This window comes from Phaenicophaeus curvirostris, chromosome 4 (assembly GCF_032191515.1).
Source record: "Phaenicophaeus curvirostris isolate KB17595 chromosome 4, BPBGC_Pcur_1.0, whole genome shotgun sequence".
NCBI lineage: Eukaryota > Metazoa > Chordata > Aves > Cuculiformes > Cuculidae > Phaenicophaeus > Phaenicophaeus curvirostris.
Genome location: NC_091395.1, coordinates 14,538,059 through 14,610,147, shown reverse-complemented (window position 1 = coordinate 14,610,147; position 72,089 = coordinate 14,538,059). Strand labels below are relative to the sequence as shown.

General features: G+C 41.4%; 1 protein-coding gene across 7 annotated transcripts; it reads right to left on the bottom strand.

Moving 5' to 3' along the window:
* Positions 1-14,969: 14,969 nt before the first annotated feature.
* SMAD1 (SMAD family member 1) lies at positions 14,970-68,200 on the bottom strand. Of its 7 annotated transcripts, none has more exons than XR_011337319.1 (8): positions 48,103-48,489; positions 44,640-45,261; positions 29,846-30,103; positions 27,065-27,181; positions 22,968-23,189; positions 20,672-20,928; positions 15,827-18,815; positions 14,970-15,708 (listed from the first exon to the last, which is right to left on the bottom strand). XR_011337319.1 is itself a non-coding variant. In XM_069855315.1 (7 exons), the coding sequence occupies exons 2-7, from the start codon at positions 45,037-45,039 to the stop codon at positions 18,672-18,674; spliced, it is 1,398 nt and encodes a 465-aa protein (XP_069711416.1). In that variant the 5' UTR covers positions 45,040-45,261; positions 68,145-68,200; the 3' UTR covers positions 14,970-18,671. The 7 variants fall into 7 exon arrangements, 5 of the variants coding, with proteins under 5 accessions (XP_069711416.1, XP_069711417.1, XP_069711415.1 ...); XR_011337318.1 differs by having other exon boundaries at positions 14,970-15,970; positions 17,269-18,815; XM_069855315.1 differs by lacking the exon at positions 48,103-48,489 and adding an exon at positions 68,145-68,200 and having other exon boundaries at positions 14,970-18,815.
* Positions 68,201-72,089: the final 3,889 nt, after the last annotated feature.

Here is a 72,089-nt window from a genome sequence, read left to right as displayed (position 1 = left end):
ATAATCTTTGTGCATGTTATTATTAAAACAATATTTAACACATTCACAGACATAGCTATAAAGCAATGTTCTGCAAAAGCAAACCTGAAACTAACTCTCTATGAACTAAATGAAATTACAACAGGACAAATGATTGATGAAATGAAATAAATAGCATCAGCTTGAAGCTCACCAGCTTTTCCCTGAACGTATAAAGATGTACTTCTGTTAGGAACTCTATTTGTCCCTCCCTCTGCACGCTGAAAGTTCTGGCTCGCCTACAGTCACTACTGATTATGGTTACAGAATTATGAAATATGCATCATTTACAAGAAGAAATTCTCACCCCTTAGAGATGAGATTATATCAGCTTTTTCTCCTCCTGTGAGGCTGGGAAGGGTGTCTAAGAAGGCTCTGCCATGCTCCCCAATCCATTTCTCCAAATTGCAAAATGGACTCACTCAGGAATACAGATACAGTGGCAATTCCCATGCAGCATAGCATCTGGTTGCCTTCTCTCTCTCTCTTCCTCCACCATTTCTCCTTTCTCCATGTAACAGTCCAACCTGCTCACTTACCAATGCATGTTCTTGGCTAGTATGATTACAACTAGACTAGAAGGCTTTTTGCTATTGCAAGCAGGCCAAGAAAAAAAACTAAGATATTCCTTCAATTACATTAGAAAATTTGACTGACAAAGTCAGCATCAAACTGATCAAAGTTCAGCATCCAAAATCTATCAGGGTCCATCCTGCAAACACTACCTGCTTGTCTCCCAGCCCCCAGGAACCAGCATTGCTGTGCTTCCCCTTTCACAGCTGCGAACAAGACCCACTGCTTCATGATGCAGAGGAGAAATGAGGGGTCCCTCACATTGCAACCTACAACAGCTGACTGGAGCAACAACCAAGCGTCCATTTGTGGTGAGGTTTAGACCCTACCTGGTCTATCCAAGTTATGGTATAACTACAGTTCCTGCCATGTCACAAACCGAAACTTTAGTGGCAACTGAATGACTACTTACCCTTTATTTTAGAGGACACCCCTCAATTCATTTCAGTTCTCACACAAGCAGAGAAGACTGAATCAATGTCCTCTTTGCAGCACAATGCTAAGGAAGGTAACTGCTGATTACAGCCTTATTTTCGTTAAAGAGTACTAGCCTTTTAAGAAGAACAGTCTCAGCACTTCAGACAAAATATTCCTTCTGCCTCATCTTAAAAGATAATTGGACACCTGACATAAAACCAATAGGAAGCATATTCGCAGCTGAAATTTGGCCCATTTAAATGGAACGTGAACCCAAGCCTCAGGTTTTGCATTCTTAACTCAGGCAGGGAAACATCACAAAAGAACCAATTCCCCCAAAGGCTCATTAATAGCCATACAAACACATCTATGCTGTGTACCAGCATTCAAAGGTTTTACTACAAAGGTCAGGACAGAGTAGCAAGTCAGCTCCCTGGCTAGGGCTGGAGACAAAAGCCTTACCACATCTTTCCAGGTTCAGCAACCTACAAAGAGGAGACGACTGCAACAGCTGAGCAGATTTGCTGTACTTGTGCTGGTGAGGAGCTGTAAAGTTGTCGGAGCCGTTAAGAGTTGCCAGAGGAAGAGGGGAAAAAAAATTGCTCTTTGAGCTTTGGCCGAGACCTACAAGAGAGTATCTGAAGAAAGAGGAGGAAAAAGTCATCTTAAACAGCTATGGTTCGTATTTGTGTAACATTTTTATGAACAAGGGAGCTGACATTTCTTCACCTTATAGCAGCAGCTTCAACATTTTCTGGCTGAACTGAACTATGATTCCACATTAGTGGGAAATTACATCAACCATTTCGGGAAACTTTTCTGCTGATGATGCACAAGTTTTTTAATTGTTCATGATTAACTGCTTGATATATAAAGGGGACAGATAAAAATTATTTTCTTATTAAAGCAATTATCTTTTCTGTAAATGTTCAAACTTCTTAGAAAATAAAAATAAAATTACTATATGGGCAAAAAATCCCCAAACATTAGTCACATAAACTACTGGTTGTAAAAGCAAGTTAAATAATGTTTTCCAAGACCGATTCATTGTTAAATTTATGAACCTGGAAGGGCAAGTCACTCGCTAGTAAAACACTATTTTTTCTTTTCTTTCAATCAGGGAAGTATTTAAAAGCTTGGCTTTAAGAGTATGTTTTTCTCCATGGCCACCAATGACTCATGATATCAAAATAATTCTCATGTAGTTCATTATGGCACAGCTGAAAAGGAAATAATTAATTGCTTCCTCCTCATTTTCTTCAATGCAGCAATGAAACCATAACAAGTATATTAGAAAAAATAAGTATAATACAATCTGACACTTGACTCTGACAAGACACCCTCATTTCCAGCTACTTTTTGCTTAAGGAAAGATCTGATCAGCTGCAATTTCTAAGTTCCATAGGAGATGACAAAGACAGGAGGCAAAGGGCTGACAATTTCAAGTGACTAAATGCAATCCTCCCCTCCCCAGTGTGCTTTTATTAGATTTGCATGGTCTTATACAGCAAAAAGTGAATGCCTTAGTTCACAAGGTAATGTAAGGGGCAAGGAACCAATGATGAATACATAACTCGGTTTACAACTTGAACATTAAGAGTAAAGATGCAGTCTTTTGTGCATTCAAGTGTTTTTCCCTGTGTCTACAAAAGCATTGGTGCTCAGAGGTCGATCTCTCAACATCCCTATGCTGAGTGCTTCACAAGCAGGTGAAAACCACAATTGGTGGAAGTGAGATAGCGCGTAGGATTGTCCATAGCAACATAACATTGCAGCAAAACATATCAAGACACATTTTCAGTTCCAAGCTCACACTTACAGCCAAGATGAAGAAGACGCCCAAGCTCATGATAAATCTGATAACTAAGATACTGGAAAACCAAAGTGTATCAAAGTCACACCAAACCCATGGTATGAACAGGGAAGCCTGTTCCCTGCTGTCCACTTAAGCATCTTAAACATGAGTTGATCCTTTATCACGTAGGGAGTTCCTGTTTCTCTGGTATGTACATATGTGCATGCATGTTGTGTTTGCTTGCTCACTCTCCAACATGCTCACAAAAGCAAAACTTTGGTCTTCTTATAATGCAAAATTGTTTAGTGATTTGAACGTCCCACTTTTCCAGGCATCTCTGGCAGATGGGAGTAAAGATGGCCAAGAGGAAAGATTCTGCTAAGATTCAGATATATGATCAGCCCACCCAGAAATGTAGTAATACAACATTGTAAGAGGCTGGGAAACTAACTTAGAAAGGCTTTGTTAAAAAGCACTTTGGGTCACATTGTGATAGTTACTTTGTGCCACAAAATAAACAGCTTTATGCTAAAACACCCTGCATTTATGCTAATGTTACAAAATATTGTGACATAGAATTAAAATGAAAGAAGACTCTTTAAATGAGACAAAGAGGCAAGCAAAAAAAAAACAACCCCAAATTAAAAATAAAACCAGTCACAACTGACACGGATGCATGTGGGAAATTGGTATCCAGAATATGAAAAGCAGTAAAATAGTTATTCTAGTACCAGCTAATGGGGCTCTAGAAGGCACACTGAGAATCTTTCAGTCCAGAAGTCAGTATTTGTATCTAATTGCTTTCCAAATTAAGCCCATATTCAGAGAAAAAACTGCTGTATTCCAACAGCAAACCCATTTCAATACATCATTATATGATGTTGCAGAAAGCAAAGATGATCCACAAGTAGTTTTCTTCCCCTCAGTTTTTTTCATCTCAGTCACAGTTAAGCATTAACTTGTTATCTGAAAACTAGCATTTGTCATGAGCGCATAGAAATAAAACTAAAATAATTTGTGTGACTATTGCCTTCAGGATCGCTTACTTCTCTTGGCCAGAAGGGGAAGCTAGCGCTATGTATTTCTTTCACGCAGCCTGGATGCATTCTAAACACAGAGGAATTCAGTATTATTTCATCATCACAATCGTAAATCTACTCTGTTTTGACATGGCAGACTTTTAACACCCTGAGGAACTTAAAACACATTGAACATTTATTCAGAGGGCATTCTGTAGGCTCCAGAACATAAAAAATAAAAGTCACACCTCTGCCAGCATGAATTCCATCTCCATTATGTTTTGGAGAGTTACTTGCAGCAGACTAGCAGCAAGTGGCTGTAACACTATTTTGGGGTTTTTTTACAGCAAGTTTGACTTTCAAGCAAAATTTTACTGTTGCCTCCCTCTCTACAGTCGTTGCAGTAAGTTCAGGATCTCTGTGTAACATAGGGCTTATGCAGGAATGTTATCTTATTTCCCACCTAAACCAGAAACAAAATACAAAGCATAAATTTTAACCATTAGATCTGTTCCACTGTTAAGACACTTATGTAGAGCATTAGTGTGGGGAACAAACTAAAAACCTCACATGGAAGGTATGAAGAGTTGCCTTGCTGCATAAATCAATGTCAAAGGACTTTGTCTTATTGAGAATGAAAAAAGAGAAACCTGCAATATTCTTCTTAGATGACTCTTAGTCATCAGCATCAGTCACTCTTTTCAGACCAGATTGTACTTCACTAAAAATGCAAAACATCAAATAGAGAAAGAGACAGACTGAAGTTTTTGATTTCTATTTCAGCTTCTTGGCTGAAATAATAACACCTGTTTATTTAATTAAAACTAATCTATCAGCCACATTAGACGGCCTTTCTCGTAGTGCTGTGGAAAGAAGACACCAGCAGTCAGATGTCAAAAGCTGTCTTAGTTCTTTCCAGATATTCTAGTTTGGTATCTATCTATCTGCGTGTCCCTAACCTGGCCTAGACTCAGACTCTCTGTCCATTTTTGCTAGCAGCTTCCAGGAGTGCTCCAATTCTCAGCTCTCTACTCAGCAGAAGGCTGACTATTCATATTGTTCGTGGATGAAAATTAAAAGAACAGAGAAACACTCAACATAGCAGGTTGTGTTACGTATACACACTCCACCCCCCCCCATTCCTTGTCCTTGTTTGCCGCTTCTTCCATGAGAAAATATTCCTAGTGCTATTTCCTTCTCGTGTAACAAGATTGATACTAGAACATGATAAACAGATGCCGAGTATTTCAATGACGATCCCGGTCACCAACAGTGGAGATGTGACAGAAGGCCTTATATGTCCATTAGATCTTAGAAATGACATAAAATGATAGGGTAAGCAGAAATTGATAGTGCTGCATTAGAAGTATTCAAGGAGGCCTCCTTTTATGGATGCATCTCTTCACCACCACCATCCCTTTCTGCTGTTTTTTGTACCTTCTTATTCTAAAAAAGACAGAATGAGTGGAGACTCGAAGGTTTAGAACAGCAGAGTTATTTGGAGAATGAGTTTCTTGAAGAGGAGGGATCTTGATTTTGTCTTTAAATAAAGCTTCCCATATTGTATACTGCACATTGGGCTATAAAGATCTTTTTGTTAAAGAGCAACATCCTTAACCAAAAACACAAACAAACCCCAAAACAAACAAGAAAATCAGAACTCAGAAAGTCAGAGTGCTCAGCTCTCAAGCCAGATTTCAGAATCCCATGACAATGGTGTATTCACCTCTGCCATGCTACTGTTCAGCTGAAGGAATCATTCAAATCCTCACTTTAGCTGGTGTTCTGGAAAAACAACATTTAATGAGTTAAAGCCTTGTGATCTGTCCATCTAATTGTGGAAAGCATAAAAACTCTGATGTCATCTCCTTATAATGAATCCCTTCTTATAACTAAGTCTATGACAAGAATAAAAATGGCATCAACAATCTGTTTTAATGACATGGTTTGTATCGTTTCCAATTACAAAAGTAACATTCGTTCAAAGTTATTAGTGCCTTGCCTTTAGAGCTGTTACTGCTCCTCCAGTCTCGCAGCTCTGAGGGCAAAGACAATGGGTAAGTTCCTGTTAGAAATATTGATAAGCCTCGGGAGATATTCTTTTCCAGATAGTCTTGTATGAGGTATGAATACTCCAGCCATTACCAAGGAAGGTTAAATGCTATTAGTAGAACACGCTCTCTGGCAGAAAGTGAGGTTTGTCACTAGAATAGCTGTGCAACTCGCTAAGATTTTCAGCTGTAAGTCATCTTCACTTTAACTACACCTGCATATGGAATGAGGAGAAGAGAGGAAAAGTATTCTTGCCTGTTTTATATTAAACCAGTATGTCTCAATAGGCAGGAAAATATGCTCAAGCAACACAAGGATCCTCAATGTCATCATCTCTGACAGAATTCAGTTCTTAAATGTTCAGACCAAGCCATGAACACTCAGCCACAGCACAGAGCAGGAAAGCATTCAAAAAAGATCAAGGACACATGTGCTATTCCCAAAATGTCCATGACAGGTTAAAAAAATGCAGTCTCCAATGACCAATTCTCTGAAACCTGTCTAGATAACTTGTTACAGCGTTTTACTCTATTTACTGATAGAAATGTCCCCATCTCCCCCCCCCAGCCCCCGCCATCAGTATTAAATTAATTTTATTCCCCGCAATTAAGCCTTCTATTTCTTGCTCTGTTCCCCCTGAAGCAGAGAAAAGTGATTTAAACCCTTCCTGCCTAGGGCAGCTTTCTACAGATGTTTCAAGACCTCCAGGTTTGTTGCCAAAACATGAGTACAAGTCAAACAGATCAACTAGAACCACTAAAGATGCTCTTTCCTATCCAGTCCCTATATTCACAGTTTATTCTTGTTGCAGTGTTGGATATCACGTTTGTCCCTATTAAATAGCAAGATTTTTATTTTTTTTTTTAGCTACACAGTTACTCATCCCAGCACCTCAAGGGCTTTAGGAGTCAAAGCAAGTAGAAGGAAATTGGCCTTCTTCATTTCTCACTAATTAAAAATAAAAACAACCCATGAAACAAAATCAAAATAACAAAGCTTTTTTATCTTCTCCCCCTGTGCAAATTTCTATTTACTTTTCACATCAGTAATTGTCCATATTTTGTCCAAGAAACCTGCAAAAGTTCACTGGTCAAAGCTCTTATTTTACAGGACAGACACATTCCAGTAGTCTACATAAAATTAATAGGGCAGAACACAAAGATAACTGTGCATTTACACAGTTAAATCCAGTTTGGTTTTGTTAACATAGCATTAAATGCCAAGACAAGTGGTTGAAAAAGCTTCATGACCATGAAATATAAAATCCCCAGTCTCTTCAATTAAGAGCAGAGACAGAGCCTACTGACCAGAGGCGATTGACCAGGATCTTTGAAGACTTCCAACTAAACAAGTACAATCCCAATCTGATACTCTTTAGCAAGCAGGGCAGAACTGCACTGGGGCAGGGTGGCAGAAAACAAACCTTGTTTATCTGTCACAAATCTATTCCTCTGACCTGGTCAGTTAAGTCATATTTATTTACATTATACTTAGGAACAAAACATTTCATTAACAATGATAGTAATACCATGAGTACTGTAAGCTCTGACAGGCAGTTCTCTCACTTGATTCTTCCCCATGCACACAAATGCTCCTAAATTACTTAGTGACGGCTGCAGTGCCTCAGAAGCTCAGACACAAGCGCAGCACATATTTTAGTGAAGGTTATTTCTGAAAAGTTTACGGTCAGCCTTTCTGGAAGAAGACTACAAGTACAGACCCAATGCAGGTTATCTAACCACACACTTTCTTAATTCACACGGTCCAAATAACAAAGACCACATTTATAGTCTGACCTGTAAAAGAAAACTCTTGTTGTTCCTTGTGATCTATGAAAAAGATGACAGGACATGTACTTTTCCCACTGAAATAAGAGGAAAAGAAAAAAATTCTCTTTTGCCTCCCCTTCTTCACTTTAATGCAACTGTTAAAGGGTCATCATCTTCCTTTTTTTAAAAAAAAACCCAGCAGATAAAACTGGGACTCTCAGATGCTTGTTGTTGAATAAATAAAGAACAGTAAATACTACCATAAAACCTTGCCTTTTACTTTTAAGAGTTGTAATTTTAAAAAGTATCAGAGAAGTAGAGTCAAAAAAGAAAAGGCAAGAACACAAAAAAAGTTTCATCCAAGGGAACCATCTTTGCCAATCAGCTTAATTAATCTTTTCTGAGAACTAATCTGGGCATTCCCCATGATCCCTTTCCAGGTGATACAAAACCTAAGATTTTGGCTCAACTGTGTGCATAGGAGTCCTGAAATTAGACCAACTTTTTCCTTCCTTCATTGTTCACTTTCACAAGAGCCTTATGAAAGCATCATGAGACGATGAATGCACTAGGATTTACAGGAAAACACAATCAATCCCCAGTGTATCGTTAGTGGGGTTACAACCACTGAAGGCAAACACAGAGACAACATTATGTACAGAATAAATACATATATATCTACCAAACAAAACCATTTGGCTAAGTGCTTATCGTAGAATCATAGAATAGTTTGGGATTGTCCAGTTCCCAAGCCCCTGCCGTGCGCAGGGACATAGACTGGAAATACTGTTGCAAAATGCAATTCTAAGATGTATTAAAGAGAAGCGTTACAAGCAAGAAATGAAGTAACTATTTCACTTTACTAAGCTCTCCACTCAATAGCTCTGAAGTATTGGTGAGACTTCAAGTATACTACAGTGCTTAGTTTCAGGCACCTTACCAGAAGAGGTGTAAGCAGACTGGAACTAAGAGTTAAAACTAAGAGGAGAACTGGAAAAGTAGGAGTGGGAACACACATTCTTCATGGCATAAGGTGTTACGAAGATGACAGTGAGTAATTTGCTGCATCAACATCAAAAGCAGACTCTGCTCTAAGAAACCTGATCTAGTAGAAGTGTCCCTGCCTATGGCAGGGGAGTTGGAACTGGATGATCTTTAAGGGCCCTTCCAACCGAAATCATTCTGTGATTCTATGATTCTAAGAAGTAATCCGTTTCACTTGTAGAAAGGTGAATTTAAACCCAATTACATAAGAAACATTCTAACTACAAAGAACTACATACAGATACTGGGAGATAATTTCCACTTGAAATTTACTTAATCCCTACACAAATTCCTTCTATCCATACCATATAATGCCCGAAAGCACGTGTGACACAGCCAGTCCATCACCTCACTGGAATTTACTGCGCTTCTGCACACACATAACATGTACAAGGCTCAAATAGGCTTCAGATGCAGCATTCCTAAAAGAATTTCTCTCAAATCTTTATGCACCCAAAATGCTGGTTTGGGTTTTTCAACTATTTTCCCTCCCCTCATATCCCTCAGGCTTTTAGACTGATCTTTTTAGAGGCCACATTAATACCTCCTCTGAAGAACACAGTACCTATTCCACTGTGAGATCTTCCCCTCTTGCTGGGTCAGCTTTAGCCAGAAGGAAACCACATGGAGCAAGTCCCTCCAGATTTTTCCCTTTTCTCCCATAAGATCTACACAGGCAGAATTTGTCTGCAGGAGATGGCAGGAAAGGAAGTGAAGCAGATCCCTGCACTCCCCCTCCCCAAATGTTATGACTATAATTTCTCAACTCTCTTCATCCAGCTTTCCAAGTTAAAAACTCCAAACTAACTAACAAAAAACAAAGACAAAAAAACTCCAAACAGGCAAGAGATCATAAGCACATTTGATAAGACAAAAGAAATGAAGTGGTGCATCCCAAGCTTGGTCCCACCATTAAATTGCGTATTTCCAGATCATTGTATCACGTGATTATTACTTCCAGCCTAGCCTGGGTTTGATTCTACACACTATGCATGTTTCATTTTGTCAGACCCCATGGCTTCTCAACACTTAGTCCTTTATCACTTTGAGAGGAGCTGTATCTAAAGAGCATAAACATAATGTTGTGCCAGTTAGCAGCTACTGGGTACTATAAAAATGGGACTTAGCTCCATTTTTCAAGTACAGTTATTTCAGGTACTCTGCTATTCTGATAGTCAGAGAAAATGCATACACAGCACATAACAGATACTGCTAAAGAACAGCAACAAGTGCAGTCAGCTCCTACGAACAGCTCCATTTGTTTGGCTGTTATCCTCAGCCCTATGGTCCTTTGAAAAGTGACTAAAGGGTACAACTGCCATGCACAACACATCCACAATGAGCAAAGTAAATTTTCTATCCTGACCTGTGTCTTAAAAATGGGGTCTTATAGAATCTGGCTTCTCTAAAGAAATGAAATTTAAAATTTAATTCCAATTGCAGAATTTGTACCTTAGTCGTGAACCAGTGATGGCAGGTTAAACATGTCAGACTTGCAGTCTGGGAGCTACACCCCCAACGATCAATCCACAAACAATAAACAGGATACTTAAAAAAATATACAGAAACAAAACCAATAAAACCCAAACAATCCCAAACAAACACAACTGTTCCTTTTACCAGGTATGCACTAAATACCTTCTTATGGTGCCACAATAGCTTCTACCATCTTTAATTAACCAGCCCTTTTACTATGTTCTCAACAACCTCTGTAAAAACTCAGAGTAAGAAAGGTTTTGGAAAGCAGGAGCAGGCTACAGGGAATGAGAAGCAGGAACTTCACAAAGAGTGTTCTGAGTGTGCATTTGAAAAACCAAAAGCAGGCACAGAATATAATCCATAGATTATATATGTGAAATTATGAAAATTGAGAATGTCTAGCTATTATGAGCCAAAAGAGGATATCATCGGTCTGTTGTTACTTTACATAGTATTCTTGAAGAAATAAAGGCAGCTTTTACTGACATACTACCCAGCACTTAAAAGTACATTGCATTCCATCTGTGGCAACTACATCTTCAATAATGTATGCTACGTCTCTGTTTTTTACTACTTATTGTCATCAGAAACTTCAGATGATCAGAAAAACCTCAACCGTGCTCCTAGTGCTGCGGGTCCAACCCAGCTCCTGTGTAAATAATAACCTTCATGCATGCAGGCTTTCATCCGCAACTGTAAAATATTTGTGTTTTGGATGGATTTTAGAAAAAGACTTAAACATGTAAGGCAACATCTGGCATCTATGCATTCATCCAGCATGTGGAAGCCAGTCACAACCATGTTTTCCAAACTTGCGTGGCACTGAAAGGCACCATATGGAGATGACTAACAGTGTTATTCGGATTATGCTTTCAGCTACACTCAGTCTCCTACAAGGGCTGTTTCCCGTTTATGTGACAGGCATGTCACATTTTTCAGGCATGCCATATACAGTTGTAGAAATAATGAATTTTGACTGGGCTTTTTGCATACACATTTTGCGTGAGGCCACGGTGATTTCCAGTGCGAGGAGACACAGTAATGTTTTACAAAACACAAGGGGTGAGCAGAGCATGGAGAAAACCAAAGCAAAGGCCACATACTCTGCATATGCTTCCATCCACCTTACTATTGTAGGGAAAACAGTGCAAGAGCACCCAGACAGCTCTGAAACAACACTGAAAATAAACACCACGCATAATGAGATCACTCACACAGTGATCAGGTGACCCTCACTCCCACGCCACTCCGATGCAATGCTCACATGCAAGACAGCCTCCATGCATTTCAGCTGTGAAGCTCCAGGTCTGACCAACATTATTGGGATTGTTCCATGTAACGGCAAAGTTGTATCCCTGTCACCCACCCACAGCTGTCGGCACGGACAAAGAACATTCCCCTATAGTTTCTCAAGTGACAGTAAGAAAACCTGGCTGTGAACATACTCCCTTGATACTTCCTCAGCCAGCTGCTCTTCCTGTACCTGCTCTTCACCAGCTCAGCTCCGTCACCACTGCCGCTCCTCTCAGTCCCCCCTGACAAAGCAGTTGCCGATGCTGTGCTGGGCTGAGTTTGTTTCTAAGGGTGACTGGGGCAGAGAAGGGAAAGAAATTAGACTAAGAACGGTTTTCAGTTCTCTTCATCACCCCAACCAGTTTTGTTTATATAAAAGCAACATCATACACACAGTGCAAATAGAATCATAGAATCACCAAATAGTTTGGGTTGGAAGGGACCTTAAAGATAATCTAGTTCCAACCCCACTACCACGGGCAGGGACACGTCCCACTAGATCGGGCTGCCCTGAAATAGCTGCTTTCTATCAATAAGCTCATCAAAGTAAGCCGTATTGCTATATCTGTTCAAATTGGCTCCCGTGTCTTGGGGAAATCACACGAACACTTAGGGCAATGGCATTATTCCTGAAAGACCAAAAGCAATACAGTGGGTCAAAGAACAGACTGACCACAATGCCCAGAATGTCTTTCGAATTGGCACCAAATCAGTCATTACCAGTAGGGTTACAAAGAAACTCCACACCCGAATTAAAAGCTACCCCATGAAAGAGTATTTACAAAACTTCCCTCTTGGCACAAGATTAAAATCCAGCTCCTGGAACCGTAAGTCTTCAGAGCATGCAGATCAAGGTAGCTTCTTTCTGTAGTGCTTTAGAAAACAGCATGGACCAAATCCAAGAGACACAGGGATCAAGCTGTTTTTGAGACATTTGTAAAGTTTGTTTGTATTCAAACCATTGCCCGAGTTATGTTCAAAATGAAGCCATGCTTGGATCCAGTTTTTAAATAGTGCTGTTGCCAGCACTATGGCCTATGTTGATTCTGACTTGAGGAGACTGGTCCACAAGCTTGAAGAAACATCTGATGGGACAGTAGCCATCTTCCAGTCTCCACATATGTGTCTGAAAATGCTCAGGATCACCAATCCCTAAAGTATCAACAGAAGGCAGAAGCGAAGGTGCTCAGAGAGCAGACCCTGCTCTCCTGCCAAGAGCCAAGTGCTCTGGGAAAACAGTAAGTCTTACTGCAGCACTACAACACATCAAGTCTCGTTGTCCTGTTTGACTCCTTCTAAATTCTAAACTCTGTAATCTAGAGGAACATAAAATCAGGAAGCTCGAAGTCATAACATAAGGAAGGATAAGGGAAGGAGAAGTTAGGCAGACCAGTTTTCTTCATATAGAAGAGGTTTTTTCACGTTTTAGAGGGATACTGGGGAAAGAAAGAAGCTGCAATAGGAAAATTAGAATAGTTGTTACCACCACATCTTAGCAAGTGACCCCTCCACATAAACCAAAGTCCTTGAGCAAGGAAAGCCTGTTTGGCAGGTGCAGACTCCTCTCTGTGATTCAGTTATAGCACACTTTATATTTACTACAATAAAGAGTTGTAAGTGGCAGGTTTCTAACAGTACAATGAGATACCTAATAGGAGGAGAAATCTTAACTCCTGTCTACAATCCTGAAGCACGTGAAGGTGCTCACGTGAAGGTGCTCACGTGAAGGTGACTCCCCTGAGCTTTACGGATTTCAAGTCTCTGATGAAATGGCAAGATCACGAAAAGATAATACAGTTTTTTTGACTCATATCTTAGCAGCAGGATGAAAAGGGGAAATTACAAAACAGTTCCTAAGGGAAAACTAGGAATCTGCACCCCTTAAAATAAAAATTCTTACATTCCTGAAAGATGACTGAATCAAATCCCACATTATTGGACTGTGTGTAAAATTTGCTGTTTAACATTAATTTTGATGACTTAAGCTACACACGACAAGTTAACATACATTGAGGACCCATATGCCATTTTTGGCTGTAAAGCATTTATTGCACCCAAGTGAAAATTCCCAGCTTGTCCATTCACTGCAGCAGACCTGCTCATCTGTGTACACACATCAAGCCCAGGGGATGCTTAGATTATAAACATTATTGGTGTTTCTTCTGTGCTTGCAACAGGCTTGATCAGGCGGCTGTCTCCCCATTGCAATTGCTTCATGAAAACCAATTCACCACACGCTCCCGGGAAATCAGAGCCCTCAGCCTGAGCAGTTTAAGCCCATGAACATACACAGACAAACCAGTGGAGGTTTACCTCTCCACTCAGACACATGACCCACGGTGGCACAGTGACACAGCACCTCACAAGGATGGCAGCCCCTGGGGACAGGGACCACTCCAGGCAGCCCACACCTATCAGCAGCGCCTAGAAATGAGACACAGGCCCCAGCTACACAGTTTCATTTGTCCTGCAGAGGTTTCCCCTCTGAGCAAGTCACCAAGGTGAATGGCGAGTACAGGTGCTTCGCTCTACAAATGACACAAACCTGTTGGGAGAGAGAGAGGTGACGAGAACCACTGCAAGGCTTGCTTGTGAAGCTGAAGGCAGCAGTCAGGGAACAAAACCACTAAGTACAAAGCATGAGCAACCTCGCTGACAATTTCTGCCATTTCAGTCAGATGTTAAACCAAGTGACATACTACTATGGAAGGGAAGGAAGGGAATGTTAACTTAAAACCTTTAAAACAGTAATCCCAAGCAAAAGAGAAAACCAATAGCATGAACTTGTCTCAATTCACCTTCCTCTTCCAAAAGCATTTGAGACAGCAAAGGTTGAGACAGTGGTTCCTGTGAAGCATGAATATCTTTATGGGTGGGTTCCAGTGCCTAAAGCAATCCATAATTCTTACTTGCCTTTGGCAAGCATTCAGTAGAGGGCTTTCTGTCTGACTAAAACATACAGTGTTCAGCATGTATGAGAAGAGAATAAAACAAAAAGCTATTTGCAAAATATTAAAAAAAAAAAAAGTCACGAAGAATATAGGAGTCAGGGATGAGGGGGGCTTAGCAAACAAAAGAGAACGTCCCCTGAAAGGATAACATGAGTGCCTCTCTTTCTTGAGCTGTTTAAGTCAAGGACAAAAGGGAACAGAGGAAAATAAGAGTCATTTTCACTTCTCTCCTGCACAGAATTACAAATGTATTTGAAGAAAATGAACTGTGAGATGATGCATGTAAAAATATATTGCTCTACCGTGACTGGTGATGGTAGAGTTATGTTGTATATTTAGGCACGCATCCAGAAAAAGGTGACTGCCAGTTCACAGTTATGAATCATGAATCTCAAGAGCAGAATAAGAGGCTACAGTGTGCTGAACAGAACAGAACAGCAGTAATTAATGAAGAGACCATCAAAACACAGCTAACTTCCAAGATGTCAATCAAGGATTTAAAGTATGGCAACAAAGGAAAAATGAAGGAGAAAGGCACACTAAGAAAGGGCCATATAAATTTCAGATATCTCTGCATTGATTTATTGTCTTCAAACAGCAATAGTCACAGAGCTACATTCTTTGAGGCTAGAAAGAAAATTCCAGTTGTGAAAACACAGCTACAGTAGCAAGAGAAGTGATTTAGTAAGGGAATGGCTTTATCAAACTAGATAGCAAAATGAGGTTAGTGAACATTAGAAGATCAGGACCCTGATTTTGATTCACGATATGTTAAAACATGAATTATTTCTCTCCAAACCCTCCTAAAACCACACAAGTAACCATGACTACCTGTTTTATCTTTCAGCAAGTCTTTTAAAGGTTCACCAGAAAATTTCAAATGCTTAAAAAAGTCATCTCCACCTGGGGCAAGTTATTTTCTTTCCAACACTTAAAAGCCAGAGCACAGATTCCAAAACACATCCAGCTCCATGGAAGTATTTGCCTCCACATCTACTGTTCACTGCTCTTCCTCAATTCTTTTTCCAAAACAGTAATCCATATCTTTTCAGTTTCTTCAAATCCTGGCTTTTTACCTTGAAGCAGTGTCTTCTGTGTTTAACCCTATTATTCAGAAGACTAGACCCAGGAAACTACAAATCCAAATAGGCAGCAGAGGCTCACCTGGTTTCAGAGTTGACACCGTAGGCTCTCTCCCAGCTTCTACCTGTTACCATTCTCTGTACTGTGAAAGTTCAGCAAGAAACTTTTCCTTCTATCTTGTCCTGTGACTTTTGCAGCTTTCTGACTCCAACTCTCTGCAGTGGAGCAAATCAGTAAGAAAACTTCTCCAAGATGCTCAAAAAAAAAAAAAAAAGGAATCTTCAAAGAGCCTCAGGCTAGCAGTTGCCTCCTCCAAGGTAACTTGTGTCCTACCTTCAATTTTTTCTGCCTATTAGTCTCAGGTGCTACTCCAATCCACTCAGATTATTTAATAAAGTGCAGCTGGGATACTCTGTGCCATCACATGAACGTTCACTCGTTCCTTACACCTGATGTTTCCTCATCATAAACAAAAAGCTGGATAACAGACAAAGAAAATATTATGTATGCTGCACTTCAACAGCTTCAATAGCACAGAAAAATTCACAACAGCAGGAAGTCACTAAAACTGGGACCCTGCAGAAATCCCACCTCTAAGTTTCTGAAACACTGCAAAGCTAGTATTTTGATTCTAATCCCCGTTTAGGATGAACAGAGAGGCAGTATAGCCCAAAGCATACAAGACACTAACATCCAAAAGCAGTCACAACATAAAAGTGTCTTTTCTTACTCCAAAGCTATATAAAAAGTTTACCAAAGCTTGCACAGGATCATCCAAATATGAAAACATTAAAATAAGAAACACTTCTAAGACTTGCATGATGGATGGTTACAGTACTGATAAAAAATAAAATAAAAAAATAAATTAAAAAAGAAGTCACTGTCGCAGTGCTGCATTCCAAAAAAAAAAAAAGAAAGCATCTTTGGGAACAGCTGAGAATTAATGTAGCAGGGGCTGAAGATGTCAAAACTAGAGACAGTGGCTGAACAGCAAACAGTGTTGTTCTTCTTTTTGATCATCTTTAGATGTTACTTATTTTTAAGACTTACATTTGTGCTATGACTGCTTCTTTATGAAAAATATTTTTTTTTAAAAAAAATATGGTTTTGGAAATTAAAAATACAAAAAAGTCACTGAGTTCTATTAAATAGGGAACTTGAACATTATGGATTTCCTCCCCTCAGGTGGAAGAAGGGGTAGTTTTAAAAATGTATGCTGAACCAAACAATGGAATTAACTTTAAAAAGAAAAATATGGGATTGACTAATTCTCCAAAAAGGGCCATTCCTCCTTAAAGTGACACACACATGCATGCATCTGGCTGAACACACGTTCATCTCTGTTGCTCAGCTTTCCCTCATGCTCCTGTTAGTGATGCACGGTTTGCTACAGCTGGGCACAGGCACTGGATCTCCAGTCAACCCCCAGTATCTCAAACTCCACCATCCCAGCACTTGACAGACCTCTGGCAACTGCAAAGGAACAGTCCTTCCTCACCTCTCCCCAGGGCAAAAGCAGATGTGTGGGGAAGATAGCATGGAGGTTCCTCACCACAGACACTGCAAGGAGCAGCGAGAGCTCGCTGACAATGCAATCTGAGTAAAATCTCTTCTCATACAGATGTTGTATGTTGAAATCTCACAGAAACTTAGCTAAGCAGCTAGGATACTTCAGTGTTACTGCATCCATTCTAAACTTGCCTGGCTGAAAAAAAAATTCTTTCTGCCTACACTACTCATTTATCTCACATACTTAGTTTAGTAGGGTTACTAACCTGTACTAATCATAAATGTCTAAGCTCAGCGTATCTTCATTTCTAGCTGTTCCTCCTCCAAGACCATATCTTTCTGGTTTGTGAAGAGTCTACTAAAAAGTGGACAAGACAAAGTTTTAATCAAATGTAAGCAATACCAACAGGTTTTATTCAAAACTTCCAGTAAAGAGGACTGACTAGTTTTGGAATAAAGGTACTTAAAGTATTACAGCTTAACGTGAATATAAAAGATCAAAGAGAAGAAAATAAACCAAGCAGTAAAAAAAAATAAAAATTAAAAATATATATATATATTTTTTTTAAGTTTGAAATAGACCCACACAGGGATTTTGAAGTCCTCCAAACAATTAACAGTTCCTCAGTTTGGCAAAACAAGATTCTCAAAAAATTAAAAGCCTATTTCTGCTACTTAAACTGTATAAAATCGCTCAATAGTTAAAGAGCACTCTGTACAATTTTGTCTTGAAATACACAGAGCTGCAGCCTTCAAACTGCAGGAATTAATCATTTTGTCCTCTTCAGGGGTAAAAGGATTAACCACCTGCACAACTGTTTTTGGGGAAAACAAAGAGGCAAAAATAGCCAGAATTAACAAGATGAAGCCACTATAAAAATGAAATGCACAGCAAAACTCAGACCTCAGTTTAAACTAACAAGCTATGTTTACAATATATTCTACACTTCAGTCATCGTTTTGCCTTCCCATTCCCCACCTCCCCCCATTCAAATAGTCCCAATTCCTTTATGGTCTAAATCTAATTCATTTCTAAACTCTCAAATACACCGTACATACATTTAGCAAAAAAACATATCTAACATTCTTACAGCAGTATGGTCAGGACACAATTTCAAAGATTATTATACAGTTATTGAGATTCAATCTTATGACTTTTTTTTTTTCTTTCAAAGAGAACAGCAACCATCAGCTTAGACAAATGGTTCAAAATGTACTGCAGAGAGCCTGCAAAAAGCAGGCTTCACCAACATCACCTCTCAGCCCCAGAGGACACAGCGTAAAACAGAGAGCGCTGAACGTAAGGAAGAAAGAGAATTTCAGAGTGCCAGCTACAGGAAGATCCTTTGGGAACTCCGTCCAAAAGATTGTAGGTTTGGCTCGGTCATCCTTGTTGCACTAAGCCCTGCAAATCAACTTTGCAAGAGTACATTACAATGTAAACTAAAATTCTTAATACCAACAGTATGTCAAAGAGGGTTGTGGGGTTGGTTTTTTTTTTCTGAATCCAACAGTTGGTCACAGAAGTCAAGTATTTTCATGGCTCTTTTTCAGCTGTTGCCACTTCAGGGTTGGGGGAGGGAGAATAAAAATGTGTGTGTCTGACACATACATCCTTCAAGTACATGCAAGGCTCAATTGTTTCCAAAATGCAGGATCTTGGGACCTTTTAAGACACTGAAGAAATAGGATTATGAGGAGAGCCCATCTGAGTAAGTACTTTATCCAGCCACTGAAGGGGACCATGAAGATGTATCTCTATCCAGCATGGAGTGCTTGTTACATCCTGGCGGTGATATTCGGCTCCCCAGCCCTGGAAACAGAATTATAAGTTGGGAAAGAAGAAAATCACCTTGTTTTATAATATCAAGTACATAAGAAGCATACTTCAATCATCATCTCTCTTACCAAAATACTTCAGTTTTCAACAGTCATTATCAGCATGGTAGCATAACACCCTTGATGCAACAACTATCATCACATTTCAACAAACAAATCTGAAGTTAAAAATAAAACGAAATTCTGAAGAAGTGTCATTTCGAGATCTCTTGATCTGCTGGAATGAAGTCTTGAAACCCTTAAAGACACAGCCTGTGGCAGTGCAAAATTTCCCCATACCTCACAGCCAGATGCATAATGTCCTAATAAAGCCTCTAAAAAGGAGGATAATCAAGTCTTCTCTGCCAAGACCAAAACCAGAAAAAACTATGGGGAAATGCTGCCAAACAGATCAACAAATTAAAAAATGAAGTCATAGGCTGACATTACGGAAGTGAGGATGAGGCATCTGTTTGTGAAGAACCAAAATATCTTTTGCAGGATGGACACAATAAACTGAGCAATAAGTCAGAAACATGTCTTTTTGGAGAAGAAGGGCGTGATCATTCCCCAGCAGGCTATTTTCAAGTTGAGAGAAGATAGGTTTTGTTTCAGCTCATAGCTGATTCTGTTACAGTGATTACCAAAGATATAAGCATTGAAAACATTTAAACAGCATTCAAAATCATTTTGTAAGTGAACCACTTTTGGGGCAGGTCTGGAGAAAAGCCTAAGATAGCTGCAGGTACAGTTTGCTCTGTTCTGTATTAACCCCTAATGAAAGAACTACCCAGCTCTCAACACTGTGCTAGCAGCTCTAAACATTGTGCAGTGCAACATCCAATATGCAGAAGGCCCTGTGCAACCGTTCAGGTCACATTGCTGCAAAACTCTGCAGGCTGCAGAGCTACAAATAACTATTCCATTTTAGGAACCCCTGTCGTAGCACATCTAGAAGTTTCTACCCTCTTATCAAGAAGAGCACTTCAGCATATTACCATCTGCATTTGACTGCTTTCATATATGTGACCAGCCCTTTTACATCAGTCTCTATGGTGACACTCACAGCCACATCACAGATCTTGACCCCTAGAATAGAAAGGGGTATATTATTCTAAATAATTACTGCTGCTCCTAATTTGGGAGCTGCTGGAGAGGACAGGTTTAAAGGACTGCGCTATCTACAACCCTACACCTGCTGTAATGACTTACACTGCAGTCCCAGCTCAACTCTCGAAAAATACCACCCAAGGAACATGAGCATGAGGTTCAGCTGGGCCTCTTGCAGGACAGGAGACAGCATGGACCATAACGATGGGCAAAAAAAAAGGGGCAAAAGCTGATACTATGCAATGAATTGGTGGCTTTTCCACTTTTAGGCCAAATAATTAATGATTAAATTATTTTCAAACTTACTTGTATTGTACCTTTTCATATTGCACAAAATTAGAAAGACAAGCCCTGTAATTCCAGAGTAATTATGCAAATAATTCTATATATACACACAGACTATCTATACATATATTAAATAATTCAACTGCAACAGTAAAAATTAAATTAGAATAGTTAAAAGACACGATAGAAACACTTCACAAATGACTATATATTTATGTGAAGAAACACCTTCTGCAAGTCACTTCAAGCTTTCTAAGTATGTGCGTTAGATGTATTTTTGGTCCACAAAGACAACTTTATTTCTTTAACACCTGTTTTAAACTTTATTCCATACTTAAAATTCAACAGCTGCTAACAGATCAATGGAGGGAGGCACTGGACCATTCAAAGTCAACACATAAAGAAAAGAATAACGTATTTTTCTTACAAAATAATCTCAAGGAAGTCTTCACATACCTTTACGAAACTCATACGGAGAGTGCACATCTTGGTAAGCTCATACACTGTCTCAAAGCCATGGTTCACTGACTGAGCCAAAAGCTGAGCAAATTCTTGATTGTTGAAAATCTTCAGACTGCAGCCACTGGGAATTTTGCAGACCGTAGTGGGATGGAACCCATGATGGTAGTTGCAGTTCCGACTTTGCACAAAAATACTGCTGTCACTAAGACATTCAGCATATACTTCCCCTCCAACATAATAGAGGTGAACACCTGTGAGGAGAAGGATAACATACAGAGATTAAATTAATTCACACTACCTATTTTTCATGCTCTTCTCTTCACAGTGATGTTTCTGCTTAGAGATAAACAGTAATTGCATACCAGACCATCATCTATTTGTATTCAACCTTGATTTTGACTTTTCTGTTTCATCAGCAGGCAATCTGGAAGGTGTGTACATATGTACACACAAGGGAAATTGGCAATTCCTGCATTTTAACATGTGTATTCAACAACAATAAAGTAGCAAGCACTGCAGTAGTTTTGATGCAGTACATCACATGGCTTGCCCACTTGAACTTTTTCTCATTATGTTTATGTAAAACAATAACTGGGAATACAAGAGGAGACAGCAGAAACGTACTGCATGATTTGTAGATAAGAAAGCGACCCTGAGCTGGATTATCTGGAAAAGCTCTGAAAGCTGTTTTGGGTAGTGTGAGTTTTTCCAGCTCCTAGCCTAATTTCAAAAACCTAGGAAAAGAAAATGGCCCTTATATTACTCAGATCTATCTGTCAAATGAGGGTACACATCAATTTTATAGTCCTTTCCCTTTCTGCTGCCTGCTCCCCCGATGGAAGAAAGCCCCTGAAAAGCAACATACACAAGGGAACCTTTGTGGAGATTTGCTGTCAGTAAGTAGGACTCAATCCCAAAGGCTTTGAGAAAGCAAGAAAATGTGCCTTTTGTATTTAAAAGGATTATTCACTGTTTAAACCTTCCACTTCCTACAATGTCACGAATCAGAGAAGTGAACACACAGAACATAAAAACTAAACTGAAGTCCAATCAGAAATCCTTGACTGTGCTCCGTCCTGTCAGATTTTGTTGCTGACTACGCCTGTACCTGTGTGGGTAAATATATACTCCCACCTGAACTTTAAAAACATTTATGGCTATGCCTTCAAGTTTGGGATTTACTCCTCAAAGACTAACAATTCTACATCATCATTAGTTCTATATATTTACTTATTCCACGGCATCTTTGTCTCTTCCACCCTCTATTTTGGTACATATGCTTCAGTTAAGTGCTAAAACAGAACTCTCCTTGCAGCTGGGCTACTTTTAATAGGAAAATGGATGAGGCGTTAAATAAATATCCTGATACATGGTAAGACAGATGGGGAGGAAAAGAAGGAAGAAGTATTAGAACTTCAGTGGCACAGCACAGATGTGATGTAATGCTGACAGCTGCACAAGCTCTCACGTAAGGAAAGGCTCTCCAGAACAAGGCCTCAGTCTTGAAGACCTGACAGTTCTCTTCAGTTTCAATTCTTTGCTCCTCTAAGGAGGAGGAATATACTAATTGGCACTTAAAACATACATGCTACTGTTTGGGCACGCTGAACACTCAAATGTCACAGAAAATTTAGAGTTTACTAATAACGTAAACACCTAGACTATATGTCTGTTGGGAATGCCCCATTTGCAGAGCAACATTAGTTTTTGCCTGTCATTTGCATTATAGGAGAGTTCTCAGAAAAAGCACTATAATAAGTCAGAAATAAACCAGAAGCTTTTCTCTTTCGCAGGACACTGACACAGCTGTAGAAGAGAAGCACATAATTCCCACTAAAGGAATCAACACCAGCCTGAAAAATGCATTTGGAACTGTTTTACTAGGTTGTCTCTCTAAACACACGTTAGGATAGCTAATTTATGTTATAACTAAGGCTAGCTAAAAATCTGGTGCCAAGAACTATAATTTGCGTTTCCATATACACCAATAATCAAAATAAATCAAGACATTTCATTAGACAAACTGCCTTAAGCTCTCTTTCTAATTAAGATTATGATAGCCTTTGGGCAATTAAAAATTGATTAAGGGTAAAAATTTCCTGTGATTACACACCAGGTAAGAACAATACTTTGCTTATAAGACCTGGCCAGAAAGTTATATATTTACCAACACAAGCACTTATCACATGCACTTAGGAAGACCATCCCACTCTTGAGGCAAGTGGCCCATGTTGTCACATCTAAGGAAAACGTCCCTCACAACAAATGGAGGCAAAGGTCCAAAACTCACCTTTGCCAATATGCCGCCTGGTGTTCTCAATGGTGGAGTTGCGGTTAACATTCGAGAGCAGCCCCAGGCAAAATCTGTTCTTGTTGTTTGAAGGATCAGTGAAGCCATCCACCAGGATGCTGGTGGAAGAAGCGTGGAATGCCTCCCCGACACGATTATTCAGCTCATAGTAGACAATGGAACACCAGTGCTTTGGCTCTTCGTAAGCAACTGCCTGAACATCTAGAAATCAATAGTGGAAACGTGACAATCTAATGACACTGGAATGTTTGAGATGTAGAGATACATAAACCTGCAGATTTTGGCCGAAGATGAATGAAAGATGAGCTGGATAAGCAACTGCAGCTAAATGAAGGCTTTTCTATCATCAGTTATTTTTTAACTTTTCATGGCCAGAGACATCAAACAGAATAATTTCACCTCAACTTTACTTACACAAGACTTACAAGAGACAAAGGTCGGCACTAGATACCAACAGAAAAGCACAGGAAGGTCTCGGGCACCTACCAAGCAATGCCCTAATATCCCTGCCACATCTTCTACAACATGCTATGATGCGGGCCCAGACAGAAGGGAAATGCTGTGTTATTATACAGCTCAGCTTTCTTCTCAATTTAGTAAATGAACTTGTACATCAGTTCATTTTACTGAGCTACCAAATTACAGGTCACCTCTACGCTTACCGCAAAGTTGTGTAGTGACAGGGAGAAAGAGCATCACACGAGTGCACAAAAGACCATTTTAAAGTTGGATACCAAGAAGTATAGCAAGGTAGCTTAAGTACACAGTCAGCAGATCAATCTTTCAGCACTCAGGGAATGCACAAATCTTTCTCCTGGGCTTCTTCGGGGAAGGGCAGGAGACTTCAAAAGCTATGAGAGATTGATGTTTATTTGCAGAACACGAATGAAGCACATCTTCAATATGAATAGATACTGCTTGGGACTGGAAGCAGAACAAGGGCATAATGCACAGGATCCTAACTGTTATGCTGGCTGAAGAGCATATGAAAGGAAGATGATATTATCTAATAAAAAGCTTGTATCTATTAAGTGCTACCAAATGCAAAATCTGTAACTATTCATCACCAAAAAAATTTCTTGTTGAGTAATACCAAGGATTTCTCAGAACATTATTTTCCATTCTCTGGTAACAGGAAGCTCCTCCTCAGCAGCTCCTGACCAAAGCTGGGAACTGCACAGAATGCCAACAGGAAATTCCTGGTTCACAACTTCTACCCATCAAGCTCTAGAAACACATGGAAAGCTTGAGGTAACAGTTGTGACTGTGCACGGGGAACAATTTCTTTAGATGACATTTAAAATCTTTACCAAAGGGCTTCCCGGTGGGTGTCCAACGACAGCATAGGCTTCTTCAGATATCTGCACCCACTGTATATTCTTTCAAGTGCCAAATACAGCTACAAATTGTTACACTGCCTCCAAAAAAAAGAAGGCTAGCAAAGGGATGTGGTTGCTTTATGTGGTTTCTTTTAAATGGAGGAGACTATTTCACTGCTAAGCCTAGCACAGTTGGATGTGCTGCTAAAATACCAACCTTGCAGATTAAAGCTCCAACTACAGGTCAAAGTGATAAAATGAAAATCAGGCTGGTATTATGGAAAAACTTGTTTCTGTGGCCAGAGGCTCCCTTCCCCCAGCCCCCAAGTCTTTACTGAAATCAGCCAACTATGACCAGTGTTCATATTTTCTTTTGTTCACAGATCATATCACTATTGAGTTCTCTGACACGTGCAAAGCATAAAACAAAAAGTCTGTCTCCCCTCCCCCAGCTCCGGTCCAGCAGTGCATAGCGGATACAAAAGGTGGCAAATAATCAAAAGCAGGATAACACATCCATCCTACATCACTGTGCAAAACTTTGGAGCACAGTGTTTACTGCTGACCAATGACTTGCCTAAAATACTGGTAGAAAGGAGCTAATATTTTCCTAACATTTTCTATCCTTTCACGTCACTGTAAACCCTCCGCCCCCAAAAAGCAATCACTAATTATTAGTAAGAGGTTACCACACTTTTAATTCCCATGAAGATGCCAGCGATTATCAAAGCTGCAGCTTTGCCCCAGTTCTCAAAGTCAGGAAGAAATCTTGCCAGCTGGCCATTCTTCCAGAATGAATCATATCTCTCTCACACAGATTTCATACTAACTTCCTTACATTTGCTTTAAGTCATGCAGAGCAGGTGCGTTTGGTCTCTCTATTCCCAGCATGGGCCAACAATGGAAATTACCCAACTTCATTGACAGGATGCAGCTTGTTAAATCAAATCTCTCAAGAGTAACAAATCACCACAAAGAACATGCTTCTAAAGTTTGCAACAAAAAATGCTGCAGTAAGTTCACAGTAAAAAACTCTTCTTTAAAAAAAATAACCTGCTGCAGGTTGTAAAAGTAGTGCAGTTCTAATATAAGAATAATAAACACATAAAGGCACACAGAAGTAAGAGGTTTGGGGTTTTGGTTTTTTTTAAATTCAGTGAGAGAGATGAAAATCCATTGTACTAAACTACTAGGAGAGAGAAATACTAATAGACACAATTTTTACTTTGAAAAGGTTTAATGTTAAAAAGCAAGAAGAAAAATGTAAACAATTTTCTCTTTATCAGTTCTCATGTAATAAGAGGAATTCTAGAGCACTTGTGTATATTGTGAGAGGGACAAGCTATGCAGTTAGGCATAAACATCGACAAATGTACTTTGGGCCAGCAAAGACTCTACAGACAGAGAGCGTATGTGATCAGCAAAAAGTGGAAATGCTACAGATGGGGTTTATCATATGCAAACCTCATTCCACACAGAGAGTAAATATGTTAGCACAAAAGCTATCCTAAGTTGTTCCAAGAGGGCAAAATACACTTCCTGAAACCAGACATTAAGCTTAGCAACAAAACAAGTGAAAAAAAAAAAAAAAATTCAAACAACAGTTAAATTGTTCATATGCCTGTGATCTTGATAATCATTTTGGCACAGTATCCAGCTTGCTGCTCTTTCTTGGCATGGGTCACAACTGCGTAAGCTTATGTGTTCTCTAAAGGGGCTATTTCTCACAATGTGATGAATGCACTAAATCCTTTACTCGGCAGTCACAGCTGGCTGCAAAGGCTTTTGAAAAGCAATGTGTAAGAAGACGTCTGTGTCACAGGACATAAAGCAATAGGGTTGTTGTGGTTTTTTTTCATACAGATTTTAAAGTCTGTAGCAATGCCACACCTCAGGCAGACAGCTCTGAATTCTGTATCAAGTGCTATCACTGCATGACTCAAAGATAAAACAAAAATGGGGAGGAATGGTGGACAAAAAAACAAAATACAAAAAAAAAACCCTCAACCACCCTTATGGGGGTTAAATTACTAAAAACAGAGCACACTTTAGGGACTGTAACTTAGAATTCAGGACAAAAATGTAATAAGAAAACACAATTTTATGAGATCCGCTGTCTCAGAGGAAAACAATACATACATTTCAGCTGCCTATGTAAAAATGTCTCTGGGCATTTACATAACTAGCAGTATTAGCATTCATCCTCTGATTAAGTCTTCGCTTGGAGAGCTACATTTGACCAAATGTACTGTCATCAACAGTTCAGGAGGCTTCATATAGAATTAACTGCATTGTTCTAATAAATCAATGTAATCATAAGAAAGAGATTCCTTTCTTTGCACACATGTAATTTCAGCATCATGCACATAAGCGTGCAGCATCACAGGAATTCTTCCTGTTCGGGGACTAGTGGAAGTTCCAGATACAAAATGTAAAATTACTTTGGTCTTTTTAGTTGCTTGGGAGTAACAGAGTAAAAATGTAAAATGTATGGGTTTTTTTAAAGAGTCATGTGATAGCCATTTGTCCTAAATCAATATTTATATTTATAAATTTTTATATCCAGATTTACTATTCCATCCCTTACAACAACAGAAAGAAATTACATGGCTGTTATGTTTTTTTTTCTTTTCCACAGCTGAACATTTTGCATAAGATACATACTTTCAAAACAAAAACTCAGTTATTAAAAGTAAGTATTGAAAATTCTTTACTCTTGAAAAGCAAAACAGGAGATGATAAGGAAAATGTTTTTACCTCCTCGGTGTATGTCATGAGGAATTGCAGGTGCCATCATGTTGGTATCCATTGGCTGGGAAGTATCGTGTGTCATCTGCTCTTCCGGAGGCAGGTAAGCAGGAGGGGGAGTATCAGCTAAATATAGAAAAGGCAAAGATACACTAGTCCTTTCCTCTCTTTAAAGTATATACACATACCCTCATAAACAGTTTTAGTCTGGAAATGCTTCCAGCTTGACTCACTATAAACTTCCACCCACCAGAAATCTGAGAAAGCAATCATGGACCTTGAAGCAGGAAAGCAAAGAATTACCGTGCATATTAAGCACAACTGCAATAAAGCCAAGTCACTTCCCCCGCGATCAAGCCACAGAAGAAAGCTCAGCTATGTTTCCAGCCCACGTTTTTTGCAGGTTGGAAATACCATATAGACATTAAGGTACAAATAGGTTTCAGGACTAGGCCAGAAGTAGATATGGAATAAGGGAAATGTGAACAGAAGCTGAAGCAGAAAACTTTCAGTTCTAACTTTTCTGTTTCCAACATGATTCTATCAGTAAATTATGCAAACATTCCAGACACATCCAGGAACTTACTATTCTCATTGCGAAGTGTTTGATTTATTTCCTTAGATCGGGAACGCTAGAAAATGCTTGAGAACAAATTCTACAGAAGTCATCATGTGGGCCTGGAATTTATCTGTCAGTGTCTTATTGGCTGTACTGCCCTGTTCAGGATTGAATCACTAGCACGAAACTAGTGCATGCACAATAACCATACTCACTAAAACACTGCTTTCAGCCCTGTCTGAAGCATCCCAGCCAGGTTCTTATGTTGCTCTTTAGCTGCCTATTTCGCTTCTGGGAACGCTTCCCAAATAGCTTCTTAGAAGGTGCAGAAAGTTGCCAGTGTCACCATTTCCCAATACACTAGACAACACTCTCCTCCAAATGAATCTCACAGAGGTACATGCGAAAGAGAGAAGCCTCTGCCTGATCCCTTCAAGCTTTTACTGCAACACCTGAGATTTGATTGCCATTCTGCTGTTCCTAGTGAACACGGCTGCTGCTCATGCCACATTTACTTCCATTACCAAGAGCATGGATTGTGAACCATCCACAACAAATAATCACAGGTGCCTTCAAAACCCTGAAAACCAAATCAGCATCAACAAAAGGCAGGCAAATCACACCACTGCTTGCTTTTTTTAAATTTTTTGGGGGGGGGGGAGCATGTTTTCCATTAAGAAAACTTGTTCATGAAATCCATAACTGTTTATTGTTTAAGCGATATTCTGTTGAGACCTTTAAATCTAATGCTGACAGGTACATTGCTAATTCCCTTACTTGGATACCCTCAGTTGGAGAGAGCAGCAGAGAAAGACAGAGATGACAACAGGACTGCGTTAAAAGCTTAATAGTCTGCACTGGAGTTTAAGTCTTACGCTTTGCTAAGTTTTAAATGTTTGAGCAAACATGATGTTGGTGATACATAGATAGGGAAAGAAATTGTAAAGTCACTGGCAACAAACCAGTCAGTACCCAGAAAGTTTTCAGGATCTCTGGATAACTGCTTTGCTCCTTTTTTTAGCATTTTCCAAAAGTCAGCCTCTTTCCCCATTAGTGCAAGACAGACAACTGTTCAGAGCTAAGCAGCAAGGACATCAGCATCTTGACCTCTCCTCTAATTCAATTTTTTCACTGCAGCTGCTGACTTGTCTCTACAGGCATGCAGGCAGAACAGAGCCCTCAAAGGTCAAGTGAACTTCCACAAGCCAGTGTTCAGGAGGACCTTGTTAGAGAAGCCTTTATCTCTGCTGCAAGAGCTACAACCACACCAATCATTTTTTTTATGAAAAGGGAAGGAGAGACAGCTGATTCTGTGGTAAATTATAACATTTTTTTAGAAAAGCCAATACAAACTCTCTTTCCTTCCCTCCTGTCTCTGAAAATTCAGTAGTCTTCACTCACAAGAGTAAAAATTTTAAGAGAAATCACCATCAGCAGCAGAAATCTATGGAAGTTAATGTAACAGAAAACAGATTTTCACAAGTCTGCCACTTTGTTTACACATGCCCTTCCCCCAGCCTCCATAGGACACATGCAAACAGAACATCAGTAAGCATTTGTATGGAGTCCTTCTCCTAGAATTTAGATCAAGAAGTCTGTCACAGACTGCATCTGCAGTATTTTTATCTATCTGCATGTAAAGACCGAAAACAGACAGCTTCATAGAATTTTCTACAGACATCGGTCAAAGAAAGGTTGTTATTTCTTGGATTTTAGGAAGTAAAATAGCCTGTGCATTTCTTTTCAGGTCCTTAAGGAACTATGTTTCAGTTGAAGTATATTTGTTTCTTGAAATTACGTCATTACATGAAGAAGTTTTATCATCAAGTAGCAGCAGCATGATCCCCTTGAGAAACATCCTTCTGCTGCTGAACGAAAGCCTTGTGTTTATGATGCTCTCTTTCCTAAGCAAGGATGATCTGTAGTGTTACAATTCTTGCGCATTGAACCTGCTTTGTGGCTTAAACTGTTTAACTGGTTCTCGAAACAGTTTGAAACTCTCTTGCTGCTCTAGAATAATTTTACCATGATTTATCTGTTTGAAAGAGGCACAATATTAAACCCCTTAACATTACTACCAGACAAAACGATTACATAGCCTTTATTACCTTACATTTCTCAGCTCACTATTGATCACAAGTGTTGGCTGATAATTTGGTATTACCAAGCAAAAAAAACACGACAACAGTGATATCCAACGACCTACTTCCTTCTGAAGAAGTTGACCGTACCTGGCATCTGGAAAGGACTTCCCGGGTCTGAGCTGGCTGGAGAATGTGGGTAGGTGCTACTGCTGCTTCCAGGCGAGTTTGGATAGCTGCTGTTGGGTGAGTGGGGGAACGGGTGGCTATTTGGTTGCTGAAAAGAGTCCGGGAAAGTCGCATTGTGTGGCATGTGGGGCTCATTCTGTCCCAGGTTGCGGAATTGGGCCAAGAGGCTGTGCTGAGGGTTGTACTCGCTGTGCCTTGGAACCAGCACCGGAGGAAGGACTAGAAAGGGAAAAAGAGGGTAAAGCCACAGCATTAGAAATTCAATTCTGAAGATGTAGGCTATACAGGAGGAAAAATACATTCTTCCTCCCCCAGGGCAAATTCACATCTGTCTTAAAAACAAGGTAGTCAAATCTAGGAGTGCATGTCTAAGCAAGAACTCTTTTTCTTATATCCGGTTATTGCATAGCTTGAATTCATAGTGATAGTGCTAGTTTGCCAGATGAGAACTTGGTATCACAGAGGGCCAGGGAAGAAGAACCCAGAACAAACTACAATTATGCATTTAGTTTTATTCATACGAAGAAATGCTGGGAAGTAGGTTCATCATAATGCTGACACACAGTTTATTTAGCTGCACTTGTGATCCTGCTAATCACGTAACAGCCTGTAACCCAAAACCTTGCTAATAAGGACAGATATTTTTTCTGAAGACTATAGTAACACCAATATGCCTTGAATTCAGCCTAGTCCCAACAGCTGTAATTTTATTTTTAACCTAGACTATGTTCTTGCAAGTTAGTATTAGAACAGTTATTAACTTTCCAAGTCAGTTTACAAAATGTGCAATTTAGACAAAATTATGTAGTTCAAAAAAACCCAACTGAGCAGCAATTGAGCTCCAACTATGCGCTACTATGGGGTCAGAGAAACACACATCAGAAAGTACTTGTCTCGCCACACTCCCAAGGCCTCCTCACCAGCAGGAAACAAAGGTCTCTTTTTGACTGAGAATATGAACATGATACTAGATACACTAAGATAAAAGAATCAACTCTTTTTCCAGTGCCTCAGCTTCTACCTTTGAATGCCTCACAGCAAAGTCCAAGCTACGCAAAGGATTAACAGCTAATCTTGTTACAGACTGAGATTTTTGGGTTATGGGGGAAGAGGAGAGGCAAGGGCAGGGAGAGAGAGAGAGTTCTGCGCAGAGAGATGTGGAAATGAAATAAACAAGTTATTCCTCTGCACATCTGCCCCGCTTCAGCGCCTTCTTTTTCCAGCTCCACGGTCGAGCAGGACTGAAGAAAGGCCCCGGGATATCCTGCCTTCACGGGAGGGTGCCAAACCCCCACAAAAGCAGCAAAAGCAAGCCAGGTCACCATCCCCTCTTCCCGAGACTCCTGCCCTGTCCCTAACACCTGGTGAGCACACAGAAGAGGAACAGGAGCATGTGTTCATCACAAACCTATATAGACATAACTATCACTCAAGTTAAGAAAGGCATTTGGAGACAGCTGCTTCACCAAAAGGCTGAATTATGGACTTAACTGCAAAAAAACCCATCTTCTTGCCAAGACAAACACGCTCTTCCAAGACACTGGGGCAGTCCAAGACTCTTCCAGCATTTTGCTCACACAGAAGCATTTGGATACTTATCTAAGCGTCCTAGAGTCCGAGAGTACCAGGACATAGTTTGATGCACAGACCAGGCCCGACATCTAGGTCCATGTTTAAAATGGCTACAAAAGGATGGCACACACAAAACTCTCTATTCCTAAATCATGTCACAGATTAACTAGAAAACAAAAAAAAAGCAGGTTTCCATTGCACTTTTTTTGGCATATACCTAAGAGAGAAATGAAGCCACCAGATTTTTGCCTGCTAGTGGCATTAATGCATAAAACTTTGATCCCCAGAATCTTCCTTGAACATACACCAGAGAAAAAAACAACTAAACCTCACTACTGACACTAAGGCATCCTGCTAAGAGTCAGAAGCAGGTTTTAAAGATTTAATCTGATGCTTTACTTTCTTGGAGCAGTCTCACTGAGATTCCAACAGATCTCAAATATAAGGTAGATGTTATTCCAAGTAGATTCATTTGGATGTGAAAATTCTCACCAAATCCACTTTACAAGGCATAATTACAGCATTTTCTGACATAAAACATATCCATCTGCCAATCTTTGGAAGTTGCAAAACACTCCAGGAAGCTGCATCTCCCTCTGCAGTGTGATAGCAATGTTTGGACTTGATGATCCTGGAGCTCTTTTCCAACCTAGTGATTCTGTGTGACTGTGCCTTGCCTCTAATGCAATTATTCTCACATGTCATTGCCATAAGCCTTTAAAAAAAAAAAAAGTTACTCAACATTCAGGTGGGCATCTCAAATCCCCTTATTCACAACACAGCAAACGTCAAACCCAATATCCCTGAATATCAGGATCTCTCAGAATTAAGCAAGTTCTGTTGAGCTTAGCAATCCTTTTACAGTGAGGCCAAGCACTATTTAATTCACAGTCAACATTTGCTGAGCTAATAAATTACCAGTGAAAAAACTAACAATGAGATCATGTGTTAAAAGGTATTTTCCCTTTCCTGTCTTTATGATTCTTCCTTACTTTTCTGAGCATTAAAAACACAGCTTTCCTATCTCTTCCTTTCCTGTGGATGAAGGTCAAGCCATTAACTTTCCTAAAGTTAATTTGTGCAGAAAGTACATCACCTGCCTTTCCCATCCCCTACCTCACATTAAACAATGACATGCACTACATTACAGGAAGCCACACAATTTATAGCGTTTTAAAATAGCAGAACAGGATATTTTCTGTATGTTGTCTGTAATTCAAATAAAGCCATGCCAGATTTTCCCAAGGTATATAGACACATTTTCTCCTGAGAGGCAGAAGCATTGGTAGAGTTGAGAAGGACTGGAAATAAGAACAAGTTTCCTCTTCCCAGATCTCTCTTATGTAAATCCACACTTTTTGTCCAGCTGTTTAAACCTCAGATGATTAAATGCCAACTTCTTCAAAATACACGTGGAAAAGGGGGAAAAGAATACAACTGGTACTGATGCTCTGTACTGGGAACAGTGCTGCTCGATATCTTTATCAGTGATACAGACAGCAAGATTGAGTGCACCCGCAGCAAGTTTGCAGATAACACCAAGCTGAGTGGTGTAGTTGCCACACTGGAAGCATGGGATGTCATCCAGAGGGACCTGGATGGGCTGGAGAAGTGGGCCTGTGAGAACCTCATGAGGTTCAACAAGGCCAAGTGCAAGGTCCTACGCCTGGGTCGGAGCAATCCCCGATTTCAGTACAGGAGGGGGATGATGTGATTGAGAGCTGCCCTGCAGAGAAGGACTTGAGGGTGCTGGTCGACGAGAAGCTCAACATGAGCCGGCAATGTGCGTGCACAGCCCAAAAGGCCAAACCGTATCCTGGGCTGCATCAAAAGAAGCATGGCCAGCAGGGCGAGGGAGGGAATTCTGTCCCTCTATTCCTCTCGTGAGACCTCATCTGGAGTACTGTGTCCAGTTCTGGAATCCTCAACATAAGAAGGAGATGGAACTCTTGGAACGGGTCCAGAGGAGGGCTACAAAGATGATTAGAGGCCTGAAGCACCTCCCATATGAGGACAGGCTGAGAGAGCTGGGATTATTCAGCCTGGAGAAAAGAAGCCTCCAAGGAGGTCTTATAGCAACCTTCCAGTACCTGAAGGGAACCTACAAGAAAGCTGGGGAGGGACTGTTTACAAAGGGTTGTAGTGATAGGATGGGGGGAACAGGTATAAACTGGAAAGGGGCACATTTAAACTAGACATAAGGAAGAATTTCTTCACTATGAGAGTGGTGAGGTACTGGAACAGGTTGCCCAGGAAAGTAGTGGCTGCCCCATCCCTGGACGTGCTCAAGGCCAGGCTGGATGGTGCCTTGGGCAACCAGATCCAGTGGGATGTGTTCCTGCCCATGTCAGGGGGGTTGGAACTAGATGATCTTTAAGGTCCTTTCCAATCCGAACTATTCTATGATTATATGACACAGCACAAAGCGTCAAAAATATTGCAGAACTTACTTTGAGTGTTGCCCCTAATTCACACCAGCCCCTAATTCACGTACAACTTTAAATGAGGAGGAAAAGCCCTGAAAGGCCACATCAAGTGGGACAAAGACTGCAGCGCTCCAAATTAGTCCAACTCCAGGACAGTCACTCACTGCCATAAACTGATCTCTCTTCAGCTCACAGGCTTTTTTGCAAGCTAGCAGTTCCCACCAGAGCCACAGAGGAGTTAATCTGAATGCTCTTTGCTCAAGAGCGAAAACATAAGTGGAGACCAGGTCCTTCACGAGTGTGGGAGGGTGCCAGGAGTTCAAAACTTAAAGGGCACCACGTACCAGTTTTGCTCCCCTCACCCCTGCATAAAGCACTGAGCTTCTGGTCAGGTTGCAGCCCTCAACCATATGGAATAACAAATTACTGAGGCTCAGTACAGCAGGGGAGGAGGCTGATTACTGCAGCTGCCAGCTCCAGGAAGAGGTATAATTGAAGAGGAGAAGGCATAAGAGAATCAGCCTGTGCTAAGCCAGCACACCTGTTGCTATAAAATAATGAAGCAGCGCACATCTAGGCTGTGCAGATCTCCACAGGATGCTGAGCTAACAGTTTGCAGACAGAACTTCTCCCTTCCTCTTTACCTTATTCAGCGGAAGGGAACACAAATACTAAAAAAAAAAAAAAAAAGGAGATCAGATTTTTTAAAAATAATCATTATCATTGTTTCTATTCAGTAGGGATGCATATGTTTGAAGGAAACACTATTAAATACACTGTTGATTTAAAAAGCTGCTGCAACAGATTTGCCAATTCAACCTCATTAAAATGGTTAAAATCAGTCAATGGAACAGAACCACAAGTCATCTGACAGCTTGATTCCTGTACTTTCTCAAATACCAGATTAAAAGGCTTTATGGGCTATACTATAGTCAAATTTTGCTGCAAGATTTTGCGTCGAAGTGATTTGGAGCTAAGAGTTAATACACGACTACTAGCAGTAATACTACTAGTAATGGTTGAAGAAGAAGATAAACCACCTGGAAGCCAGGCTGGGTACGTTTGCAGAACTGTAGCTAAGGAGAGATCCTCTATCTGTCAAGACAGCCTGGGAATTGGGAAGCTGGTCTTTACCATGCAAATAATTCCCAGAGTATGCCTACACCAAACAAGTGGAGCTGTGTTAAAGAAATTACAGCTACAGGGCAATTTCACCCACAGGGCAATTTCATCCAAGAGCCAAGAATGCCAACAATATATAAGTTAGACCAAAGACAACCTAACCTGGCTGTTCAGATAAATGCTCCAACTACCACACCAAGAAAGAAATGCTTTTATGAAAATGTAATGGTGTCCTTTGAAGGAAGCTACTGATCTCTACTCTTTCTATCTCCAGCATGTCATCCTGTTCTTCAGAAAACTGTCCCAGGACAGTTTTTTTTTGTTCTATTTTCACATTCCAGAAATAATGTTAGCAAACATAGAAACGCTCCAATTTATGAATATAACTTCTTTCTTTTAAAGTCTGTTTATTAAAAAAAAAAAAATCATAATCCAAGCCTAAGAACTGGAAACTGAAAGGCCAAATGAAGAAATACAAGGGGTCACACATAAGAAAGCAGACTTTGATTATCTTCCCTTGCAAAAGTAGATTCTGTAACATTTCTGTGAGCTTTATAAAATAAAACTATAAAAAATAAAGATGAGCAATTGCCGCTGCACTTTTTTCTCTTAAAAATCATGATGACTTGGTTGACATATGTTCTGTATAAGGGTTTGTACAGGCTTATTATACCACAACAGGGCCCTCAGCCCTAATGAAGACCTGAGGGCGCTATCATTAAGACAGTGCACTTTAATTTCCAAGCATGATGTAAGTGTATTTTCATATGAATTTATGCAAAGCCACTTGTGTTTTACTAGAAAAACAGAACTGCAGTTTGGGAAGGAGGGAAATCCTCACACACCGGTTTGTGCTATCTGGAAATGGGTATGAAAACATGAGGCTGGGCAGGGGGGGACTTGTGGTTTGTACTCCATGCTCTAGATAGAAAATCCTGCAAAGAGAAAGTTGTAAGAAAAATGAAGAGTTGAGAGAAGAAAAAAAAAAATCCCCAGAAAAAAAAAAATCAAAACAGAGCAGCACTGTTGAACCACCAAATTCCAGCCCCCCTAGAAGCTCCCAGGTTAACTTCTGACCCTGTGGGCCACAGCAGCTGAAGTTGGCTGTGGCATCCTGGTGAGCCGCCCCGTCCCACAGTGGGAACAGAGCTGGGACCAACATATGCTCAGCTGAGCATGCTTAGGGTTGCTTGCTGGCTGTAGCAGTAGAAAGACACCAAAGCATGCTAACTGAAAGGGCTTGCCAAGGGCTTGCTTGTAAACAATAAAGCACCAAGTAGAAAGCGAAGTTTTAATGTCGTTAGGCTTTCCCATGTTGCCTAAAAAAAGACCTGGCAAAACTGAATATTCTTTGACCAGAGGACAAATTCTCACATACGAAGACACTTACACGTCTATACTTAAATAGAGTTTACTCTTGGTTAAAAAAAAAATTAATAGTGTTGTGGCAAAAGCAATGCCTGAGGATCTTGCTGCTTTATGTTGTTCCAATAGCACCTGGCTCAAGCAAGGCTGTGCTGCTGGCTGTGGTAGCATGGCTCTGCTTCATGCTTTTGCCAAAAGCAGAAATGCCAGGCTTTTAGACTTCTGCTCCAAACCTACATTCTAGTAATTGCAAGCAAAAAGGTTCAATAATAGCTACTCAGCAGTCTGGTTTGGGTGACAGACAGACAATCATGCCAGACTTTCTATTCCAGGAGAAAGCTGAGAGCTGTCTTGTTTTCTCCACTCTTAATTTTATTTTGCAGCTTCGGTAGACCACACAGCTAGATTTGTCATTTTACACAGTTACAACTAATGACTTGCTTTACTGACTTTACTTTACATCAGACATCTGGTCTAAATGCATTTGGCAAGTAATATTAGTACATTTCCTGCATTACAATATTCGGCTAACATTAGATTTTATTTGCGGATGCTCTGATAAGCTAACAGTTTGATTAAACTGACATTTGTCGAGGCCAATTTCACAATTTAGTACTAACTGTATGCACATTAGTGAAGGAGTTCTTGTAAGCGGACTTGGGGGGAGAAGCAGTTCTGATAGAGGAGGAAGTTACAGTGTGATAGTGTATATTAACTCAGACATTTACACAGACCAGAGTTCTAATTAGCTTTCTGAAAACCACAGTCACCAGCCTACTGAGTAGGTTAAAACTTGCAAGTCTGGTCTTTAAGTCAGAAGAAACATCTGAACCCGGTTAATTTTAAAGAAAGTAAAAAGGGCACAAACATATCCTTCTTGACAACTTTCACCCCTTTCTTGCAGCTCCTTTTTCTGACACATGGTGAGGTTAGACAAGGAAAACCCTGCTGTTAAACCATTCCCTCCTTTCTGCCCCACTGTTTCAATTCCTCTCCCCCAGGTTGCTTCTGGTGAGGGATTTTAGGACTTAATTCTGCAAAACTGAAATGAAGAAAGTTTTATCCTACTTGCCAAGCAAACTGACAGTGGCTGGCTATTTTGGAGAACCATCCTATAATTGTGCCCACCTGTTGTAGCATGCTATTTTTAAAGTTACGCCCAACAGCAGTGTTACACAGCAATATGGTAAAACTTCACTTTCTGCTCCTCCACCCACAGCCTGCAGAGGGGCAGAAATCCTGCTATGGAAATCGCTCTGGAACAAGGATTTTTCTGACTTGGTTATACATATTAACCCTGAAGGGATGCACCAGTTTTGCCCTCCCAGAGCAACTTCCCTTTCACCTTTGCTCCCCTGGCCCCTCTCCCTCCCATGATGCCGCACACTGGTGACATTAACCCTCCACCAGCCCTGGTGCTGTGGGAGTCACATCAGCAGCCAGGCTCTCTCCAGCTTGGGCCATCAAAGCTCTTCCATCTGGCTGGAAACCAAGCAGAAGCTCTCCCACTGACCCCTGCTGGGGATTGGGAGCCAACAAGCAAGCCCCAAGATCCCCAAAAGCCTAGCCAGTCAAACTCGTTGTCCCAAAAGGACTTATAGCTTACTCCTAACTTTTCTCTCCTGGCTCCGAATTTGGACAGACTGTCCAAATCTGGACAGACTGGCAGCACCTGCCAACTTGACGGCCCTTGGAGCTGCATTTGAACCCTGCTGCTTGCTGAAAGTGGCACTGGCAAAAGTACCTAGAGAGAGAGCACAAGCTCACAAGCATGACCAGAACAATATACACAACATGTAAGGTGCCCTTGCCTATGGCAGGAGGGTTGGAACTGGATGATCTTTTAAGGTCCCTTCCAACCCAATCTATTCTATGATTCTACGGTCTGTGTGATTTCAAATGGCATTTAAAAGGTCCTTTAAACATGCTATATTTTCCTTTCACTGAGGACCAGAGCTGCAGCACTGTAAAGAGGAGCATTCAAGGAGCGTTTATTTCCAGGACTGTAAGTCTAAACCTGCCTTATCCAGGATTTCCACCATTTCAAGTTTCTTTCTGCACCCCGGTGCCTGCAGTAGGTGCACAGCCTTATGGAGATTCACTAGACCGAACAGCAGAGGAGATCAAAGACAAATATGAAAACAATCAGGTTACAGTCATAGGCAAGGAGTCCATGCCAGGAGCAAAAACAGCAAGGCACACCTACTTCTCTACTCAGAGCCCGGGGACCTGGCCTGTTCTTGTAGCAAAAAGCAGCTGTACATTTAGGTAAAATGTTTCTTGCCGAAAACAAGCTTACTGAAGCAGACATCCACTTTGAATTCATGGTTACAAGGGAAAGAAGATCACGATCTTCAGGCAGAATTGAAAATTTAACCATTCTGACAGTGTAATTGTCCACATCATAAAAAGGCAACTGCTGCTTAACCCTCAGTTTGGGTGGAACATGAGTACCATCAGCTTCATTAACTCCCTTGACGTAAAGCAAACTGCAGCCAGAAAATCACCCAATCTTTTTTATCTGTGCTTTACTAGTGATTGCAAAAAAATCCCCTGAACAAGTGTAATTATGTTCTACTTCCAAGTTGCTGCGCTACTGTGCTGACCCATGCAACTAGAACATTTCAGAGGACAGATCAGCTGCTTCTGGACTGATGGGTTTTAGTACCCCCTGGCATTGCAAGCTTCAAGCACGGTGGAGCATTGGTAAGCACATCCAGAAATGAATATCAAAAAGTTAGCAACTGCATTTCCCAAGGCAAGTTTAAGCTCACTCAGATCAATGAAGAGAAGGTTTCTCCCAAGCCTCACCCAAGGAGGTTATTGGCAGATTCTGGACTCTCTCAGGAGACAGCACTCAGTTGTGGAGCACAGGGGAGCCATCTGCATAAATACTCTGCACCTTCAACAACTTCCAAACATGAAGCATAAAAGAGAAGTTAACTCCTCTTTTGCCTCCTTTGTAACATATTATAAACTCAAATCTTCTTTAACCTAGCAGGCCCTTGGTAGAGACAAACTTACACAGTTCTGCATCAGATGGGACCCAGAGTTAGCGTTCACTAGTACTTTAAGGAAATATTTTGTTACTTCATCTTCTCTCCTTCCCTTTAGCCAAGGCAAGAAGAACTAAACCTCCTCCCCTAAAGCCATATTAGAGGTGTGACTTATTATTATTTTTTTAATAGCACCATCAATCTAAGCACCTCTTCATCCTCCCTGCTCCCCATTCCATTCCTTTTGTTTTGCTGTTAAAAGTAAATGGGATACAGGCTTGAAAAACTAAATGTTTTTCCCCTGAAGTCTGGATGACATATTTCACCTGATATTATTAACATAACTGAGGACAGAGGCAAATGGCAGAGGCTGTATCTCCACAGAAACCAAAGGAATAACAGAAGGGAAGACAGTTGCTCAGGAAGGACTCCCAACTGTCTGGTCACGGGTTCTCAGGCAAAACCTGGGAGGTCATTTGTGGTATTTTCAGAGAGATATGAAGAACATTGTGTTCACCTTTTCCACACAGCCTCTATGTATGCTCTACCCCTATTTTTTTCTCGAATCTTGATTGTACTTAAGGATAGTCCCAAACCAGGTACGAGTCTGATTTCCTGCTCTCTCTAAACCAAAAGAGAAAACTGAGGAGAAAAAGCAAATTCAGCCAAGTGAGCAGAGCAGTTCAGCTGAGCCTGCCAGATTTCAAAGGCATCAAATTCAGACCCTGCCCTCCTTAATTAAAAGCTTTGCTCTGCCTTGCCAAGGGAGAAATTTGTCAGCCATTAACTATCCTGCACCAGAAATAATTCTGCACACAACAGAGGTATGAAACAGCAGCAGGGAGCTACTGTAACACGTCTACAGGAGGTATTTCTTCCTGCCAGTTGAGTTCAAGGTTACATTCCCATCCCCAGCAACAAAACAGCCACTACTTTCTCCTCTCATTTCCCACCACCTCCACTCCTTCCCACACGTCATCTGCAGGGCTGTGTTGGTGCAGATGTTCTTGCAGCCGCACAGTAAGCCCCAGCGCTGTTCCGATCAGCCTGGGAGATAACACAGCAGGGAGGGGGGGAAAAGTGACTGTGATCTGGTTCAGTGTGAGGCTATGCACACAGCTGTGCTGGCATGAAACAGCAAGCAGGAGCTGCTCATGCACCCCACCAGGGATCAGGTCTCCATCGCCTGGGGGGCAGCTCGCAGATACCGGGTGGATGCCAGGTCACACAATCACAGGAAGGCCGTCCTTCCTCACCTCCATCCCACACTTCCATACTGCCTTGTCCCTATCTGACTCTGCAGCAAGCCAGCTGAGGGCACCCAGCTTGCCAAGCTAACCGTGCCAAAAAGTAGTTCTCTGCCTGTTCGGTTTCCTTGATCAACTTGCGACAAGGATCAGATGGGCACCCGTGCCTGCACGGAGCCTCCAGGTCAGGTCAGGCATGAACACGGTGCCACCACACCCACGAGCCTGCCAGATGCCACGTTCCCCTCCTTGTGCAGGCCAGGCAGCACAGCCTCCCTGTTTGTGACTGCTGACAGTTTTCTGCTTGCTCTCAACAGTTTAAAACCAGTTCTTATTTAGTCTGACTAACAGAAAACTCTCGTTCAGACCCAGGTGCAGCTTTGCAGCTGGCAGACACATCATAGTGTACCAGTTCCCATTTTCCAAGCTTATCCTCGCAAGCTAAACATCAAGGATGGAATAAGGTATCAAGGGAGAAAATTCATGCATCCCTCTGGCACTGTGAAAACTGACACGCATCCATAGCACTCACTTCCCAACACAGAGCATTACCTGGTTTTACATATTTGAGGATTTACCACTAATCCTTCACTCAAAACTTACAGAATAATGAAATAAATCACACGACAGCCAGCAGAAGAGTGAATGTATAGATGCCATCACATGCATGCACCATATGCTTCAGATCTTCAGTAATATTTACTGCAAAAAGCAGTAAATATAGACTGCACTGCCAAGCACAGACACAATTTCACGATGTACCTTGCACACAAAATGCATACTGTACACAATCTGAGCTTCCAATTTTGTTTTGTCAAGAGAAAGTGGATTTCTAACCCTCCTGGCTGCAATAATAGCCTTGGAAACACAAACCTTGCAATAATAGCCTTGGAAACACAAACCTTGATATCTGCTTGAGACTGTTGGAAACAGTGACTCATGCACAAATTCCCACTACCCATTAATCTCAAAGCGTAAGCACTTATGCAGCAATAATGGGAAAAAAACGGTTAGCAGAATTTGGGAGTGACTGTCAGGAAATGAAGATAAAGACGATGCATGGACAAGAACAAGGAAAGGATAGGAAAAAAGAAGTTGTAAGTTATGAAGCACAGCTCTCCAAGCCAAATGGGAGTTCAGGTACTACCTGTTTTCAAAAGCCACATTTTCCCCACTTCTCTCCATGCAATATCCCTCAAAACTAACTAAACATAGAATCATAGAATTGTTTGGTTGGAAAAGACTTTTGAGATCATCTAGTCCAACCGTACCTGTCCACTACTAAATCATATTAGCCAAGCACCTCATCTACCAGTCTTTTAAATGTCTGCAGGGATGGTGACTCAACCACCTCCCTGAACAGCCTGTTCCAATGCTTGACAACACTTGTGGTGGAGAATCCTTCCTGATATCCAGTCTAAACCTCTCCTGGTGCAACTTGAAGCCATTTGCTGTCATCCTATCACTTATTACTCGGGAGAAGAGACCAGCACCAACCCACCTAACTACAGCCTCCTTTCAGATAGTTGTAGAGAGCAATAAGGTCTCCCCTCAGCCTCCTGTTTTCTAGGCTTAACAACACCAGCTCTCTCAGCCGCTCCTCATAAGACTTGTGCTCCAGACCCTTCACCAGCTTCATTGTCCTTCTCTGGACATGCTCCAGAGCCTCAATATCTTTCTTGTAGGGAGGGGCCCAAAACTGAACATGGTATTCGAGATGTGGCCTCACCAGTGCTGAATATAGGAGAAGGATGACTTCCTTGGTCCTGCTGGCCACACTATTTCTGATACAAACCAGGATGCCATTTGCATTTTCATCCACCTGGGCACACTCCTGGCTCACGTTCAGCCACTGTTGACCAACACCCCCAGGCCCCAGGCAAAAAGGATATAAAACCCCTTCTCCTTTACATCCCCAACAAGAGACCTCAGTAAAACCACACTGGGCTTCATCCTCCACCTCGCACTTTGGCGAGCTGTTAAATGCTCAAGATTTCACAGAGCACCTCAGCAGACGTGAACACTAGCTCCTGGTCAGCAGCCACCTCCAAAATATCTAAGTGGGTAAGCAGCACATTGAGCCCAAAAGACTAAATACTTCTGTCAGCTCCGTCAAACTGACTACAGCCCTAATGTCTACAGGAAAACTGCCCAGTTGCCTATTCAGCAATTGACCAAGAATACCTAGATTTTTCTGAAGAAGGGCCCTGTCTGGAGAAAAAGTGAAGCATTTTATTGCTACCCTTTCCAACTTAATAAACTTACCGGCTTCAGGTTTTTCCCAGTAAGAATTCTGTAGCTATATGAATTTAGAGATTTCATCCAAAAACCGTTCATAAAAACAATTAAAGAACAAATAAGAATTCAGGCTTACAGTTAACTTTTTGCTCCATTTCCCAAATACAAAATTCATAAGATGGACTCAAAACCCAAACCCCAGCTTTCCAACCACTTAAATTACTTAGCAGCACTCAGCTGAAATGTACATTTTCACAAGGCACCTTTTGAAAGTTTTATTCAATTCTTGCTTATCTTATTGAAGCAAGAGGACATTGAAAAATACGTACTTTTAAATATGGTATAAATAGTCCAGATGAGAAGGTTCTCAAACTCAGTAACTGTTTCCAAGATGAAAGCAAAATGAGTTAGAACATGTCATTTGACATTACAGTAACAGCAAGAGCCTAGCTGTTACTCAATCGGATGGAAATAGATGTCTTTCAGCAATCCTAATTTTCAGTGTTTTGGAATACTGAATACAAGCGACTAGGGCAGACATATGCAAAGAGCTACCAGTACAAAGACACAACTGTTTTACTATCCCACTTCTGCTTAGCATGGAATTACTAAGAATTTTAACATTTTTAATTTGGGCTTTTTTTAAGAACTCTTTTTGCAGTGCAGAGCTCCTTTGTTCAAGCTTCTGCTACATAAATACATACATGGGTATTACCTCTGCCATTCACATGATTTCCAAGTCAATACTAACACACCAAAGGGAAATATTTAACATCTAGATATGCACTATGTTTTGCAGGTCCAAGACAAACGCAATTCCCATCCACAGAAAAACATACTTCCAACAGTCATTTCCATTGTAGTTCTTAAGCCGCCCATGCCATCTACAGAGACAGCTTCACCGTTTATCAAATACCTAACACAGATGCACTTCCCAAATTTAAACCAGGGAAGTCCACCCATGCCTGCAATGCATTTCTGCAAATGTCCTTGTACAACCTCACAAGGTGCTGCAGACCAGCGTAGATACTACCAGGCATACTTCAACTTTGTCCCAGATGTATTCCCTTATAATAAACTTGCATAAGTAAAATAAACCACAGATTTATCAAAAAGAGGTTTGGCCTTTAAAGAGGAGATAGAGAGAATGGGTTGCACCTTGAAGAAAGAAGTGGGGAAGTGGATCACAGGTAGGCAACTGCACTTAAAGAACAGCCAACAGTAAAGATTCGCATACAACAAAATACTGCTATCAAAGCTTTTAGCTGAGGGGATTATATTCTGCTTTCTAAAATCACAGTCTTTTGAAAAGGCCAAAATTTTGGGAGATCTTAAAGACAAAATTATTGTCTGGGGGATGAAAAAACAAAAGTGATAAAAGTGAAAAAAATAATTTGGAAATACACTACCACAGTACATCAGAATGGTTTTCATACACAGACTGCAATAATCCTTTACATTAGTTTCCAATGTTGCATAGAGATGCAGTAAAAAACAAATTAATTGAGGAATAGTGGTCACCAACAAAACCAGGTGATCCCAGGCCCTGCAGCCTGAGGCACACACCAAGACTATGACTCTGTACAGCGATAAAACATTTACACAAGCAAAGCATTCACCACGAAAGGCAGAACTGTTAATTGATGCTTACATCCAGGTAAATTGCAAAGGGAGAATCTGACATGTGCAAACAGCCACTTTTGCTTATTTAAGCGGATGAGTCACAATTAATCACCAGACTTTGGCTTGTTCAGATAAGGTGTAAAGGTACAAACACAGAAGAACCTACCAGGACTCTCTACCCGCTTGTAGTGGTAGGGATTGATGCAAACCTCCTTCTGTTTTGAACCAAAGGGAAACTCGCAGCATTCCAGTGGTTTCAGTTCGTGATGGCTCTGCAGGTCCGGCCAGCGCCACACTCTACAGTAAATTACATGCGGTAGCCCTTTCCGATGCGAAACCTGTAGCCTGCCATCCAAGGAACGAGGAATCGTGACACAGTTACTGGGCTGACCAGGACAGCTTAATGCTTTTTCCAGCTCCTCCATAGCACCTTTCTTCTTCTTCAGCTTTTTCACTAACGCATCAACAGCTTTCTCTGCCCATTTTTCTTCTTCATCCCCTTGCTTCCATCCCAACAGCCTCTTCACTGCTGGGCTCGTGAAGGAGAATAAACTGGTCACATTCATGGTGGCCCCACTGTGGTGATACCCCAGAAGCAAGCAGGAGATAATCCTGTTGTTCAGCCACCACCAGGGTACGGCAGATTGTGTCAGCAGTCAAAAGCAGCTTGCATCAAATATTTCTGGTCCTTTCTCCTTTTCAGTGCTCCAGTCCCAGGAAGGCAGTGCTGACATCACTGCTTGATGGATGCAACCTTCTCATTATTCTAAACCTTTCCGGTAGAGAACCTGCAGAAGAATATCAGATGGAAAGAAAAAAAAAAATTAACCTTTTAAATTAACATACAGCAGTGAAAAACATCCTCTCAGCCCACAAGAGTGGTGTGACCAAAAACTAACCAACAACAAAAAGACACATCTGATTAAGACTGTAAAGCAGAAGGGCCTGCTGCTGAACCCAGCATAACCCTCCCACCAAAACAGCCCTGAATAAATGAGGTATTCACCCTGCAAAATAATGACAGGGAGTAAACAGCACCAGAAGAGGTTTGGGAGGAAGAGTTAGTGGGAGGAATGGGTAAGAGGTTGAGGTAGATGGTGGGGCAGTTCTCCATCAGCTCAGTTCCCTCATACAGTTTGCTGTGTAGCCTCAATCATTTTTGTGCCATGCAACAAGGGAGACAGCAACTGCATTTGCCAGCTTCAGACAATACTTCTGCTCAGTGCCCAAGCATGGCCTCAGTTAGTACCTTGAAAAGCTAAATAGAAAAAGCCAAAATACAAGACAACGTGGCTGTATTCCCACACATACTCCACAGAAGAAATAAGGGTCCTATATTAGAAATGTAGTTCACGTTAAATCTATCCTAAAACAGTCCCTCAGAATTCATCTTTCTCTGTTAAGCATGAAGGGCTGTTGCAAGCTTAACCAGTAAAACGTGCCAAGGAACCAGTGCAAGATTTTAATTCATTCTAGAGAACACTTGGAAGCAATACACCCAAACAGTATTGTGCAAACCCTTCTCTCTCTAAACTGCCACTGCAGCTCAAAAAATTCACAGCACTAGACTTGTGCGTACCATGATCTGAAAACAAAACAGTTCAGCTTCACCTCCAACTTACTTTGACGAACAAACCGAAAGAGAAGAAAGGACATTAGAAAGATCCTCGCCCTTACTCATCTCCCCACCCCACCAAAAAGCCCTCATGAAAGACATCATGAACTTACTTCACCAATTACATTGTCTGCTGTAATCAAGGACAAAGGAGTGGGAAGGAGGAGGAAGTCTCGAAGAAGGATTTTAGACGGCACAGTGATCCTCAAGCTGGGAGACACTGAATGGAGATGAAGCAATGGGTGAAGACAGGGAGGAACTTCATATATGAGGAAGCTGCTGCTGTGAGCAGCAAGCTTTGGACTCGCCCAGGCTGGGAGCAGGCAAAAAGCTCTGCCAGGGGAAGCAGGAGAGACCCTGCACTGGCAGGGAGGGGGAAAAGTAGAGACAAAGAACACTAAACCACTGATTTCAAACAGACCATGAAGACAGACAGGAAACATATCCTGGACTGGATACCAACAGGTTGCAGAGGAAGAAGGAAGGGGAAAAGGATATGAATGTTTTTGTTGCCATCAGAAAGACACTGAAACTCTCCAACAACCTATACTCCCCCTGTTCCCCCCGGAATAGAAGGTGTCAGCACACCTGTGTCACTTAGACTTCCACTGCTACACTAAGAAAAAGTTGCAAGTCTTAAAATTGTCAATGCTGTGCCACACTTGCCCTCTTGACTACCATGCACTGTAAGGTTTCGGTGTACCACTATATTTGGAATACTTTAAGTTGAAAACTACCCACTTGATTCAAATTAATTTGTCACTAAAACAATTACCTAATTACAAAGGTTCCGTTTTATTAGTGCGAACGCACAAACTACATTTACATGAATAATGATTATGGACTAAGATGCAGACCATGACTTCCTGCACTTTGTACTGGTACTTCCCATCCCTTTTGTGCTAAGAATCGTATTTGAAATAATAATGTCAATACAATGGAAGATTTGCATGAGCCTGGGGCAAATTAAAGAGCTTATTTTGTTACCTGGGCATGTGCTATACTGTTAAATGAACTGAAACTCCATTACTGTCACTGACTGTACCCCAGGTATAATTTATCCTTGCATGCACTGTAAAGTGTTCTATTAAAATGCTGTGCTAATTTAAGAACTGTATAACCAGAACCCCAGTGCATGCATTTCAGATGTGTTTGTAAATAACAGAGTTATTTTCAACCTATATATAGTATGTATCTCAATCAATATTCTAAGTATCTTTCAAACAACAGATACAAGTTTCACACACAAATTACAAGTACCAGTGGTATGTTAGCACGTAATCAGTCAAGCATTCCACTTCACATCCATCTGAGTCAAATTCAAAATACTTAAAAGACTTCAGAATTCTAATAAAAAAAGAAAGTACAAAATGTGAATCTCGACACCAACTTCTTTCAACCTTGATAGTAAAGTTCTTCTCCCTAAGCCTGACCCATTTCCACCAAACTACCTGCTGTGCTAAAGAAAAAAAAATCCTATCAATGTATTAAGTCTGTATGTTTATAAGAGTGCCTGAAAATACAACCCTAACGTGAGCTAGCAAACAAAAGCTCTGCAAAGACTAAGACAACAGTGAGACGCAGCCCCAAGCGGTCAGACCATAAGGACAGGTTTTCCAAAGACTTTGCATCAAATCCTGCAACAGACACATCCCACTCACATAGTCATACACTCCAAAACATACTTTGTCATCACAATCAAAGGTATTATCCTAATAGCCAGCATCTCTGTAGCAACAACTGTGGCAAGAAATACGCTGGAAGGAGGGCAAGTAGGGTTAGGCACAGGACTTGTAGATCTGCTTGGAAGTAAAGCAGCTCAGCACAGCCACCAGCCTCCAGCCCAGGGGTGGCTGTTGAAGTCTTGCCTGCTCAAATAAACTCTAAACACACTCCAAGCCCTAAACAAGCCACAGGATAAAGGGGAAGAAAACCCACAGGCTGCTGTATACTATTCACACTAAGTTCCAATACCAGCATTAAGCTTAAAAAAAACCCAAACAAACCAACCAACCAGGCAGTGTAGGTGGAGTTTTTCGTTTCCAAGAAGCAGCGAGTGCGTCTGCAGGGCTGAGCCCTTGCCAGTACATTCCGTTTCCCTTTCTGCCACTCTTGGTTTTTGCAGTGCATCATTTCCTGTATTACTTTTGCACAAAGTAGTCTTATCAGCTGGAAGTGCAAAATAAAGATTAAACTGCCAGTCAGCAGATGACACAGTCTGCCTCTTTCTTCCCTGAATACACGTGCCCTTCTAGGAGAGTGGGAGTTAGTATTTCCAATAGCTGGGTGACCACCAGCCTTTGACGGGTAACATTTATTCACAAGGTAGGGGTGAAACAGAGACTTCAGCCAACAAGGATACTCTCCAAAAAGCAGCCTAGAATCAGTATAACGGAAACTGAGTTGCTACCCACTTATCAGCCACTCTTTACACATCAAAACCCACACGCTTTTTATTATACATTCTATCTGCCGATGAATGAGTCGGAAACAACAAACTTCTTTTAAATCCTAATGCTGCTTTATTTGTCTTCCTTCACTGCTGCTTCTCTTGTATAATCATTGGACTAACATATGAACCTGCATACAGCTTGTGAAAAGCCTGCTAAAAAAGACTGAGCATTATATATATATACACACATATGTGTGTATGTGTATATATTCAGCTGTTTAGCCAGCCTTGTATTTAAATTAACATATTTAGAAAAAATGCCCAAGAGTAAAGATCTATTTCTCTAGCCCTCAAAGAAGAGATAGTTACTCTGTCAGCAACACTAAGGAGACAGTAAAATATTCAAGGAGACCATTTTCAAATTCCCACAGGAGATGCCATAGGAAACGGGTCCACTTTGCATAAATGACCGTTTTTGATGGGTGGAGAAAGGGTAGGGTTAGGACAATTAGTTGATCCTCTCCCGGGAAAGGGGGGACGGGGAAGTGAAACAACTCCCAGCCCGTTTCAGGCAAACAAGAAGCAGCTCTAATTCTTCTCCTAATTTCATTATTTGTATTACAGGCTCAATGATGCATGCAAAAGGGATCCTATTAATTTTTTTTAATACATGCTTAGCACAGTTAGACACAAAAAGGACAGGAACCACAATGAAGAGAATCTACATAATTGTTAATAGAGAAAACTGTCAAGTTTTTTTACATTTTTTAAATTCGATTTATATTATTTTATTCAACGTACTTCCTCCCAGCATCTAACTATTGACAATACAAAGAAATAACAGAAAGATTTTAACTTCCTTCTTAAAAATATTTTGTAATTTACTGCCTCTGAAAGACACATCGTTTCTGCAACTCGTGTACTCACTACAGTACTTAGAACTATTTTATAAAAAGAAAAAAGATCAGATTTTGGCATTGAAGCTAGGGAGCTGTCACTTTACTGTTGCAAGAACTATTTCCATGTATTACTAAAAAGCATGCAGCCTAAGCAGCTGTAACGCTAGAAAGTGTTACAACAGATTGTGCGCTAACTTCCTCTGGCTCCCTGTTCTTGGAGCAAGCAGCAAAAAGTTTCAATTCCTTCCTTCAAGCTGCGTGACTTGTGAAACAAAGTCCAGAGTCTTCTGCTGAATTACTCAGGTTTTAATCAAAGAGTTCTTTCTTTGCAGCTTCTTACAGTTGAAGATCAGATCTCGCTCATCTTGAAAAAAAATGCATGGAAACCCATTAGAAGCCTCGGTGGCATTACAGTAAACATGCAAAAAAAGAAAGCAAGTTTCATATTCAAAGTGCTGTGGAACTCATTAGAGAGCTTATACAGAACCTGACTTGGCTTCCCTTGTATTTCTGAGAATGAGAAAGAAGACAAAAAAAGAAAAACCCCAAACTCTTTGTCTTCTTGGCACGGTAGAAAGAATTCAAGAAAGCAATTAAATATGCAATCCTATGTTAATTTCCAATAGATACAGTATTGTTGAAGGGAAGAGCATCACACTGGTGTTGGAAATACTTCAACATACTCAAAAGGAGTAGGTAGCTTTGTTCCTGACACTGCATCAGACTCCCTTGCTTAGGCCCAGCAAGGGCAAGAAGGATACTTCCCGCCTGGTCTGGTTTGGATCTTGACCAAACCACCTGGTCTGGTTTGGATCTTGACCAAACCACCTGGTCTGTGAAACTTCCTTTGGGATCACTGCTCAAGCTATCTGGCTGAGGGATCCATCCAAGGATCCCTCTCATACATCACTGTTCAGCTTACAAAGCAAATCCTTTTAGATACATACCTCCACCCTTTAGCTCAGCCAACTGTAGGAGAGCAAGCATGTCACAGAGAGTGGGTACTGACTGCACCCCAGTAAACTCTAACGGCAGCCCATGCAGATTCTTTTAAGAAATATCTAGCTGATCCCAACAGGGCAGTAATATTTGCCTTTAGGAGGACTTGCACACCTTCTAACTTATTTGATAATCCAAATCAAACCCATGAGTTCTGAGTGGACCTGAGGACCAAGGAACATGTTGACCACTTGCTCAAAATGAGACAGTAAGGCCAATGTCTGCTTTACCGATGGTGGGAAGGAGGACAACAGCGACCCAAATAATAAACCCCACACTGCTCAGTTACTCCAGAGCATGAAGAAAGAACCTGATACTATCAATATCTGCCAGCTCCTTCCCAACACTCACCACAGTTCAAACCAAGAACACAGCGTTCGGCCAGTTTCTACAATGAACTGCAGCTTTTCCTCCACCCGCTGACCCACTCAGCTTCTTGCAGACAAGGCACTGACCTTTGCCCTTGAAGTCTCGGTTATCAGGATTACAAGAATAAAACAATAGCAAATTCTTAGAGGTTTTCTGGGTTTGTACTTTGCCTTCTCAAATAAAATTTACTAGATATTTAAGACTTACGGTAACTTAACTGTTGCTTCTCCGTAGAAAATACCCCATTTCCATAGACATTAGACACTGAATCCTGTGTTGCAATCCAACTAAAATGGCATAAAGGTCTTCGTAAGCAAATACATAATTGTGAAAAAAGAATACAGCAATGGTTCTTCCCCAGTTTTAACAGAGATGCATCATCAAAATCTATCCTGATTAAGTTGTGTGCCATCACAACTGTTTTGACAGATTAAAAGTTGCACTCTGGAAAAAGAATTTGAACAACACATCTTACAGATTCTTACCTACACCTTTAATAACGTTCTTCCCTGTTTACAAGAAACAATAACACAAACAGCCTCTTAAATGATAACCAGATCCTCAAATCATGCGGTTTTCAACAGAGTTGAGAAACAGTCAGAGGGCTGGAGCACCTCTGCTATGACAACAGGCTGAGAGAGCTGGGGCTATTCAGCCTGGAGAAGGCTCCAGGGAGACCTCATAGCAGCCTCCCAGTTCCTGAAGGGAGTCTACAAGAAAGCTGAGGAGGGGCTTCTTACAAGGGAGTGTAGGGATAGGATGAGGGGGAATGGCTTTAAATTGGAAGAGGGAAGATTTAGACTAGATATTAGGAAGAAATTCTTTACGATGAAGGTGGTGAGGCACTGGCACAGGTTGCCCAGAGAAGCTGTGGCTGCCCCATCCCTGGAGGTGTTCAAGGCCAGGTTGGATGGGTCCTTGAGCAGCCTGGTCTGGTAGGAGGTGTCCCTGCCCATGGCAGGGGGGTTGGAACTGGATGATCTTTAAGGTCTCTTCCAAGCCAAACCATTCTATGATTCTAGCTTGCACTGCTGAATTTACTCATTCCTCATTCAAATGCACGTAAGACTCCACAAAGTCACAAACTGCCAGCTCTTCCTTCAACGCCTGCTGCTCCCCACGCCATGCTGATCTGACTTTCCAAGACTACAAAAAAACCCCCACCAAACCTAACACCCAAGTTTGTCAGTTTACTTTGTCAGGAAGCTGGATCAGCCTGGTGCACACCTGGGCTAGTGCAAGTAAGACACGTCAAAACGTACCTCCAGGTGTGGACAAATGCCTTCTGGTGTCAGCAAGCATTTAGACTGAATCGGATGCGCTATCACAGACTACCTCTAAAAACCACAATTTAATATTTTAACTGAAGTCAGGAAGGAACTGTAACTTGATGATTCAGACAAAACTCAGGCACAGCTGGGATTACAAAATGAAGCACTTCACTAAAATAACCTATAAGACGAATACAATGCTGTGAAACACAAAACTCGCCAGAATACTATTCATGAGGTGCCTTCTTTTCTAAATACTTTGAAGGAGGAGACAATTTTCACACTCACTCCGAGCTGAAGGGCTCTTAAATAAGTTCTCAAATTAAGCCAAAATATTCAAATGAGAAAAAATAACCAAACAGTGATCAAGGCAGAACTAATTACCAGCCATCACAGTGGGTATTTCATTGTGCATCTTTGGGGCAGGTTTATGCACTTCACTTGTTCTGTGGGGTATTTAAACTCCACACATTGTCCACCGCATCCTAGGAGCACAGGGGTGCACAAGAAGCTCTGTCGGCATTGTTAGAAGACATGGGCCAAGTTCCAAAAAACACAGAACAACCTAGAGACCAGTTCAGAGCACTGGCTACATGGCTTTGTAGATACTGCATGTTCACAAAGATGCCATGACTAGTCCAGCTGCTAAAGTAAGCTGGAAGTCCTTTTCTAAAAGGTCAAAAAGCTGTGGAAAACATGGAGTTTTTTCCCCTTTCATCATAAAACTTCTGTATAACTCCCTTTTTTCCACAAAGACCATTCCCTTTCCTGACTTTTTGAACTGTCTTTAGAAAACAGGTGTTGTTTACAACAATAACAAACACCCATCTGTGTGGGTGTGTTAATACACACAAAGGCAGGATAACTGAAACCTCTTCCTATATTTAGATCTGTCTGGTCAGCTTTAATTGCATAATTTAATCAAAACCCTCTCCAACGGAAACACATCCATATTCATCACAGGCATCAAAGGAAACATCTTTACAAACTATATCCTTTTACAAACCAGCACATGGTCCCAGGCCACTTGTCCAATTGTTGAATTCCTCCTTTGGGAAGGGCACAGAATTTTATTCCTTTTTATCAACTGAAAAAAGCATTTCCCTCCAATTCATCAGCACAGGGCGGGAGAAACTTCCTCCACAGGTGAGATGGGGAAAATTTACTCACATGTCACTTTCAGGGATTTAAAAAAACCCTCAAAAACATAGTTAAAACCTCCATCTGCGGCATACAGGAAAACCTTTAAAAAATAAAAGAAAAATGTCCATCGCCACTCAGCCATCAAAATTTTTGAGTAAAGCTCATAAAATTCAAGATGTGTTTTGTCTTCACAGAACAGCACAGCCTAGCAGAGACTGCATGGATTTATAATAGAAAGGGGCTTGTCAGCCCCAGACAGAGCAGCACTCATTATTATATTATTAGGGAACCCCACTACACGCACACCCCTTAAGCTCAGCTTATGCAAGCCACTGCTCCTACAAGTGATTCATTTTACCAAGAGCATGCACCAGTACAGTTACATCAGCTGCATTAAACCACTTCTAAAGACTGTGACCCAGACCTCATTTATCAGAGATTAAGTAAAGATGTTAAATTATGGCTCAAGATCCTCAGCTTTAAAGCAGAATGTTTCACCAAAGCACGAGACAACAAAAACTGAGGAAGAAAAATTACTTATTCGCTAGTAAAAGTGCTATTAGGTCAAGCCTCAGCAAAGCAGAATAAACTAATGATAATTAATCCAAAAGAAAGGAATGTCATGAAAATAAATAAATCACCCACCATTCATATGCTTAAAATAAGAATAGACACTTCAGTTTGCCAATACTGAAGATATTTAAAATTAATTTCATGGGATGCACACTTTTTAAAAGGATTCCTCTAGCTTTCCTCATTTCTACCTTATTTGCAAAAACTAAGGAGGTTTTTTTTTGCCTTTAAGTGACCTTTAAAAGACTGCATCTTCATCATGTCCTTAAAATGTTAGAAGGCAGAGCAAAAGATCTATGTTAAACTATGTGAGGCGTCTTGCAATTCACAACTACCATCCTGGACAGAGAAAGTGTTTAGAACTGATACAGCTTTCCAAGCCAAGTTTATACAACCCAGAAACAAACATCAAGATGTGCCAGATTTCCACCATCCAATGAAACATCATTTAATTACAGCAAGACGTTAGTGGCCTTCTGACAACCAGGAGTGGACTTCAAATACACAAAACCCAGTCCTCCTGGTCCCCAGGACAGTGAGCAGCAGCTCAGCTACCACATCACAGGAGAAATTCCCTGACAGGATCTTGATATTTGTCGAGCCACCTGTACTCACCAGACCCTTTACAAATGGAGTGAGTCAAGATCAGTGTTTAGAGATGCCCTTTCAGCTTACGCACAAGAAAATGTGACTCTTTATAAAGATTACGACTTACAGGCAAACACAAATTTACAGCAATCTTCCCTAGACCAGGTCAAGAAAGCTCTGGGTTTGTGTTTAAAACATACCAGCAAACACAGATCTAGGTTGATCAAGGCCTTTACTGGCATGTGAGGTACAAGTCTGAGCTTGCCTAAGCAAAACTTGAACCGCCTTCAGCTACACCACAATGTAACCCTAGAACAGGGTACAATTCCACCAATATTAAAAACTGTACTTGTGGAAGAATAAATTTTGACACACAACTATGAAGGCATTTAAATGGTATCTTACTTTTACGGATGTTTTCATCCAGATAATTATTCTTCAGAACCAAAGGAACAATTCTTGGTTCAGCTGAAGACCAGGCATTAGGAGCACTAGTTTTCCCCTGAACTGGCAGGCACTCTTGAAGCAAAACAGATATCACACGTTATTATGGTTGGAGGCCAACAGCCTTCCAGTCAACAGTCAGCTCACCAATGAAGACCAAAAGCTCTGTTCTCAGGAGCATTTTAACCCAAAGAAGTCTACTGACTGTGAATAAATTTGCTGTCAGTGCAATTTTTCCCTGCCATACCTAAGCCTGTAAAACCTCATCAGCCAAAGGAGCACTGTGACGAAGAGTCTTGGGTTGCTACTCAGGAGACACAACTCCCATTTCCCTTGGGCAAGCTGCTTCCTCATGCCGAGCCTTAGCTTCTTCTGGTAAGAAGCAGAGAATAAAACTCTTGAAAGCTACTAATTGAGAGGCAAGTATTAGAGAAAGATAGCCAGAGAAGTGATCACCAGCATAAAACTGTTGCTGGCAAGTAGCCATCAAGACAGCTGAGTGAGAGAATGTGCCATTACTCCAGGCAACACTTCCATGCTACAGACAAGAGGACAATTAGCCACTTGGGCAGGGGCAGCCTGCCATGAGCAAGAACCAAAGACCACTGCGAGGGGCCAGAGGGCCAAGGCATTGGGGCTGAGACTAGGGCACGTGCCAGCACTACCATTTGTTGCAGCCAACAGAAGCGCCTCCTAACTACGGCTCCTAACAGCTGAGCACAGAACAGAAGTCACAGGCACACCTTTCCCCTTCTAAAAGCACACAACTAGGATGCGCCTATATCCGAGGAGCCAGAGAGATCCAAAAAACCCATGGGATGAGTTAAAAGCCACTGTCACAGCCCTGTGCCAGAACATCTGCAGAATCTCACATCAAACTGTTTTCTCGTATTCCTGAGATCAAGGCTTTGGAGGGTTTTGTACAAAGGCTTCAACCCACAGATAGGAATCGATAGTTCATGAAGCACTTGGGAATCACATAGCTTGAAAGGAAGTGAAAGATATCCTCCTACGTTGCCTCCTGGGAATATGGAAGTTTTAAAATGAGTAAATGGCTGTGATCTATTTATCTGATACTCTGGTTATTTGTAAGGTTTTTATGATTTTGGAAGAGACATCAAGCCTCAAATAATTACTCAGTACCCTTTCCTTATCTGCAATCGCTTTTTTATTAACACAGCCAATATGATTCTGCACAGGATATTAAGGCAACTTTTTATTCATTCCACCATAATTTTCTAAGACCAATTTAAAGTTTCAAAAGTGAGGTTTTACAAAGTTGCAGTACTGCAGCCTCACCACTGAGACACCAAAACACAGTATTTCCCAGACACCACATGCTCTGCTGGGTCGGCAGCAGGCTAGCTAAAAAAGCCAGAAAGCTTCCTAAATTTTCCACTGCTGCCTGCTACTGTACAAAACAGTCCTAGCTGTCCTAGCATGGAGGACAGAAGGACTCCAAGCCCCAAATACATCACAAAGTAAGACTGCAAGGATGAGCTTCCAGGACTTGAAGCTTTCCAAGACTACTTACTTCTAGGCTGAAAGCCAGCACACAAAAAGAGTGCACAAAGATTTCAGACTCCTTGTCTTTAAGCTGGCAGTCTAGAAGCCTTTAATCCTGGGGCTGAAACCAGTACTCCTTGATTCTCATGATAACAAGTCTTCAGGCTCTAAGGACCCTGACTGCTGGCTGGCCTTGAAGGTTGAGCCCTTGTGTCCTAAGTCAGGGCAGGCAAGAAGCTAGGTGAAGGTGTGATGGAAACCTGCCTTTATTCAGCAATATGAAACTTCAGCCAAAGCAGCCTGCCACCAGCATTCCCAGTTCTCAACTGCTCCCAGTTCAAAAACCGCAAGAGATGCATCGAGTTTTACCATGAGCAAGAGTCACAGCTGATCAAATAAGGGGGGCAAGGACAAAGGGAACAGTTACCCAGTAAACTGTAGTAAATAGCCCTGGAGTTTTTATGCCAGTTATTTTAGGTGATGCTTTCCGCACAGAACAAAATTGCAGAGGCCTGTAGGCAAGACAGAAGAAAAATAAAATACAGGGGCTGGATATTTCCTTGACACAGCAGAAAGCTAACAAGGGAATTCAGTGAGAACCTCACTCCAGCACTGCCACTAGGGAAAATACCTAAAGTTTATATTTAAAACTTGTAGATAGTCTAATTTCTTTAAGTTAAGAAATCTATTACTATGACACAATGCTTGAAGATGTTAAATACCTAGCAGTAACACAAAAAAAGGGGTTTTAAGCACACTTACCATATACCATTAAAACAAGTGCTTTCCAAATTTCTTCTAGGAAAAGTGGACCTAAAGTCAAAAATTTCACAGCGACATCAGCAATGGTGCAGAACCCAGGAAAACTACAAGCAGTGCATTTGGTTTCCCACACCTATTAGCTTCAGGTGCCCTAACTGCCTTCACTGGCAGCAACTTCTGGTAACACCAGCCTGCTTTTACAGGAGAGTTTTTAATGGATTTAATATTTACCTTTTCTCTAATTTCTTGATAATGCTGCTAAATGTACCTGGTCTGCTAGTTGCTTCAAGTTATTTCATCCTCTAAAGAAGAAAGGAAGATAAGCTTGTAGGACATTCCTTTCCCCATGAGGAAAAACATTTGTCCTGTCTCATACAGAACATGCATTAGAACATGCTCTGCTCTTACAGCTGCATTAAACTAGAAAAGCATTTCTAATATAGTTTGCAGTTTATACAAGCAAAACAGCACTTGAACAGAAAAGCTTATTTAAGTGTTCTTGACCAGAAAAGCTTGTTTAAGTATCCTTTCCCATCCAGTCCTCCCTAACCCCCTGTAAAATATGCTGTATCATTAATCATTGTTGTTTTACTGCCAACATAACTACACTGGGGCTTTGTGATTGACGTTACTTGGCAGTCTAACTTCACCATGCTAATCACCAACATAAGCATCTGGGAAAAAAGACCTGTAATGTAGACCTTTCCTCGGCAAATACGTTAAGGGAGCCTTCATCTGGGAGGACTACAGTACAGTTTGCAACTGGCTACCTCCAGCAGCTGCCTTGGGCCAGCTGCTAGAGGTCCACAAGCAGATGAGCAGCTCTAGCAGCTTGCTCCCACCCAAAGAGAAAAGGTTTTCCTTTACTCCCTTGTGCCAGCTTTGGTACTCCAACATCACTTCCTCTGTGCTTACACACTGTCAGCCAATTCACCTTCCTAACATGGCAAAGCCAACAACAAAAACTGTTCTGCAGAACAGCTGGATCAGCTCAGAGTAGGATGAGCAGGAGACTTGCCCAACCAGCACCTGTGAAGAAATCTGCAGCTGGGGTTGAGAGGAGCCAGACTGTTAATGAGTTCTCTCCATCTTGCAGAGGTCCCATCCTCCTAATTTCAAATTATACCCAGGACAAAGATTAGCTCACTGCTAGAGGCGAGTACTTCAGTAGATTTGTAGAACCTCATCTCATCCCCAGAGCAATGAGCTCTGCCCTAGCCGGTTTTGAATAACTGAATGTTTTAGCAAGCACTTCAATCCCCTCTGCTACCCATCTTCTGCTCCAGGTAACTAGACAGCAGTTTTCTTTCAGAAAAAAAACAAGGATTTCATATCCATCTGCCCCAAAATACCATACACAATTGAGTTATAAACTGAGAATATTTATATAAGATTTTCCAGATGAAATCTAATATAACACATTACAGAAACTGTAACTACATTATCTTAAGTTTTTAAGTTAATACAGACAAAGAGTTTTTGTTTAGCTACTACGTCCAAGTGGAAGTACTTGACACTGATACTAGCTAGCATGGATAATAAAAGGCCTGTTATTAAGTATTCCAACAGTAGGCAAATATGTAAAACAGGAAAACATAATAGCCAAGACAGCAACCTATATGTAAGCCAAGTTTTCCAAGAAATCCAGCAAGGTCAAAATTAACATTTTTCAAAATAGTATACTTTGTCACTGCATTTAACAGGGACAAATGTCTGTCTTAACCATCTATCCCTGTCCTCAGTGATAAAAAGGCAGAAATGTCTGATAAAAAGATAAAAGACCAAGAGACTGCATGGAGGGAGATGAAACTGCAGTCCTGAACGTTGGAGATGCATGGTAAGACCTCAGTAAAGCTACACAAGTTGAATCTTTTTCTCCCTCATCCCCCTCTTCCCTCCCAGTGTAGGGAAACACACACTTTAGATTTGTTTGAGATTCCTTAATAACTACACATTTGAAGTTAAACCAGTGTAATCACATTATGCATTTAACAACCCCCGAAGCCATCACCTACATGTTGTCAGGTCTATAAGAAAGTGTAGGTAAATTTCAAATGTACTTTCATCATTGCTGTAACAAAACAATAATGCTGTTTTCATACAACTGGAAAAAAAAGAAGCTGTCTGGAGATGGTTCTGGGCAGTCTAGGTGGTCCTGCTTGAGAAAGGGGTTGGACCAGATGACCTCCAGAAGTCCCTTCCAATCTCAACCATCCTGTGATGTAAAGTTCTCAAAACAACCACCTGCTAATCATTTGAAAAGAAGATTTTGGTCCACATCAGTAGATCAATTAGTTCAGGAAACCTGGATAGAACTCTGCTTGCCTCAGCACAAACACAAAATTACATCAAGTGCTAGGAGGTAGCAGTAGGGACCAAGCACTACTAGCTATGCATAAGCAGAGTCCCGAGAGAACTGCTTTTTTTAAAGTAACAAACTCAAGAGATTCAGTAATATTAATAAAAAAAACATACATTTCAACAGAGGGCAGATTTATCCAGAATTCTACAAGGAACAGACTCTCATAAGAAACTATGATGAAAATCTTAGCCAGACCACTGTTCCCCTGATTTTGACCACTTCAAGTCCTATTTAAAACGGCCTGTGATGTTAGTATACTTCTTTAAAAATTTCAAATACAAATCAGGGAAAGCAAAGCAAAGAAAAACACTACGAGAAATAATCCCTCTGCAAATTTTCCAAGTTGCCTCACTCACCCTTCCTTCACTGCTTGTACTCTTGAAGTTTGGCTTCATGTATGGCTCCGTTCCATTAAAATGCAAGTCATTTGTCCTCATCAGTGTCACCTTCCTTCACACACAGCCCTGGTGAGAAGCCACTTTTCCAACCCCTTTTTTCACTGCTTGTGGGCTACTGAAAAAATCTGATGTACAGAGGTTCTCATACCATGCTAATCACTATAGCACTGGATAGCTTAAGCAACCATGACTAACCCTCGTCATGTTCACCTACTGTTTGTCTTGCAAAGCCAAGATGGATGGACTTACTTTAGTATACATTGAGTAAGGTCAACAGAAAAAAAACCCAAAAAACCAACAAGACAACTTGTGGTTGTATGAACCTGAAGAGAGAAAGTCCTACCTAGGTTAAAATAAAACCAAACAAAAACTGCCTTCCCCAAAGTAGATTTCGGTCAGGAAACCACAACAGTGGTAAAAATGCATCAAATTTCACAATGGAGCATTTAGATATCAAGAGACAGACCTTTCATCAAACAGATCTGATTCATTGACGAGGCAGTTCTAGTAGCTTTTCAGGACTTGAGAGCAGAACCTGCACTCCTAAGCGGGTACCAGTGGCCTAACGTGAAAGCAGCTTTCTTGGTTTATACCACAGAGCGCAGAAACCCTTGGAACAAAGAAAACTGGCCAACAGCGAGCAACAATTTTGTCCTACAAAACGCCAGTAGTGTTTGGTTTGCAACATATTGGGAGGAACGGACGTAAAAGCAGGACAAAAAGTTAAAAAAACAACAAAAAACCCCAACCTGTGCACTTTCGCCATTGTTCAGCTTTATAATTTACAGAGACACCACAGAGAATTAATCCATCAAGTGAAACAGCAGGAGATGTCAGTTAGTTCTATGCCACCTCCCAACTCTCTCACACGCTTCTACATTTGTCTCAGAGAAAATTTTTGGGAACCCTCTTGCACTGCCTTAGGAAATACAGCTCATTACAAGTCACATATTTTGTCACTCAACATGTCAACTGAACAGAAGTTGTTACTAATAAGAGGAGTGCAAGACAGCAAGGACATTGCATCAATTCCTCCCACATCGATATCCAAATGAAACCTAACAGACACAAAGGTGAAATGTATCAGTAGAATAAAGTCAAATATGCAGTTCATTAACAGCATCTGACCAAACAGCAGATGTTTCCTCCTCCTATCGCCCTCAGAAACACATTTCAGTGGAAGCCACAATTTGTTGCAACATGATTCTCCAGTTATTCACTTCATCTTTAACCAAAATTGATTTCATGCTTTTAAGCATTTAAGAAGCATTTAAGTATTTATATATAAATAGTTATTACATGCACACACCTTGATAAGTTTACAGGCCCTTCTCAACTATATATAGGTTTAGTCTGCCTTTATCTGATCCAAATAATTTAACTTTCAACAGCAACGAATGTTAATGTAGGCGTTCCTATGTGCCCAAGCACACACAGCATACCTGTCAAGTGTGAATAACCCTATATATACACCAGCGTAAGAACGGAGTATCGTTAAGAGCTCAAGCCCCAGTTTCATCACGCTACACCGGAGAGAATGCTGCTAATATTGCCAATGCCTTAAAATGCTTGAAATCAGAAGCCTGAAATAATTTAAGAAAAATATCACCAGTAAATAACTTTCAAGTAAACACAGAAGAATGAGATACCAATTCCCAATATTGAATACAGTGAGGAACAGAAGCAAGCAAAAGTATGATCAGCTGTAGTCACTGCATGCCCCAAGCAATCTGAACATAAAGGTTTCTCTGCATTCATAAAAACTTTTTAGGCTATTACATAAGCGTCAAGTGTCAGTTCTAAGTGCACACATGCTTTCTTTCCTTTCATCTAGCTAGACAAGTTTTCAAACATCAGTCTGGCAACCTCTGTAGAGGTAACTCTAACACTGTAAATCCTGAAACCCAACTTCTACTCACACACAAAATCTGTTTTTAGATGATACATTTTCCCCTCTAACCCCATTTGTGAGTACATAAAGTAGGTCCATCGGTTGAAGCTGGTGTGCAGATGCGATTCTTACACCTGTGCTGGGGACAGAAGCAAGGAGATAGTGAAAACCCTCACAATTCTGTCTATAATCACTTTAGCACTGTAATACATTTTTAATGGGTGTCTTCTTTCCAAGTTACCCAATATTGGATTGATACTCCATATAGATTGCTTTGATGTGGACAAAAACTTGCAAGTTAAATACTTCTGACTACCATTAGGTGCTATAATTTTGACTGTCTATACTGATTTATTCAGACAGTGTCATCTGCTGCCATATTGAGAAGAGCATTCCCTTCACAAGCACAGAAATATGAAAAAACGCTTCAGAAATCACTGGTGAACCACATTAATGATTTGCTTACATGCCAAATCAACATAATAGCTGCCTTTGAATGATAACGGCTTTGAACAGTGCCTAAATATAATGACTTATATAAAGGCAAGTTTAAAATTAATTAGTTTCCCTCCTTGCACTCCAGACTTCACCTGCGCGTGTCAGGGAAAGGGTGAGGGAAGAGCAAAATGACAAAGACTGGTGACATCTATTCCATTATCACTCCCTCAAGTGGATACCCCACACTTGAATTAAAGTGATATATTTTCCACAACAATTACAGAGCTTAGTTAGGATGAGTGAATTGTGCAAGTGCCTGGAAGAGCTGTATTGGTCAAGTTCCCTGCACTGGCAAGTCTACAGTGAAGAAAAAAAAAAAGGCTTCAATTCTTCATATAAAGTCAGCTTTTACACCATCTGCCAAGATACAGCACTTGCAACAAGAATACAGCCAAGGAAAGGAATCCATACTCATAGAAAACCCTTCCTAACTTAATGATGGCTCAACCCTGCAAACATGTCACACCAAGTGGCACTACTGGGGACAGTACAGTGGTCACACAGCTGTGCAACACTTCCCCCATAGCAATTCCAGTGCCACAGCACCTGATACACATCCTCCCTCCTTCACAAAACAACATAAAAATGGACCCACCTACACAAGTCAGCAGAGTTCAGCCTTACGTGCACTGAACACTTGACCTCACCCAGTCTAATCAGAAGTAATGTGCTCCATTTTTGTTCCTGTTCAACTAATACGCACCTCCAAAGCCAACACACGCAGGCATAAAACTGAAGCAGGAAGAGATCCTCCAAGATCTGAGTTCGTGCTGAAAAATGCTTTACATTCCTTGAAATTAGCCTGTTTATTTTACAAAATGTTTGGCTTCTCTATCCTGTTAAAAACAAAGATGCCCCAATCCAAATACACACAAAACCGAAAAGCTTCTCTAATGCAAATTAACATTTCTCTGAGGAGGAGAATAGAGATCTTTGTGGCAGTCATTAGCAGCCAAAAGCATCCTCCTCCTCACCCCTGAATGCATCCTCTGCTAAGCCCTTCACAAAAGGGCCCAACCTAACATCTTCCCTGATGTTTCTGAATTTTGAAGAACAGTGACATTCTAATGGGAACAGTTGCACAACAGCCTGCAGAGATATAACTCTTACAAATTAAAAAGCATCAATTTCAAGTAACTTCTTTCCCATCTTAAGTGTAAAACACTATTCTAACTTAAAAATCCTGTCAGTCATTCTAAAGTTACTCCACCTTAGCTCATACAAAAGCGCTAGAGAAGTGCAAATGCCTGTGTAGATGACCCTTGAAGTTACCCACATTTCAAGCCACACTTGTCAATTTGGTGGTTATGTTTTAAACTCAATTTTTCAGTAAACTTGACAACTTCTAGGAACTGCATATCATCTTCCTTAAGACTTGTATGCATTCATTTTTTTGAGATGCGGCTATACCCAGAAAAAAAGCCTTGTGGAAGAATAACAGTCTGCCGATACTAGAGGGAAACAAGTAAAGTTCTTATCAGCAGGACAGACCTTTCCCCACTCTGAAAGCAAAACTGGGCAAATGTCTAATTAAAATCCAAACCAGAAGTAATAATAAAAAATAGTGCAATCACCTCACTAACCATAAAGCAATTTGTGAAACCTGATTTTCGTTTTCACAGATTTTATGGCTCTCTCTTCAATAAGGTAGTTTCATTTATTCATATGCATTGAACAACACGACAGCTCCATATCCACATTTTATAAGACACTGCACCTCAAAAAGAGCTTTAATTTTTTTATCTGCCACTCAGAAAGCATCTAGCTAAAGTCCATTCTGTTGAGAAGGAATTGAACCTGGAGACTAACGGATCTCTCACCACTAGTGACCAACTATTTTCCTCGGCTTAACTTGTATCCCTCAAAATTATTTTTTTAGTTATATTTGTAACTATAAATAATAGATATTTCTTTCTTGCCTCAGAGAAACTCAGGAGATGCAGTGCAGAGTTCACACCAATCCAGGTATGAGGTTGGTTTAACCACTAATACATGCAAAGCCTCCAAATCACCAAGCAACACACTGAGGAGTAGAAGGAATAAAAAGGAGTTTCAGCAGGGATTTCCCAGAACACTTCATAGTGATTTTATCAGCAGAAACAGCAAGACCTAAGTTGTTTAATACATAATAAATGTTTTACTATTTGTGGCATGCTACTTTCTAAGCTATTTAGTGCAGAAACATGAATCTGAAGGCACAGTTGCCTTCACTAAGAAGAGCAGAGCAACCTATGCCAACGCATATACAAAATTACAGTCTTTGTTCTAAAATTAGTTTGGTCATATATTTCAAGATATGACTAAGATGCCCTGTCTTATTCAAGAACTCAAATCTGCAGGAACGCTGCAACAGGCAATTGCAAACTTTAGTAGGATAAAAATACCAGGAAAAAAAAAACCCCACACCAAACCATTAGCTTGTTTGCCTTTTTGCCCCTTTGATATCCAACAGCACAGTCTGCAGGTGAAGTCTAGCTCATTTTGAGGCTTGAGAAAAGATATATAAAATTCAGAGATAACCACTCCCAATCACTTCCCCCAGACACACCTCCAAGCTGCACATGCCTTCATATATTTCACTTGCTAATGACTGCACGAAAAAGGTTGAGTCAACCTAAATTAGTTCAGCATTTATTCTTGACACAGGACCACAAACTTTAATTTCAACTACTCTCTGCATAACTTAAATAATAAACATGGTGCTTTTATTTGATTCTTAAACCACCCATATCTGAAGCACAATAGGACATGTCACGGACACTTGCTTTGCCGCCTTTATACTATGGTTTAATTATGATGACTGAGCTAACGGGCTCACATCATAGACTTTTACAGGTTGACCCCGTGTCATCCTGATGTATCATTTTGCACCAGTTCAGTGCTGTAAATCAATTTAAGATCTCCAGCAGGTTGAAAAGGCTGGTAATGATGCTTTCTCTGCAGTCTCTGGGGACTCCACATTATACACAACTTACATTATTTATAAAGCTGAGATGATGCCTCCATTAGGCTTGTAAGACTACTCAAATAAGCTTTTATTTTACGCACACAATTTGGGCTTCATAAAGCAAACACTGGCTATATGTAACATGCAAACCCTTCATTTTTAAAGTTTAAATCTTTATAATGAGCAAAGAAATCCATCATTTAAACTGAATAATTTCCCAGTATTCAGAAACACAAGCAATACTTTCACTAACCTTTGTATTGCTTTTCTTTATGTTCAACTCTTTGCTTAGTGTCCAAACTACAGAGGAAAAGCAAACACTAAACTCATCAGCTTTCAAACACTGGATTTGGTAGTTAATATTTATACAGAAAGATCCATTTGTTTACTCAGTCACTTTTCTCAAATGTATCGGATCATCACATCTTCAAGGGTACACAAAAAGGCAAGTTGAACAGGACAGAGTAGGAAAAAATGTATTTGATTACATACCAAATAGTCGATGGGCTCAAAACCGAAGCAAGGACAAATCCCTACCCTTAGGGTAACCTGATCATGCCTTGAACTGATCCTGTCTTGTAGCTGTGGAAGCCTTCTGGATCACCCAAATTTCTCTGAAGTGCCTGTTTACAGCCTGAAGTAAACTACAAGATTTCACCCCGAAGACCAGAGCAGGAACTTCAAGAAGCACTAGATACCATTCATTTTCATGCTGATGCTCTTCCAGTCCCAGTAAACAAGCAAGCACTCAAAACTTGCACTAAAATCCAATGAGAACCTCTAAAAAGCTTCATAGCACCACTCTCCAATCCAAAGGGAAAAATGAAATGAGTATTAATCAGTCACAACTAACAAACTCTTATCCCATAATTCGGCAGAGCAATCACTGACAAGTAAAAGAAAAAAATAAGTCAGTGTTAACACCCCGGGTTCCCTCACATTATTTGTTCCTATTGTTTGACAGGACAAGGTGCAGACAGACAGCCCCGCCAAGACCAGCAGAATTACAGACACACGCCTGCAAAAAGAAGTGCTCTCCAGGGGCTGGGCCAGCTTCAGCTTTCAGTCTTATTCTTGAGTGCTGCTTAAAAACACACATATTCAAGGGATAAAACTTAAACAAAGTTTTCTCTTTTAACTTCTCAGTTCAAACCTCTTTTACACACAATCGGCTGCGATATGTTCGAAATAGAGCTTTTCCCTCAGCATGTTAGCTTCAAGATGCGGTATCTTTAACTGCTGACATCCATTAAACGCTGACATGTTTCGCACAATGATATTTTCCATTTGCTTGTATCTGAAATACACATCTACTTCTCTCCCTCCCCACCTGGATCTGACAATACCTCTCCTTTCGCAACTAAAGCTGTTACCTTTTTTATATGCAGGGAGCGTCATTTTTTTTCCCTTGAAATACACCAAAATTGTAATTATTTTTCAGACGACCCTCTGATTATTCATATACTGTAAAAGCAATCTATAAGGTCAGAACACATATCTTCTTCAGTTTGATCTACTAACAAAAGAACAAGCCCATCAACCCTTCCTCAGGCAGAACTCCCACTGAATTCAGTTTATAAAAAGAAAAAAAAAAAATCAGGATTTGGCCCAGATCCTTTCGAATGCATGACTGAATATTTCCACACCAGTAAATTTTAATAAGCTTTAAAGATCTATATTCGGGATAAGATTATTTGGCTGTAGTATATGAAGAAATCGTATCTAGGAGGGGGGGGAGAAAGATCTCATGCATCCAAACGTTCTAATAAGAGGAGAAAAAAAAATTACGTGAACTTTCCTTGACCCCCAGGCAGAGATTTGTCACTAAAAAAAAAAAGGAGGGGAAGGGGCTGCAGGAAGAAAGGAAGGGGAGAAAAAACACACACGCTAACCGGACAGGGAGAGGGATGGGCCGAGGGAGGAGGCGAGAGGCTTTCCCCCCAAGCAAAAAAAAAAAAAACAAACCAAAAAAAAAATAAAAGAGGGATTTGCCCGGGGTCGAGCGGGCTCCGAGAGGGGATCGGGACCGGGACAGGGCTGGGGGCGGAGGGAAGGGCTCTCCGAGCCGGCACCTACCCACAAACTTGGAGGGGAGGGAAGAGGCCGGCAGGGAAGCAGCCCTGAGTGTCCCCGGGGCTGCCGCAGGGAAGCCATCATGCTGGGAAGGAGAGAGCAAAGCAGGACTGGCCCCCCGCACCCAGGGAAAAGGGGAGCCGAAACCCCTCAGGACAAGGAGAGCTGAGCGACCGGGGGGGAAAAGCAGCTGAGCCCCCCGGGAAAAGAAGAGAGGAGACCCCAGGGGGAAAAAGGGGAGCCGAGGCCCCCAGGACAAGGAGAGACGAGACCCCCAGGGGGAGAAAGCAGCTGAGCCCCCCCAGGAAAAGGAGAGACGAGAGCCCAGGGGAGAAAAAAGCAGCTGAGCCTCCGCAGGAAAAGGAGAAATGAGACCCCAGGATAAGGAGAGCTGAGCATCCAGAGGTTGGGGGGGGGGAAGTAGCTGAGGCCCCCGGGAGAAGGAGAGAGGAGACCCCAGGGGGAGAAAGCAGCTGAGACCCCCGGGAAAAGGGGACCTGACCCTCCCTGGGGGAAAAAGCAGCTGACCCCTCCCCCAGAGGGGAAAAGGGGAGCCGAGACCCCTGGGAAAAAGAGACTTAAGCCCGCCGGGATGGGGGGTGGGGGGGATGGGGAAGCATCTGAGCCCCCCGGGGACCCCCCGAGGGAGCTGGAAGGGGAGCCAGGAGGAGCCGGCGCGGCGCGGAGAAGCGAGGGGATGCAAAGTTGTTACCGGGTGCCGGGCGGCGAGGAGGAGGAGGAGAATGAGGAGGAGGAGGAGGAGGTGCGGGGCGGGGGGTGGGGTAGGGGGAACGACCCGAGCCCGAGCCCCCGCGCCTGGATCGATCCGGTCTCGGCGGCGTCAGCGAGTCGGAGCCGCCCAGCCGCCGCTCGCCCCGCTGCCAGCGCTGCTCACCGACACACGCTCCAACACACACTCACACACACACTCACACACACACCGACCCGGCAAGGGATCCTCTCCAAACTCCCGGCCCCGCTAGGAGCGCTGCGCCCGCTCCCGGAGGTTTTATTCTTCTCCTCCTCCTCCTCCTCTCCTTCCTCCCCCTTTCCCGGTGTCTCAGCCCCAAGGGCTCGGCCACGTTTGCTGGGAGGCTGCGGGGGCCGGGGGAGGTTTGAAAAGCGCTGCTTTACCCGCTGGAGAGCGGCCGAGACGCTCCGGTCGCCGGGGCTTTAAGGAAAGCTCGGAGTACGCGGCGAGATTTGCAATTCGAGTTCATTCCTGCGGCGCTGGGATTGAACCGGAGTTCATCCCGCCTCCCGCTTGCAAGCGATTGGCCGCCTGACTCGGTCTTATTCTTAATTTTGAAGTAATTGCTGCGATACCTCCCGATAACAGACCACCCTTTGTCCCCAGGTGCCGCACACGCGGAACCTCATCCCGGCCGTAGGGACTGCTGCAGTCACTCCTAATTTCATAGAATCACAGAATCACTAGGCTGGAAAAGACCCACCGGATCATCGAGTCCAACCATTCCCATCAATCACTAAACCATGACCCTCAGCGCCTCGTCCACCCGTGCCTTAAACACCTCCAGGGAAGGTGACTCAAACACCTCCCTGGGCAGCCTCTGCCAGTGCCCAATGACCCTTTCCATGAAAAATTTTTTCCTAATGTCCAGCCTAAACCTCCCCTGGTGGAGCTTGAGGCCATTCCCCCTTGTCCTGTCCCCCATCACTTGGGAAAAGAGGCCAGCTCCCTCCTCTCCACAACCTCCTTTCAGGTAGTTGTAGAGAGCAATGAGGTCTCCCCTCAGCCTCCTCTTCTCCAGGCTAAACAACCAACAATTCAGAGTAAACCTATTTAGGCTCACCTATTACAAGGTTCCCTGTGCAATCAGATAAACAGTAACGAAGCCTCGCCCCTACGGCTCTCCTGAAATGAATCTGAGCTGTGTTTGCATCTGCAGGCATCCGCTGGGAAGTGGATCTAGCAGCCTGCTTGAGGGATGGTGAGTCTCTCTCTACCTGCTGGGTTTCCAGGAATCATTACGGGACTCCGATGAGCGCAGCATGAGTAGGGTTAGGCTGAAACTGATTCTTCAACAAGGACTTTCGCTTTTACCCAGTCATCCTTCCTGAAAGGAGATATGAAGTAAGAAGCACGAGGCATTTCTGCATGGCAAAACATTATGATGATACACCTATACTGATGTAATTATCTCTACTTATGCCAGTAAATTTTCCTGTCCCTATGAAGTCCTGGGTATGGCATTAACTTCATTTTAAAACTCAACAAAACTGAGGCACAGAGAAGTTAAGGTGCTGAGAGTTTTGCCGTATGAACAGTAGTCCTGGACTTACCCACCTGCCCACCCAGGTGCATTACGAGTCTGAAGATACAGGACTAGAATGGCATGTTCCACAGAAGGAGTGGTAGAAAAACCCAGGCTTATGGCTGTGAAGCCATCGGCATTGCTTTCTTACTTCATAATCTGAAATTCATCCATTTCTTTGCCTGATAAACACTGCATACATTGCAAACAGGGAAATCATATTACATTGTTAAGTGGCACGCTACAACACAAGTATAGCGAGGAATGCCGAATGATGCCATAATATTAAAGAAGAAAGCCTAGCATAAAATTATTTCACAGATAAAATTTATTTTACTCCTTGAGTTTTGAACCTCACAGGATTCAAGATGAGTGAACTTTGGTAATCAGCTTTAATCTGTATTTTGTGGTTGTACTGTACACAATTACAGTTAGCAAGTAAACTTTTCTTCTTACATGCAATCACACACAGATGCAGTGTGACACTGCCCTGTGGGTATAACCAATAAAGATTTATCTCAAGACAAACTAAAATGCCTTTAAATTTTGTCAATATAATGAAGATATTTGCAAGCAAGGTACAGAAAAAACATGAGACTGCCACTGGTTTTTGTATTGTGGTAATGCTTAAATCGGGGCCAAGCATCCTGGGTCAAGAGTGGTGGATGCAGCAGTAGTATCTGCCCCACGACCCCGGCAATCTTGATCCAGTCTGGCATGGAAAAATACTTGGAATTGGCACTTACATGTGCTGGAGCTCTGCTCTGCAGGCTGACTTGGCAGGACTGGGCCGGGCAAGCTCCATCCGCTGGATCCTTGTTGCTCAAGTATCTACACAGTGCATGATTCACGCTAACCAGATATGACAAGAAGATAATTAGGGAAGCACTGCAGTTTGTCAGGTGTCTTGTTAGAACCACATTTTTACTGCTTTTGTTGTTGTTAGGGTTGACTGGTTGGTTCACTTTGGCATGAGAGAATTAAATTATTTTCTGCTTATATTGAGGCTTGGGGAGGATCAAATTAATATGCTCCTTTACCTAAAAAGGGCTATAAACAGCCTAGTGTGGCCTTTCACTGATATTTAATAACTAGAATGGTTGTTCCGGAGAGAGCTGGTTAGAACTGGCTTCAGACAGATCAGTTGTGTGAGAAGACCAGAGGGCAAGCAGAAACAGAATTCCATGGTCAATCTGCCATGGGGCTTCCCTGGCCTGGCTGTTTTGGTACACAGCCACGGCAAAACTTCACATCTGCCATCCACTTTAGGATGTTCAACTCATAGCTAACAGTCCAAACCCACTCCTCTGTGTCTAAGTGGTATCAAGAGTGTCTTACTTGTACACTCACCGCTTCTAACTCCATTGGCTACTTTTAATATACCCTAAGTAAACATCATTTGCATTTGCCTAATTTTTCTGAATGACACAAGGAAATTGAAAAAAGGAGGGCAGAGGGGCATGTACACCCGAGTCCCTAGCTCGATGCTAGTCCTGCAACAGTGTTCCTCCTGTGCATTGGACCGAATTACTGTGCTACCTCTAGAGATAAAAGAGAACTATTTTCTCTCTGCAACTACATAATCATTCAGACTAGTGCAAGGAAAACAGGCCATGAGACTGGGGCAATGAAGAAAGAGAAGAGCTGTCCCTTTTGTAAACAGCCTGACTTTTCCTCAGATTGGGTGTACAATCCAATGGCACCATCGGTCATAAGGCGTGTAAACCGGAATTTTAATGGAGTTCGGGCACTTACACAGGTAAACTAGTAAGATTCTCAAAGGAAACTTTAGTCTCATAGACACTTTTTAACATCTCACCAAGTACCTGCCAGATCGCCTTTAAAATGTGTGTCAGAGACAGCTTATCAGAAAGCAGAGCACCGAAAGACATTAATTATGCTGAATATTTTATGCTATTATATTATGTAACAACTATTTAAGAAATACTACTAATACTACTGCTACTACTACTATGAGATTTCAATCTTCCTCTAAAATCAGAGTTTATATGCAGATTATCATCTAGTATTTCTTAATAACCTCAGCCAGGCTTTGCCTGGTTTATTCAAGAGTTTCCAGGGATAGAGAGTGCCTTCTGGACACAGTTTACCTTCAAACTCAGTAACTTTGTTTCACCTTTATGTACACCAGGTTTCTGCCAGAAAGTGGAGTTTCACAGATAATTAAATTGTATCAAGCACATAGCTTATTATTTACATTAAAGTCCTGGAGTCATTTTCTTTTTGGCCATTACAGTGTTTCCCTAGCGAGCGTGGGAAAACACCAACAGTGTTTTCTGAGAGAAGCAGCACAATAATAGCTTTCTAAGGATACTTGATTTCATTATTTCCTTTTTTCCTGGGCTGGATGGTGAAATTTATCAACCCCTCTCCTTCACTGCATGTATGCTTCTCCTTTGAATAGGTGAGGTATTAAACAAGCCTCCCACCTCAGTGTTATTAAAATAGGATGCGCTGACTGTTTAGCAACTACACAAATCTGTTTGGGAATGTTGCCTCAGGCAGAAGACAGCATGTGGGAGAAGGTAAGGAGTATTTTTAGGAGGTCATCGTAACTGTGTAGAGAAGCCTATGGTTTTCCAAACCATA

Coding starts and splice junctions, on each gene's coding strand:
- SMAD1 (XM_069855315.1), bottom strand. CDS start 45,039: ATGAATGTGACCAGTTTATTCTCCTTCACGAGCCCAGCAGTGAAGAGG. Junction 30,104..44,639: donor CAAGCGGGTAGAGAGTCCTG/GTAGGTTCTTCT, acceptor TTCCCTTTCTAG/TCCTTCCTCCGGTGCTGGTT. Junction 20,929..22,967: donor CAGGCGGCATATTGGCAAAG/GTGAGTTTTGGA, acceptor TTCTCCTCACAG/GTGTTCACCTCTATTATGTT.